Below are 69,440 nucleotides of genomic sequence, written 5' to 3'. Positions count from 1 at the left end.
AAAAAAAAACCATTTGAAAAGTCACCGCAATACCAAATGCAGGCTGATATAATTTGGTGGCACTTGCATGAAGAACAATGAGACAACAAAAGATATGGCAAGCTGATGTGAAGAAATGAAGAGGAAAGAAGTCACAGCGAGGGGTATGTTTACGAGGATTGTGCTGACGCGATGGACGGACGCAATGCTGCTCCTGATGCTGCTCCTGCTGCTCCATGCGGCGCTGTTGAGCTGCGAGTGCTGGTGGGTCCCTAAACAAGGCTACATCACCTGCAGTAAACAAACAGCCACAAAGAGTTGCCGGTGCTACGGATGACCCATTGGGCTTGTCAATCGATCTAATTAGATATTTATAGAACTGAAAATGCTTGACCTCCAACTACTGCATGTAAAGAGCTCTACAAACACAGGGTTTAGATAGATTCAGACTCTCTTAAGGTAATTGTCGTATGTTCTGTTTTGGTCTTGTATTATCTAAAAATTATAAAGTATGATGGATTTTGTCTTTATCTATTTATTGGCTACTCGACGAGTACTTACGTGTGTTGGATCTTGCGTAGAGCTGCGTTATCGGTCTCTTACAGATTGTATCTTGTATCAAATAATTATGAGTAGTTGTATCTCGTCTGAAGTCTTCTTTAAAATTATCTTTCCTTGTAATACATTTCTTAGAATAGATTTCTATCTTATTTTATCTCATAACAATTATAGATATACCATACAGATGTATAACTTTTGATTTAATGAGTATTTTATTCTTAGATCCTACCGTTATATTATGTAGTAACCGTATTTATTAATCATCCGATCCAAACAGAGCTAGCGTTAATATTCGTGTCGAAATGCAGTGCAGAGACGGGGATGAACAAGGGTAAATTAAAAAAAAAGAGAATAATAAAAAAAAGAGAGTGTAATAAAAAAAGAGAGAATAAAAATGTGGTCTGGGCTAATCTAGGTTGGAGACGGACGTACGAGGAATCCCCACCCCACACACCCCCACCTTTGGTTTTTTTTTTCCAGCTCTCACGTAATCCGATACGATACCCTACATTATTCATTTATTTATTAATAATAATCCATTTTTTATTTATTCACGTAGTAATAAGGTGCAGTACTGCTGCTCGTAAGTCAGTCGAAGCAGAAAGAGGGAGACAGAGGCTGACTTGTGGGCCCGGTGGGTGTTGACCAATGAGAGCTCGACAACAGCCAGATGGATCCCTCCCTCTTCTTCCCCTCATCTCTCCTCTCCTCCTCTCCTTAAAGCTAGCTAGCCGCCTGCCTCGCCGGCGACCTATCGCCTCCCATCGATCCTCTCCTCCGCCGTCGCCAGCACCAGCTGCATCGGAGAAGCGGAAGATGGGCCGCGGGAAGGTGCAGCTGAAGCGGATAGAGAACAAGATAAACCGGCAGGTGACCTTCTCCAAGCGCCGCAACGGCCTCCTCAAGAAGGCGCACGAGATCTCCGTCCTCTGCGACGCCGAGGTCGCCGCCATCGTCTTCTCCCCCAAGGGAAAGCTCTACGAGTACGCCACCGACTCGCGGTACGTACCAGCTTAATTATGTCGTCGCACCAATAATTATATATATATATATATATCTATATATCTATATCTATATATTTTCTTTCGTTCCATTCCCATGTAATGTATGCTTGGTTCGTTCGTTCCTTCATTCAACTACCGCTAGCTAGCTGCTTGTGCTGTTGCCGTTCCTGGCTCTCAACTGCATGCGGATTGCCGGCCGAAAGCTAGCTTCTGCTCGGTTTTGCCGTTTTTGGCAACTTTCTGCTTCTCCCCATGGTCCATGCGCCTATCTGCCTGCCCAGTTTAGTTTCGCTCATGCATACATACATACGTACATACATAGCTTCTTGTGCTACATCTGATCATTTTATGCTCTGCGTCTGCGACATGTCTTCCTGCCTCCTTATTTCGGGAAATTTATTCAGCAGTTGCTTCTCTCTTTAATTTGTGTAGTTTCCTTCCTAGTGCTAGCTAGCTCGAGTGGCAGTGCTTCCTTTTTGCCCTGTTGCTGTTACCTGGAACTGAAGCATGCCATTTTTGGGGATTGGTGACTCACTCGTTTTAATTGTTTAATTAATTAATCCATCTTAGTCTAGCTTACTGGCCATAGCAGCATGTGTTTAGATCAGATTTTATTATAGCGTGCAGGTAGATCTTGCTTCCCTATTGCTCCTTGTTCATCGTTCCTGTCGTCCGATTTGTACTTGACATGATATTTTATTCGCCCAAAATCTTGTTTTGCCTTTCGGATTTCCCTCTACCAAAATTAATTGCACGCACGCGTTCCCTCTTCTCAACAAATATACCACATGACAGTGAGCCATGCGCACAGATATATGCATGCATGTAATCTGGTGTTTATCAATGAATTCTCCTCCTCTTTCTGCTTAGAGATAATGAGCTGCTGGCTGTTCATGCTCTTTTTTTGAACGGCGCTTCTCCAACTTGCGCGGTCTTCCTGGGAGGCAGGACGGGGCTCGACTACCGCCGGTTCGACTCCTCCTTGAGTCTTACCACCGGGCTCATGCCCGTCCGCTGCTGCTCATGGCCTCATGCTCTTGCTCAAACTACGGAGAATGACTACTGAAATCTGAATACCACAAGTCCACAACATCTGAAGACGGATCTGGCTCTTCCTTGTCTGTTTCGTCTCCTCCGTTTTCTTCTCTTCTTGCATCCTTTTCATTTGTCATCAAGAATAATCTTGGCTGCTATCATGTTAATTGCTTTGGCTTGACAAGCATGACTGGGATCTGTTGTTCTTTGATGAATACTTGCTTATTTTTACTTTTGGACGTTTTCAGTGATTTCCGGTCCTCCATTAGCTAGTACAGTTAAAGCAAGGTCTAACAACCTAGTGAACACTAAGGAGTCCAGCAAATCTTGCTGTAAGAAGGCATTCAAGCAGCGTAACACGTTTCTAACTTCTATGTACAACAGTATATGTGTTGTACTGCAAACACTATAAATTTATCAGTATAAGCAACCAGGTTTATGTGGTGATAGATGCTTAAACTCAGGTTTGATTGTGAGTAACTTAATTCCTAACACATGGTGATATATATACTACTGTTCTTCACTTCTTTTTCTCTTTCTTTCCTCTTTAGATGTACTTCTATACATCTATACAGTTTTTTTTCCTTTCCTTTTTTGCCTTGCAGTAGTGCTATTAGCCTCTCAGGGTAGAAAAAGAGAGAGTGCTTCAGGAGCAATGTGATGTGTATACACTGCATAAGATAAGTTGTATGTGGACATATGTTAAATATGCATGGATATGTTAAATATGCATGGATTATGTGTAACCCTAATATCACATGCATTGTGTTTCTTCATTGTCCCCATTCCACATCCCTCCATATCACTGTTTTCTTAAAGATGGAACATGCACTTGTATATCAGTTAGTATTCTTAACATGGCTTCAAATAGATGTCTTATGAAAAGAAGCCACGCCGCTTCCAAAAGAAAATTTGGATCGGTATAGTGCTGTTTGAACAGTAAAAGTCTTGTCAACCAAAATAGTAACTTCAGATCTGAAATTCAGATTAACATTAAAGTAAATGGCAGACTGTCAGGTGTAGCTTGCAGTTTTCACATCTGATCACTTGGAATATCATGGAAGCATTTCTATGACGAATTAATGGATTACATTTTTTTTTTTGCAAAATATAACTTGAATGTTGCCATGGGTATGCATGATAGTTGCTTTACAGAGCAAAATTCTTAATTATATTGAACTTTTACCTTGTTGCAATGCTTAGAAATGCTACAATATAACCTGTATGCCAGCTTCGTCTTACGTGATTGGTTGCTTTTCTGAAAGAGAAGATGGCCGGCATTATACTTATTCCTTACTATGGACTGTGTTTCAATTCACAAAATGTTACGTATATTATTTTGAGAACTTTCAGAAGCATGATGTGATTTTTTTCCCCCACTTTCAGCATGGACAAAATTCTTGAACGTTATGAGCGCTATTCCTATGCTGAAAAGGCTCTTATTTCAGCTGAATCTGAAAGTGAGGTAAGAAGAATGACTTGAGACTTACCGATTTAGGCAAACTTGGTATAGAATATTGCTCTCCCAGATATGTTAATATATCTGAAACTTTATTTTTGTGTGTTTTTGTACCACACGTCAATGAATTTTTTGAAACATTATTATCAGAAAAAGATGTAGGAGCCTTATATTTTATGTTATTTTCGTCATACTGCATCTTTTGTGTTATTTTAAATAGGTGGATATGCCTAATCAATGTGAAACTCATCTTTTGGTGCGAACATGGGGCCTGTAAATGTGAACCATCTAATGAGGTTGTGTTATACTGGATTTTAAGGGGTTTACAAGGCCACACGGGTGTGGATATTTTATCAAAATCGCACATTGAGAGATCATGGATGACGCTGCAAATCTGTGCATATATTTTTCCACCCAAAGCTGTAGATAGGATCCCACAACCCATTTGAAAGTTACCATCCAAGAATACTTGTTATATATGTTGATCTTGTGTCGCTGTATTTGCGATCAAGAGTACTTAGACTAAGTGACAACATCTTCTGATTGTTGTAGCACCAAAAACGGGGTTTACATGGGATTCTCATATTTACTTTTTAACATAGAATTAGCTGGTCTGATCACGGATAATTGGTTCAATTCAAATGTGCTTGTGCATAAATAAAATTGTATACTCTTGTTATCTTGTTATATTTTAGTCATTCAGGCATTTGTAGTGAAGGGTATATACTAATGTTGTAAGTATTATTGTATTGTCAAAATGTTCTATTAATTGTGTGTCATCCCTTCATGACGATTGCAACTCTTTATTAGAGTTGTAATGAGAGCTTTCGGGTTTCTCTCTTGAAATAAATGGCTACGTCCCATTACTATTATAGAAAAGGTCATCACCGACAGTTCAAAATTGACATCATTGTCGATTTTTGAACCAGCAGTGAATAAGTGGCAGTATAATCCAAGATTATCATTGTCGGTTCCAGAACCGGCAGTGATGGTACATATCAAACACGAATCGGCAATGATACAATCTATCACTGCTAGCTCTTAATCTCATTCCAGTCGATTAGTATGGTTATCACTGTTGGCTCTATCTATGAACTGACAGTGATACTCAATTCAGGAAAAAAAATTAAACATTCATGCATTAATTTAAAAGGATATTAGTATTACTAATGATAATATTAATATTATTTATACTAATTACAACAAAAGCTCCTGTCATGCAGACGATAGTGCAAAACCCTAACCCGTGCGTCGTCTAACCTAGCTAACTAGTAGTCATGCTCGAGTTGAACTCGACCTATGAATGGAAGTCAGCGGCCTCATCATCGCCCTCGTCATCATCCTCATCGTCGTCGTCAGCATCGACCTCATCGCCATCATCATCACTGTCGTCGTCCTCATCCTCATTGCCACCAACGTCGCCGCTGTCTTCAGCGTTGTCTTCCTCCTCATCCTCGTCCTCATCCTCCTCCTCTGATGAGCTCATCCGAGCCTCCTTGGCCCTCGGTGGCTCGTCGATGAACTCGTCCCACACCTTGTCGTCCGACGAGGGGGATCCCAGTGGCGAAATGCCAAAATCAGACGATGTGGTCGGCGCCTCGTCCGGTGAGGCCTCCTCCTCCCCGGACGAGGACGTGAGTGTGGGAGGCGTCCTCGGAGAAGGTGGTGGAGGTGGCAACAAATCCATGTGGATCACACGTGGGAGGTGGAGGCGGCCGGTGGTGGGCGAGAGAGAGAGATCGAGAGCGAGAGCGCGTGAGAGAGAGCGAACAAGCAAAGTGAAAGAGTGAGCGAGGATTGCTCACATTTAAAGTCGCACGCGTGAAGACGTACAGATTTTGGGGATCACTGCCAGTTTGTAAACCCAACCGATAGTGATAGCTAGTCATTATCACTGTCAGTTATTGTTTGCATGTCTTTTAATGAACTAATATCACTGGCAGTTAGTAATACGAACTGGCATAGATACAACCGGCAATGATAATTTGAATATCACAACCGATTAGTAACAAGAACCGACAGTGATACATCACCGGTAGTGATACATCACTATCGGTTCAAATTACTAACCGGTATAGTTAATCACTATCACTGCTAGTTTTTTCTAGCTTATCTTTTTATGTGCTGCTGAAGCTTACGAACCGGTAGTGATATGTTATCACTGCCGGTTATTTTTGAACCGGCAATGAAGAGAGGGCACAGATGACCATTTTTGTGGTAGTGCATGGCTCCAATAATGAATATGGTGTATGTTTATATTAACTTTTTGTACAAAGGGCATATGATTGTTATTCTGCTGGTAACCTGCTTTGGAACATTGAATATTTGGAAACATTTGTTGCGTTATTGTCCACATTACCTCAATGATGCAAACCTTTTTTTAGAACCAAGAATATGTTTTCGGTGATTTGAACATGCCTGGCATTGTAGTAGCATATAGCTACACTACAATAGAAATGGTCATCATTGACGGTTTTTAAACTGGCACTGATAATCACGGACTATCAGTGCGGTTATGAACCGGCATTGATAATAAATATCAGTGTCAGTTTATAACAAAGAAACAACACTAATACTCATACTATCAGTGCTGGCTAATGATAAAAAATTGACACTAATAGTCTGAGTATCAATACTGGTTCTTTATCACGACCCGACAGTATTGCTATTTTCCAAAAAAATGAAAAATCTACCGAAAACAACCCGCTTGATACATGGAGTCGGAGCCACCTTCATTCCAATCATCTTACAACATTCAATATTAATTCCAATCATCTCGCAGCATTGAACAAACATTTGCAACAACTCAATCTTGATTTATTCAATACAGAGGGAGTTCATCTCGATTTATTCAATATAGAGGGAGTTCATTTTGACATACACATGGTGTCTACTACTTCCACACATAAAACAGAAGGGGGGGGGGGAGATAGAGAGATATTGGTGCTCAGAATGAACATAACTGAGTACCATGTAGGTCCGTTGCTGCGGGGCGCGCCAGTGTCGCGCGGTCGGGCGAGGCGGCCGATGACGTGCTCGGGAACAGCAGCCCGAACGGCCGCCCCATGGCACCACTGGTGCTGCCCTCTCCATCAAGGTGAGGCATCCTGTGGTCGCGTCGAAGCCCACAGACGCTTTCGGTGCCGCAGCGGCATCGTAGCTCTGGTCCATGGCGTCGATCCACACGTCACACTCCTCATCCTCCGTGGCGGGTGCGGCCCGGCTGTCGAACTGGAGCATGGACGCCCCCGTGCTCGCCCAGATGTTCCCGTTGTCTGGCATGTAAGCCGAGTTGATCCTGGCCGGCTCGGCAGTTATCTGAGGGATGGGTAGCTGAGCTGAGACTCCTGAGAGAGAGAGAGAGAGAGAGAGAGAGAGAGAGAGAGAGAGAGAGAGAGTGGTGGATAAGAAATGGTAGGCTGTGGAGAGAAAGAGGAGAGAACGAGAGGATAAAGAATGCTGGCGGACGTGAAAAGGTCTGTGAGATAAAAAAAAGCGGAATCAATAATAATTTTAGGTCCAGCAACACTATCAGTGCCGGTCGTAACATGAACCGGTATTGATAAAAAGTATCAGTGTCGGGTCATGTTTACCAGCCGACACTGAAATATCAGTGCTAGTTTTTTTTTCAAGAGCTGACACTGATATTAAGTATCAGTGCCGGTTCAACTCGATCTAATCGTCGATCGAGCGCGAGAAGTTAATCAGTGTTAGTTCTATTATAGTCGACACTAATGACTTGGTTTGGAAGACTGTTTCTGTTGTAGTGCTAGAACCATGATGTCATGATGATTTCCCATGGCTGGATGAGAATGCAAGTGATGATGTGCGCCAGTGCAGATGATGTGCTCGTGTCATGATAATAACATGCTCAATGCATGCAATGAACCTTCCGTTGCAAAAGAAGAAGAGAGAATATAAATACACCATGTTACCTAAGAAAATAGATATAATTACGATATCTCTGCTGTTTTTTGTTGCCTCCTGCTTTTATCTTTACAAAGGTAGCTAGTTGCAGTGGGAAAACTTCTGTTTAGTTCTACAAAACAATGACCACATATCCATATTTCGTTTCTCGGCCCCGCATATATCTCTGATGGAAATCGATTTTCCTATGCAGGGAAATTGGTGCCACGAATACAGGAAATTGAAGGCGAAGATTGAGACCATACAAAAATGTCACAAGTAATCGTAACTTGACAGTTTGTTCAGATTTTTGGATAATTTTGAACATTCCTATTATGTAGTATGCACTGATGTAGGTGATCTAGCTCAATTGTATGCATCTTGCAGGCACCTCATGGGAGAGGATCTTGAGTCTCTGAACCTCAAAGAACTCCAACAACTGGAGCAGCAGCTGGAGAGTTCATTGAAGCACATTAGATCAAGAAAGGTAGTAACGATTAACTTATAATTAGCTCACCTGAAATCTTTTTCAACTTTTTGTAACTGAGTTCAAATACAAATGTGGCTCTTTGCTGGTGGTAAATTAGGCATCAATTTGATAACTGACAGCAGAAGCCTTTTGCATATGCAGAGCCACCTTATGGTCGAGTCCATTTCTGAGCTACAAAAAAGGGTAATCAAGCAGCAACCTTTACTGCAGCTGTATATAGAGCATATCACTGCGGTATAATCTAACCAAACTGCAACGGAATGGCGAAAATGTGCAAACTGCCTTTGAGATTCGCGCTGAAATCGCACCCCCTCTTCCATTGACTTTCTCCTATTTTTACTTCACATATGCTTTGTAGCTAGCTATTACTTCGTCTGAACTTCCATATCTTTAAATTGTTGCATGCAGGAGAGGTCGCTGCAGGAGGAAAACAAGGCCCTGCAGAAGGAAGTAAGCTGCCAAACACTACTAGGAGTAGCTAATCGGTACCTTAATTGTGCCATGCATGCATTGTGTGTTGATCATCGTCACATGCAGTCCATGGAATATTCGAATCAATTCATGAATTGCTGATGCAATACGTACTCTTGTTGCAGCTGGCGGAGAGGCAGAAGGTGATGAGGCAGCAGCAGGTGCAGTGGGACCAAGCCCAGACCCAGACTCAGGCCCAAGCCCAGACAAGCTCGTCATCTTCCTCCTTCATGATGAGGCAGGATCAGCAGGCACTTGCCCCTCCATCAAACATCTGGTACGTATAACTTATCAACCAGTTCACAAACATGCTGACCACTAGTTGTCACTTGATCGCTGTTACATGCGGCTGTCTGTTTGCATGTAGCAGCTACCCGCCGGTGACCATGGGAGAGAGGAGCGACGATGCCGCAGCGGCGGCGACGGGGCAGGCGCAAGCGCAAACGCAACTTCGCATTGGTGGACTGCCGCCATGGATGCTGAGCCACCTCAATGCTTGAGGATGGCTATCGTCGTCGCACGTCAACCTCCACCTTCACCATGATTGCCATGCTTCCATCGATCTAAGTTCTAGCTCCAGTTAATGGCAGTTAAGCTATTATTGTGATATTGCGCCCTACATATATTACGATTTGCAAGAAGGGTAACCATTGTATAATCTTGCTCAGCATTGTACCAACTTATGCATGCATGCTCGTACCAACTTATGCATGCATGCTTGCTCGTTGCGTAGTAGTAATCAATCAGAATCGGTTGCCCTTGGATCAGTGCTTTTGTGGAAACGGTGAATTAAATATAATTATGTGTAAATAGTACTATTACGATTTCTAACAGTAAGTAAATCAAGAGGAAATTCCTTGCATACCATTGAAACTTATTATGTGTAAATAGTATTATTACGATTTCTAACAGTAAGTAAATCAAGAGGAAATTCCTTGCATACCATTGAAACTTATACGTTTCCCTTCTGCGCCACTCAATAAATGAGTTTCTCATCTATGCCACCGGTTCATTTGTCTTTATATATGTGTGCTACTACAGAAAAATTCATCATTGTCAATTCAAAAATTGTATTACTGTCGATTTTTAAATCGATAATGATTAAGTGATAATGATAATTCATAATTATCGCTATCAGTTACAGAACCGTTAGTGATGGTACATATCACTGTATGTTTATATAACAAACCATCAATAATACAAACTATCACTGACGGTTCTTAAGCTTATACTGTTGTTTTGTATACTCATCACTGTCGGTTCCAGCTATAAACCGGCAGTGATACTCAATTCAGGATAACTAAAATAAAGTTTAAGCAAGCAGATAATAATTTAACCGAGCTTTATATTACTAATGTCCATAATTAGAACTTTATATCACGCTAATCTATAATTAACTCATGAAATCCATTATTATACACAAAAAACAAAAGACATGCACTACCACGCACACAAAACCCTAAACTCGCGCACACAAAACCCTAAACTCGCACGCACAAAAAAAACCCTAAACACGTGTCGCATCTCCCAGGCATCGACCACGATGATGAAGAAGTATTCATCGTTGTCCCCGTCCTCGTCATCATTGTCACCTTCGTCACCGTCGCCGGCCTCTTCCTCCTCCCTGGCCTCCTCTTCCTCCTCCTCATCCTCATCAGAGCTCAGCCGAAGACTTCTTCGCCTTCGGTTTGTCAAGGAAGAAGCCCCACACGTCGTCATCCTCGAAGGGGGACCCCGTTGAATCACCGGAGTCTGAGGTCTCCACCTTGTCCAACGACCTCATCGACGGGGCCTCTGCCTCATCGTCGGACGACCGCACGGGTGTGGGTGGTGTGGCCAGAGAAGGTGGCGGCGGTGGAGTGGCCGAAGGGGGAGAAGCATCATGCGACGACAGTGGCCAGAGAGACGGTGGCGACGGTGGTGGTGGAGGGGAGAGGAATCTAGGATATATATATATATATATATATATTCAAATATATTATTTTGACTAAGTATTCCAAAGAGCACCAAATAATTTCTAAATTAATTATTGCAACAAATTGATCATATTCATTTCTGCTTTATTTCACTACTACAAAATCAGGCTTATATGCCGACCCATCTTCACTGCTGATTCCTAATGGGCCGGCAGTGATGTGGCATCACTGTCAGTTCGTAAGCTGCACGGGAAGAATCATCCGTCATGGCTTATGAACTGGCAATGATAAGTGTCATCACTGTCGATTGATGGATTGAGCCGGCAGTGATGCTCTACTCCCTCATCACTGTTGGCTTAATCCACCAACCGGCAATGATAGCATAACATTATTGCCAGCTGGTTAAATGAGCTAGCAGTGATGCCCCTTTCCCACCTTCTCCAAACTCGAGCTAACATACAGTTCGATCAAAACTTTCTCTCCCCCTCACAAACTTTCACATGATAACACTCACTTCATTTCTTCTCCCATTTTGATTCTCTCACCACTCAAGCTCATTTTTGGTCAAGAAGAAGGTTTAGATGAGCTCTTTCTAGCTATCCAAACAAAATCCATTCTTTCCTCTCCATTTGCTCATTTGCCTTTTCTTCATTTTTTGGACAAGTGAACCCTGAATTTTTCCCAAATAGTAAGCAAGCTTCTAGGAGTCTCTTGAGCTCAAGTAAGTTGAAATCCCCAAGTTAAATCCTATATTTAGCATTTTAACTCAAAATGTTACCTTAAAAATCAAAGTTGATCTTATCCCTTATTTTGATTTTTAATGAATTAGAAAATTTCACCATGATATTTAGGTATATAGCAAGATCCAATTGTATTTTTGATATTTATTTAATTAGCAAGCTCCAATATAGAAATTTTATGTATTAACATATTTATTTTTTATGTTTTCTTAATGAGTCATAGATGAGGGGTTGAATAATAAAGAAAATTTCTAGGGATAGCATCACCAAATACTCATCGGAAGCGTACGCGAAAGCATGCAAAAGGCGGCTCCTCCAACCCGGGCCAATTGCCGGTAGAAGATGACGAGGTAATTTATTTGTTGGTGATCGTAAAATCTTCTAGATGTTATGAATTTGGATTTACAATAATGATATAATTGTAGATGGACAGAAGATGGATGTACGATGCGAGCCGTATGAGCGCAGAGTACAAGAACGGAGTGGATTGCTTCCTGGTATAAGCCGCAACGTATAAGTCAAATACACAGTATCAATACATGTGTTGTCTATGCGTTAATTACGAGAACAAGAAGTAGTTTTTCATCATCTAGTAGATACATTCCTACTTGATATCAAGGGGCTTTATGTCTAGCTATACTCGTTGGACCGAGCACAGTGAAGTTGAGATCGTACATGAAGGGCAATACATTGGCAGAGAAGATGAATACTTGTGCACCGATATGCTGGCTGACGAATACACCGATATGTCGCTAGCCGGAGATACATTGGTTGATGATGATCTAGAGGAGATGTCAGCCGACGCCGACTCTAACATTGACGTTGTTGATCTGGAACAGATGTTGCATGATGGGGAGGGACTTCACCAATGGAAGAGAGTTTCAAAAGTTCCAACGTATGGTAGAGGACTCTAAAACACCGTTATTCCCGAGCTATGAGAAGGAGCACATAAAGTTGTCTATCATGCTTTCATTGCTACAATTAAAGACAAGCAACAGGTGGTTTGATACAAGCTTCACAGAGTTGTTACTGTTATTACAGAAATTACTTCTAAAGAGAAATGTGCTGCCAGAAAACACGTACCAGGACAAGCAGGTTGTGTGCCCATTGGGGTTGAAAGTGCAGAAAATACATGCATGTCCAAACGATTACATATCGTATTGCAGAGAGTATGCAAACTTGGAAACGTGTCTTGTCTGTGGTGCATCACGGTACAAGCGTGGCCGTGATGATATCGATGGTGAAGGAAATAATAAAAGGCCTCCCATCAAGGTGATGTGATATTTTCCTATAGTCCCCCGTTTAGAGCGTTTATTTGCGAACAAAAGGCATGCCGAACTGATACGATGGCACACCGAGGAGCGCAAGGATGATGGAATGCTGAGACACCCCGCTGATTCTACACAGTGGAGAAACATCGATAGGAAATACAATGAGTCCTTTGCAGAAGATGTGAAGAATATAAGATTTAGGTTGAGTACAAATGGGATGAATCCATTCAGCAACATGAGAAGTGGTCATAGCACTTGGCCTGTGACTCTATGTATCTATGGCCTTCCTCCTTTTTTGTGTATGAAGCGGAAGTACATTATGATGCTGGTGCTGATACCAGAGTTTAGGCAACCTAGCAACGATATCGATGTCTACCTGAAATCATTAATGAAAGATCTTGTAATACTGTGGAACGATGGTGTGCAGGTATTGGATGCATACAAACGAGAGAACTTCACCCTATGCGCAATGTTATTCGTAACAATCCAGGATTGGCCAGCCCTTGGCAATATATCGGGCCAGACTATCAAATGCTATTGCGCATGCGTGCATTGTTTGGATGAAACAGAAAGGTTATGCCTGAAGAATAGCCGAAAAATGGTGTACCTAGGTCATCGTAAATTTTTTCGCAAGGATCACTCGTATCGTAGCAACAGGAGAGTTTTTGATGGAAAAGTTGAGACTCGATCACCTCCTAAGCATCACACTAGGAGACAAGTATATGAGATGGTACAAAAAGAGATCTGTTTTTTATGACTTAGTTTATTGGCCGGATTTGGTGGTTCAACAAGCAATCGATGTTATGCACATTAAGAAGAAAATGTGTGATGCCTTGATTGGTACGTTACTAGACATACTTGGCAAAACAAAGGATACACTCTAAGCACGGAAGGACCTGAATATTTGAAACTCAAACATGATCTACATCTTGAAAATATGGAAGAATGCGATAAATATTTTGGTCTTGCTAGCTATAGTCTAAGCAAGGCGGAGAAAATTGCAATGTGCAAGTGCTTACATGGAATCAAAGTTCCATCCGATTACTCCGCTAATATAAAGAGACTAGTAAATATGAAAGATTTGAAATTAACTGGCATGAAGTCTCATGATTGTCATGTGATGATGACATGGATACTTCCAATTGCAATTAGAGGTATTCTATCACCGAAGGTTCGAAACCTAATCATAAAGCTGTGTTCGTTCTTCAACGTGATATCATAGAAGGCCATCGATTTGACCGAGCTAGATAAGTTGCAGGAAGACATGGTCAAGATTCTATCCCAGCTTGAGGCATTGTTCCCTCCATCGTTTTTTGATATCATGGTGTATCTCATTATTCATATTGTTAAAGAGATATGGATTCTTGGCCCCGTGTTTCTGCATTAGATGTACTCTTTCAAGAGGTTCATGGGAGTTCTGAAGAAATATGTTCATAACCGAAATCGACCAGAAGGCTGCATAGTTGAGGGCTGGGGAACAGAGGAGGTCATTGATTTCTGCGTCGACTATATGAATCTCAAATCGATTGATGTGCATGTATCTCGCCATGAGGGGAGGCTACAAGGGAAAGAGATGATAGGTGCAAACGTATTCCACACTAATGACCCCATTTCATTCACACAAGCATATTTTACAGTTCTGCAACAATTAGTTGTAGTGCACCAATATGTCGAAGAACACTAGAAGATGCTATGCACCAGAAACCCAAGGAAGTTTGATGTTTGGATCGTGTGAGAGCACCGAGATTATTTTGGTGCCTGGTTATGTAGATAGGTGATGTATATCAGATAGAGTGTGCTCAGTTGACTGTGTTGGCTTATGGAACGCTAACTACAATCTTCACATTCCAAGGATATGACATAAATGGCCATACATTTTATACGAGAGTTTAGGATAATAAGAGCGTCAATCAAAATAGCGGTGTCCATGTAAACTCCTACGACTGCAATGGAAATAGGGAGACCTACTACGGATTCGTAGAGGAGATCTGGGAGCTCGACTATAGAGTGTTAAAGATTCCTCTTTTCCGGTGGTAATGGGTCAGATCGGGGTTGTGAAGACCAACAAGTACAGTATGACTACAGTGGACAAAAACTCATTGGATACAAAGAAGAACCATTCATATTTGCGAATGATGTTATGCAGGTCTTCTATGTAGAGGACTCGGACCCGAATAACAAGGAGGAGCGCCACGAGATTCTTAAAGGAAAAGGAAGGATTATTGGAGTGGAGAATATTGTTGATGAGGAATACTACAATTAATTCAGCGTGCTATCTCCTTTCGGAGAGGAAGTCAACCTAGGTCCCATGGAAGACACCGACGAACCTCTCTATATACGTCGTGATCATAATGAATAGCGAATCGTTAAGATAAAGTAGTTAAGTTGTATAAATTACTATGTATGAATTTGTTTTAGATGCAATTATACCTCATTTTTGTTATAGAAGCTTCAATTTGTAATTTATGGTGGAAGATGTCTTTATTATTTAGCATATTAATTTTTTATTTTTAATAATAAATTAGCAATATCACAAGCTAGCACTATTGCTATGTATTACTATTTTTTATTCATAATGAATTACCTATAGTTATGAGCATATTTATTTTCAATTTTTAATGATTTAAAATATTTATCAATAAAATTAAGATATATAAGAAGCTCCATTTATATTTTTTAATTAATTAGCAAGCCCCCATATAGAAACTTAGGTATGAACATATTTATTTTAATTTTTTATCAAATTAGAAAATTGAACCACGAAATTTAGGTATATACAAAACTTAATTTTGGTATATAGCAAGTTCAAATTTAAATAAATATGTATTAGAATTTGAGGCAGAATGTTAATAAATATAGATAGTACAAACTCAATCGAAATCACTTGAGTAGCGCAGCGGTTTGTTCGGTCTAACTTATTGCAGGTCGTGGGTTCGAGTCTCTGTGCGCGCGAAGCTAAAACAATTTTTTTTTTTGCAGTAAAAGAGGTTTCACTATCGATGGAAATATTGGGCTGACAGTAAAACTATTTTCACTGCTGGTGGACTTATTGGGCTGATAGTGAAAGTAGTTTTACTACCGGAAGTCCTCTTGAGCCAACAGTAAAGATATCATTTCACTGCCTGTGGTCATATTAAGCCGACAGTGAAAGTCCTCGCCTATTAAATGGCTCGACGCCCTGCACCATTTGACACTTAAAAATTTTTTCCCTTCCCTGTGCCCTCTGTCGAAATGCTTCCCGACGCCGAGGAGCCCACGCCACTGGAGGACCACCTGCATCGATGAGTCTGTGCCTGCTGTCCCTGTCCTCCTCGATGCCGTCATCCTCCTCCCCGATGCCGTCATCGTCCTCTTCCTCGGAGCCATTCCTGTCCTCCTTGACGCCCAGCCCACGCACCACGCCACCCAGACCCTTGCCTTATTACAGGTACCGACCGTTCTGAGCTTTAATTGTGTGCTGCATTTGACCGATTTGAGCTCTGAGGGGGTTTCAGTAGTGATTATTGGGGTAACTAGTCGATCATGAGGACCACATTAGCTCGGAATGTTAGATTAGAGGAGAGGGGGTTCCAGTGGTGATTGTGGGGTAACTGAATCATCTTTCTTATTTTTAAGTTTATTGATGTGCTATGAAATGGTATAGCATCGGTACATCATTAACATATTCGAAGAAAGAAATAATGTGTGGATATTGCCAGCTAGATAGAGAGATTGGTTTATTTAGTTGTAAAGAGAGTTCATGTGTTTAATAGAATCAATCATGTGACAATGTAAATCATATTGCAATGTAATTACACATGCATATCACCAATGCAATATATTGTTGATTTAGTCCAAAAGAGAGTTCAACATGTATGGATATAGCCAACTTAAAAAATGTGTTTTTAATATAGACTCCTGGTTGTCTGTATTGTTTCAAGTTTGTTTTAGAATTAGAATTTCTGGCTCATGAATTCTATATGCATGGTTTTTGTTTCACAGTGGTAATACCGTATGTTGTCACAGTACATATATTTTGATGATTCATTTTCTAGTAGATTGATCTTTTTTGTAGTTTTTTCATATAATAGCACTGTGATGCCAATTCGAGCTGAGAACATTAGGCCATGTATAAGGGCGATTACGATCCTACTGCTAGAGCCTATTCTATAGATTTTTGTTAGCTTCTGCTGTTTGTTGTTAGATGAGCAAATAATGAAAGGAGATAATTATCTCCATAATCTGATGCAAATGCTGCTAGGTTTCCAAATTTTATACAAATATTGAGTTGTTATACACCGCTTTACTCTCTACGGAGAAGCAAACATTCCCATTGAAATACAATAAAATAGTGGAAATTATGATATGGCTCGAGGCCATATTTCTTTATTACTTCTAGGACTTTAGTATTGATTACCTGTTCGGAGATGAAGTATTCTTCTCGAGTCAGAATTTATATGCCAGTCCTACTAGTTCAGAGAGCAGTTTCTCTCGAGACGAGCTAGACGCCCTATCTGAGGTTGACCTCAAGAGTTTTCTTTTAGCCCGCCCAACCTAAAAGAAAACTGTTAAGGTCAACCTCAAATAGGGCGTCCAACTCATCTTGAGAGAAGCTACTCTCTAAACTAGTAGGACTAGCACATAAATGCTGACTTGAGAAGAATGCTTTCTCCCTAAATAGGTAATCCATACTGAAGTCCTAATAAGGCCATTTGCTAGAGCCACTGTGCCTAATCTTCTTGACGATTGCATCTAAGTTTAATTGGTATTCATATTCACATATATGGCGTACACAAGATACCACAAAAAGAGTGTTAGCCACTTTTCATTCAAGAAGCAGTACAATATAAAAACCAACTTTCTGGTACACCATCCATATTCATGTCTTTCATTTCCTATTGAATAAAAAAGGGTCATTTCATTCCACTGACGAATCCTTTCCTCTTGAAGTGTATGAGGCAGCCACCCGACAACAATCTCTGCACGTTTTATGTTCTTACTTTTATGTACACATTCATCCCTGACAGAGACAATGTTAGGTTCAATGATCTTAAGGTATGAAATAACATATCGATACCTTCTTTTCTATTTCTACATGTGTTCAAGGACTAACGCGCTCCAAACTACGCACAGTGTGTTACAACCTGCAGAAATACATGCCCTTCAAGAACAGATGGCTGGGTTCTTCTTGGAACATATTATCAACCCAAATAACGAGTCTTACGAACCGATCGTGCCATCTACACGTGAGAGACATTCAGATGATACCGTACATTCTAGTAGAGAGTATGAAACAAGGAGGAAGGCTACCAAGTGGCTTAACAACGTATTATATTTCGCCAATTGACACAATATTAATGAATTTTAATTAATTATTATTTATTAATCAATGATATGAATTACTATGTATGATGCGAAGTTGATATCATCGGAGCAAGAAGCAGCGGCCAGTAAGTGTGCCTAGGAGGAGGATGAGAGGCTAGCCTATCAGTTGTGCACTACGGAGGAGCAAGAAGCAGTGTCCTATAAGCGTGCCTAGGAGGAGGAGGACGAGAGGCTGGCCCGTCAACTGTGCATTGTGGAGGAGTAAGAAGTAGCATCCCGTAAGCGTGCCCAGGAGGAGGAGGACGAGAGGCTGGCCCATCAGCTGTGCACTATGGAGGAGCAAGAAGTAGCGTCCTATAAGCGTGCCCAGGAGGATGAGGACGAGGGTGGCCCATCAGCTGTGCACTGTGAAGGAGGCCGAAGGCTCAAACCATAGAGGTGTTCAGGTATTAGACTTTGATGTCTTTGACACGCCGGTAAGCCTAGAGTATAGGCAACGCTGCGGTCGATCAGGTGTGGCTGGGTTCTTCGCTCCACCACCATGGGCCCCCTAGCGTCCCCGGACGTACATACGCCATCAGTCATCAGTGCGGAGACGCGGTCCTCATCACGAGAGAGGTAAAGGGATACTGGATTGGCTCAACTCGACCGACTTTTCAGGGGGTGACCTATGAGAACTATTATGTATATATGTGTGTTTGTTGATGTCTGACTTGTAATATGTGTTCATTACTATGTATTAATGAATGTATTTTATTATTTATTTATAGTAAATATATGTATCATCGTATGCATGTATCGAGAGAGACGGAGAGATCAAGGACAGAGAGGGAATACAGAGAGGACAGAGAGAGGGAGGACCAGAAGGGAGGAGAGGGAAAACACTGTCGGTCGGAACCTTCAGCCGGCAGTGATTCTTTGGTATCACTGCTAGCCAAATCCTTTATCTGGCAGTGATAACCTCCTTCACAGCCGGTCTACTGAGCCAACAGTGATAGTCCTTGACTATCACTGCACGTTGCCCACTGTCGGCTCCAAAACCGGCAGTGAAGGGGGTTTTGGAGCCGGCACTGAAGGGGTTTTTTGCAGTAGTGTTTGTTTTTATGGTTCTTTGAGTGAAGATTTGAATTTGAATGTATCTCAAATTCAAATATATTTCTTAGATTCAATTCAGCTAAAATCCTAATAAATTCAAATCCTTTGAATTCAAATCCCTCCCAAAGTCAGGGCTTCACATACAAGTCCTAATTCAAATAAACTTATTTGAATTAATGTCAAATCCAATTTCAAATCTAAATTCAAAATAATCTATTTGAATATTTTCCAAATCAAATTCAATTCCTTTTTATTCTTCTCGGGCCGCTCCCTTCCCATTTCTCTTATGCGCAGCCCAGCTCCGCGGCCAGCCTCCCTCTATCTTCTCTCACACGCATGGGCCACAACGTGTCTCCCCCAGCCTAACTACTTTGTGCGCACAGATTTAACCTAGTCGCCACGATCTTCCACCACCATGTGGACCCCACTACCTAGAAACGTCTCCCTCCTCCAGCTTGCCCCCGCGTTGTTGCTAGTCAAGTTGCTGTCGCCACTTTTGCTCACCATCAAGATGCAACGACTTCCTTGCCATCTCTCTCCCTCTCTAGCCACCCCTACCCTCTCTGCTCTCAGGGCGCGCACCAAAAAACCTGACACAAGCATGACTTTTTGGCTCATTGCTGCCACGCGTAGCGGCTTTTCTGGTAAGCATTGCCTTTCTGTTCACCGAGAGCACGAGCGACGTTGCCACCTCCTGCTCCTCTCCCTCCATAAAATGGGCATGCTGGTACATTTTCCCCTTATCCCCCATTTGAATTTTGTGCCACCGCCGCCACAGCAACACCATCGCTGCCTCTTCCCTATGAGCAGCCGAGGAGCATGGGGAGCTTGCCATCCACCTGTGTGCCACCCTCATTCACCCAAATGCCGGGAAGAAGGGTAAGGACACAGAGCCGACCCGCTGCTGACGCTGCAGACGTGCATCCTCCCACCGCCGATCGCCTTTTCCCTCCTCTGAGTCATTGGTGAGCTTCCCCTTCCACTCCTGCTCCCCCTAGGTAGCATGTCTTCTGCCAGTGTGACCCAGCTTCGAGCGGCAGTGGTTGGTCGTGAGATTTTCCACGCCGTCATTCCACGGTCACCACCGACACTCCTCCTTGCAATTTGTGTGAGCCGGTCATCATGCCAAATAGCCCAGGAGCACTAGGCTCCTTTTCTGTGTAGGTAGAACACACTAGAATAGGGGAAGCTCTACCTATTTTCTACTCCACCGTCGTCCCCATCTCCGACTGCCGCTTGGGAGCGCTCTGGCCGCTGCCTGCCAATGATGAGTAGACAAATGAGTTCTCGTCGTGTGTAGATGTCTGGCCCATAATTCTTAAACCCTAGTGGAAACTCAACATCGACAAGCTCTCCGGTGGGTCCACTGTGATTCCTCATTGTCACCCCCTATGGCATTATTCCGCTCCATCCGGTGAGCCCGCGTGTGCATAGCTGGGTTCTTGCCATGCTAGCGTGGCCTAACCGAGCAGTTCTTTGCTAGGCCCATTAACGATCGGCCTGCTGGCCAGCCCAGTGGCTGAAGGCCATATTCCTGTGGGCTGGCCTAGCTACCATTAGCCCACGAGCCATGTGGCACGAGGCCATTGTCCACAGTGGGTTGGCCACTGTGCAACCCAGTCTGGTCCATGTATCATTCAGTGGGTCCCACCTATGGGCCCCATCTATAAATAGTATTATTTTTTAATTTCTCTATTTAATTTTAGATTTAGGCTGTCATTAATTGTAATCATGTTTGCAAAACCGGAAGAATTCACAGAGGAACTAGAGAATCCTAACTTCAACCAAGGATTGAAAAAAGACTTCAGAGAAGGCAAGTCTTATCTCCTTGATCATTTTGAACCCAACTTTGCAATAAAATTGATCAACTTAAAACTTAGCTTATCATCGCATGTGCTATGTATTGTGATATTTAACTACTTGCAGTAGTTAAATCCTATCAAACAATTGCTATACCTTAAATGTCAGTATCCTGAATCCATAACACCCTAGGTTACTTGTTGTTATCTATATTAACGTCGAACGACAACTTGATATCTAACATGCTTATGATGGAATACATCTCTTTAGAGATGACACTTATGGAGTACATTTCTTCAAAGATATCGCTTCACTGAATATCAATTCAAGTCATATGCTATGAATCTTTGGTGATTTGGAATCCTTGGTTTAGTGTGGGATATGATGTGTGATGTGTAAAATAGGTGAAAACCGTTTTGGCGGGGACAAGTAGAGTAGTCCTCTTGTGAGGATGCTCCTAGATGCTTATGTTATGGCTAGGACTTAACTTTTCTATCTCCCGACTAAGCTGGACATTTTACTAGGAGGCCAGGGTAGCAAAAAAACCTAAGGGTCTATCAGATGCTTCGTGGGATGTTCATTGAACCAAACTCTTTACGAAGATCCAGGTGGTACACTGACATTCCTTACATAGGCTAGAGCACTTGAGGTGTCTCGTAGTATAGTCCAACAAAGGAATATAATTGAAGCGTCTTGGTACGATTCTCTCCTTCACTTGCAATGGTTGGAGGATGAGAATATCATATGGGTATAGTGTATAATATGTGTAGAGTATAAATCTATTCGAATAGCCATGCCATTGTCATGGATATTCAAAGCAATGGCCTCACTTGGTTAGACCCGGGGCGTGTGTATCTTTGATGAATGTGTGTGTGGACGAAATGTTCTTATGATGAGGTTGCTGACTCTATCTGCCAAGAGTTGTGTGGTACTGGAGATACACTAGACATAATGATAGGGACTGTGCAGTGAAATGTAGCCCCTTCCAGGATCGAAAACCTCTAGATATAACTTGTTACCTTGTTTTAACTGTTTCAAAGTTAACAGTAGAGAATATAACTGAAATGCTACATAAATCGCTTTACGCTTAAAACTAAACCATAAAGCCTTATTCTTGAGTCATCATTTATGTATCTATCAAACCCCTTGCAATAGTATAGGACTTGCTGAGTACCTTTCGTACTCATTCTTACTATCATTCAGATGAGGAGATGGATGCCGACTTCACGGGAGACGAAGGCGTGGATGAGGAGTAGAGTTAGAAGTCATGTTTTCATCCTAGCTACTTGTGGCTTTAGGTTGCTGTTCCGTTGTACTTTTGTTGGCCGGTTGACCTGGCTTATAATGTACCTTATGGTTTAAGCTATTTTGTACTGTTATAACATTAATCTTTTATATACAATGTAAGATTGTAATGTCATAAATATTGTACTATGTATATCAGCTATTTGATACAGGGACTGATACAAGAGGCATAGGAGATCTCTGGAATAGAGGTCTTATAGAGGGTGAGAGCGAGAAAGAGCGATCGAGTGAGAGCGAGCGAGTGATCGAGTGTGATTTTAAAGGCACTTGGGAGAAGACGAGCAGACGGGTGCAGGAATTCATATGAATTTTTAGATATCACTATTGGCTCATAAATACAGCCGACAGTAATAGTCATTATCACTATTTAAATGCACGTCTTTTAATGAATTAGTATTACTGCCCTTTCTTATTTATGTGAGCACTGAGCTTATGAACTGGTAGTAAAATGGGGCATGGATGCCTTTTATGGTAGTGGTGCCACTACTGCCACAACCATTACTCAGAGTCGACGTTAGCCCTAATTTCCTTGTCAATTTTATGGAAAAATTTCCAAATTATCCCTAGCGATCTCTCTTTCTTCAGTCACTTTTGCATTTAGACATGGCCAGCGATGGAGTTCAACGACAAGGGGCTGAACTACAACTTCATCGTGCCCCTCGCGTAGTCCACCTTCGGCTGCCGCCGCATCCTCCTCATCTCCACCGCATTCATGGCTACAGTGCAGCCTTCATCGGTGTCCCCGCGCGTGGCCGTTCATCCAGCGGTTCAATGGCATGATCCACAGTTCCGTAACAGCCCCAACGTCACTGACTCGGTTACCATGGAGGCCGTGGAGATGCTCCTCGTCGACAAGGTAAACAAGAAGCTCTTCTCCCTCACCAGTCTTACCGGCGCCAGTGCCGTCGGACTTTGCGGCAAGCACGCGCACCTCCTCACTGCGTGCCTCTCGGTGAAATGATGCAGCCCACGGATACTGTGATGGGTGTATTGCAGAAGCTCCTCCGCTGGTTGGGTTCCAAGGTCGTCGAAGCAGATGGAGCTAGTTGCCAATACGTCCTTGCTAGGAGCCACTCACCCAAAGCCACCTTCTCATGCCCCCGCGGTTGGTGCCCAAGGAGCAGAGTTGTGGTCGACAACGCCCACGCAGGCCCTTCTTCCCTCAGCCGTGCAGCGTGTCCTCGAAAATCGAAGGAGGCAGGGACCAACTCCCTGATTGCTGCCGCTCTCTCACCCCCCTTCAACTCCTCGACTTGGAAACCTGGATCTTTTTTCATAACATGGTTGCCCTCGGATTCCATTACCACATATAACAGAATTAAAAGAGTACCGTATTCACCGGTTTAAAACGTAAAGAAAGAACGAAAACAACGTAGGGTAGTTCCGACAGACTATGGTCTATACTCATCTGGACCGGAACTAGAGTCCAAACACTAACGTAGAAAACTAGAAGGCGACTGCCCTGCGACACAAAAGCGAGATACAAAGCTTAGCAAAAGCGATTCGTCGAGAGGAAGAAGAAAGGAACAAGGACATAATGGTCTTTTTTGTCTGCGCATAGAGGGGGCAAGAAAAACTGAAGTAGTCGTATAAAAAAGAAGTGGATTTTTTTAGATGGCACTTTAGGGAGAGGTATAAGTTTCAATGGCACACAAAGATTTTTTTTTATAACCCACAAAGAATTTATTGGTAAATCAATGGGAAGATGAACAAAAGCGTCCATATATGTGTCAGGACTCAGGTGCTCCCTGCTTGCTGTGCTGGTGCATGATTATCCTCATCTTAATTCCTGTGAGATTTGAGTGAGTATGCAATTAATGAAGGATTTCAATAGATATTAAGTCGGGAGCATAAAATCCATAGGAAGTTCGTATAATGGTCGTATAGTTTCAAGATAAATGGTGAGATTTTTGGCCCAGCTGCGGGCTAGCTAGAGGTTTCTAAGGCATCTCGAGGGATTTTCTTCGTGTAAGGATTTTTGTTCTCTTTAGCGCTCTAACGGTTTTGCTTTACAGTTTTCGTTAGAAAAATATTTCTAACATCATTCCTTTTAGAACAGGATTCTCTCTTCTTTCCCTTCACGAATCCTTTCGAAGTGAAACTGTTAAAGATGAGAGAAAATAAAGAGAATAAGAACAAAGAATAAAATTAGAAAAATAACAAAATAAAGATAATATGGCTAGAAATAATCTAAAATCGGATATATGCCCGTGTAGATTGCACTGCATGAGGAGCTAATAGTCAGCGTATCATCATTATAACCGACTCTGTGGGTAGCAGGAGGATAAAACACTCAAGTAAGGGAGATATACGAGTCAGTAGATGTCATATACGGTCGATGAAAATTGAAGTGCTTCTTAAAGAACAGTTAAGTGATTTAACAATCCAGAATTTCCAATTTGGATTTCTAATATTAATGAGTTACCAAATTTTTGGAAAAAATTAATGAATTTTAAAATGCCACTTTCCATTTTCACAATATTACAAACAATTAAGTAATGAAACCGGTATTAAATCATAACCTAGAGACAATTACTTTTACTCTCCCAGATCTCTCAAAGTAATTTAATGATGTTCTCAAAAAAATTTAAGCTTATTTGCTAAGTTTTTGAAATCATCAAAATTTGTAGAACTAAATAAAATTGAAGACAAAACAAAAATTCTTCCTATGTTAACGGCGTCCATGGAGCAGATTCCCGTGCTGACTCCAAAAGAAGCCATCTAAGCTTTGCATATCTAATAATTCCTCATGCGCCCTTCTTTTTTTGTCTGCAAATGACATAGCTTTCAGAATACGATATTAAAATTCACGTGAATTTTAGGATTTACCAACTGGGCTCATATGTAATGACTTAGAGTGGTCTCACTTTGTTATTATTATGATAACCTAAAGATATACGTCAAGTCTTTCATGGTGCTAACGGTCTCACTGAGTCGGTCCGAATTCCAAACTTGATATCCTCTTAATAAAATCTTAGAGGATGTCCTCCCCCTTGATACTTATTTTTTTTATAACCTAAAGACATACGGATTTCAATTAAAGTTCTCGGAGGTGAAGAGGCTCAACAATGTACCACTGTGCATCAACCACAATTATGAATTATGTTTAGGAACAAACATAGAACATCAAATGGTGCGATTGACATGTGGGCAGGGACAGATGCATCTTATATCTACATGGTGTACATGACACCAGTTAAATTTTTATTTTTCGTTGATCTATTATATATAGTAACTCATGTGACACCTCTTAACTTAACATTAACTCAATAAGTAGTACATCTGCTTTATGCATGGGATCCATGCACTGCCCACAGATAGGGAAAGGAAAATAAAACGGTGGGACCACCACAATAAGGCAACCAAGTGCTTCACCAAGACTCACCGATTCTTCTCGAGCTCAGTGGCCACCACAGCTGAATCCCGTCCAACTCCATGGATAGCTGAATCCCGTCCAACTCCAGTGGACATGTGACCAAGTAATCATCTTTTTTATTAAGGGATATTTTTTTATTTTATTTTAGCGATGAACTGAGTCGATCGGATTCCCGTGGTGGGGCATGAACCATAACCAGCGTCCACTGCCCAGTTAGATGTTCGATTATACGAGCTTCTGAATCTGGCTGCTGTATAGTACAGTTGAAAAATGATTTGGCTAGTAAATTGGCGGCTGTATAGTAATCTGTTAGGGCTAGTGTGTAAGTTAGCAGCTGATGGGCAACTCTCCACAAAATAGTCCTTAAACTTATCTGCTCCAGACAGAAATCTTCAGCAGATATGCTTTCCCGTTGATCATCGTACTATTTAATTTGATCTGGAGTTGATTTCTGCTGTTAATTTGATCCGGAGTTGATTTGTGTTTGTGCTATTACTCGAATGTTTGTCCAGTTCTGAAACGATTACCAATGCACGAGTTTTGGCCTTGATTTTTCATGTTGCAGCATGCATGTGGAAAAATTTATTCATGCACGACCTGTTTGATTTTCCAACCAGCTGGTAGTCATTGTGCAATCCATTTGATGTTTCATGTCAGGTATGAGATCCGGTCTGCAAAAATAGAAAGCCACAAATTAAGGGCAAGCATGACACTTTCAACAAACGAGCCCCACAGGACATGGTCAAAACATGTAGTTTGAGGCCAGAATTTCTTCGGCTTCTATGACCGTCGACAAAAAATGGAAAACGTGCATGGTACTAGAATCTGAATGACCCTTGGAGATGATGAAGGATCGATATCGTTATCGTTAGCGGATTGGTTCTTCCCTCCACATTTCAGTTCTGGTTACTTCCAGGGGTTGTTCCTACCAATCCTTTCCAGGTTGAAAAAGTTGTTAGGGAGAAAGATTTAGAATTCAAAAAAGGTTCAGCCGGTTGTGGTCAAGAACAAGAAATGCCTCCGCTGCCAGGCTTCCTGACCGTGCGAGTCCTGCGAGGGGTTAACCTTGTTAGCCGTGATGCTACAGGTAGTGACCCCTATGTCGTGCTTAACTTGGACAATCAGGTATACCTCTTTTTTCAACATGAAGAACTATATATTGCTCTCAGTTATTATCCGATGCAGCATGTATAAATCACAAGATCGATCTGTGAATTGATTGGTGGTGAGGATGCGCTGCCTACTCATTTTAGTAGTTCTCTATAGCTGAACTTTCATATGTGTAGGTAGTCCAAACTTTTATCAATTTGTTATGTTGTAAACTAATAAAAAATTACCTCCACATCACAGCCGTTCTATTGCCTAGTTGGTGAATACTTCTATACCCAGCAAGGAGAAATCCACGGAAATTATAAGAAGAAAAGGCACTGAGATGATATACCGATGCGTGTTTAACCAATTTGGCATCATTAGTACATTGTGTATTGATGTTCTTGAACATTGTTGCTCTGATTTGTTTGGCTTATCATTCTCTTTACCTGCTCAGAAAGTGAAGACAAGTGTGATAAAGAAGACAGTTAACCCAGTCTGGAACGAGGATCTGACTCTAGCAGTCAGGAATGCAGCGACACCGATCAAGCTAGTAAGTATCTGCATCTCTTTTTTATTACTTCAATGATTTTATACTCAACAAACAATTCATGCAGCATTTTTTTTATATTTATCTTTGTTAAGATGCAGAGTTTCCAATAACTTTCACATTTCTGAAACAGGAGGTTTTCGACAAGGACACCTTCAGTAAAGATGACAGGATGGGCGATGCGGAGTTTGACATCGAGGCGTTGATGCAGATCATACAGATGGATCTGGAGGACATCCGCAGCGGCACCGTTGTTCGCACCGTGCGGCCCAGCAAGCAGTGCTGCCTGGCCGACGAGAGCCGCATCATCTGGGAGAACGGCCAGCTCGTGCAGGACATCCTTCTCAAATTGAGAAATGTTGAGACTGGAGTGGTGCACCTGCAGCTGAAATGGGTGAACATCCCAGGTACTTTGCTCTTCCTTGCACTGCTAGGTTTCAGACTCATGGCGTTTCAACACCGAAACAGCGTTCTTGTTCTGAAGAATAACAGTGGCGGTGCAAATGATTCAGCGTCGTCAGATCAGGACATATTGTTATAATTTCTAAATGATTTTCATTGTCGCTGTAGTAGTTTACAATGGTGAGTGCTAATGAGTTTGTTTCCTTTCACATTAGATTGAAGAAAGTGGAGTGCAGTCTATGAATTTGCACGATAGGTATGCAAATGTTAAGTGTTTGATCTCATATTATTATAGTAAGTACAGCAGCACTGTCACCATAACTGTTGACATGCAATTTTTCGATCAGTCAATTTGCATCAGCAAAAAGTGATTAACAGACTCAATTCCATATCGCAGATATCTGGTCGACGTAGAGGAATGAATTCTGATCGTGGATGTGGTGTGCGTACTATGTGAGCATTGGGAGGAAGACAAGCAGCATTCATCCAAAAAAAATATATTTGAATGCCGTTCCAAATATTACTACTATTAGATGGTGTTTTAGTATTTCAGTATTTCACCATACTGCTTTATTATGTAATTGCGATAACATTTATTGATTTGTGTGATGACTTATTTCTGTATGTTCCAACTCAAAATCTGCATCTTGGGCTTTGCAGTCCGAACAGAATGGGTATTTTTTTAGATAGAGAATATGTGAAGCGAGCAATGTGTCAACAGCAGCCATACCAAGCCGGAACAGGCTAGTAGAGTAATAAGTACTGATGGTGTATTTTCGGCCCATCTTTTATTTTTGAAGTCTAAAGTGATGGGTAAGAAAGAAGGATGCTAGACCGATTGCTTTACCCTGCAAACATTCAGTACTGATGGCTGGTAGAGTAATATGTGCTACTAGTTACTGAAGGAGTAGTGTTCCTCGGAGTCTGAGCGGACTGACTAACTGGTTGACTGCACATAGGATTTGAACCACTGTCTATGGTTGAAAAGATGGTAACTGGCTGACTGCACATAGGATTTGAACCACTGTCTATGGTTGAAAAGATGGGATGGGATATGTCTATCTAGTTCTTAAAGGTATTTTGTTTAAGAATGGTTATACATAGGATAGTTACTTTAGCATATTTTTTAATGCTGAATGAGTTTATTCTTAAAAAAAATGTTGGACAGAATTATTTATATTTTGAATGAGTTTTATCTTATTTGAATGAGCTTTATCCTTTCTGATGTGATATATTCTGATTGGTTAGAACAAATATACTCTAAATTATTTATCTGATTTGTGATCCAATTATACTATTGTATTCATTACAATTAAATCAACAAAACAAAGATCCCATATAATTATATTTTGATAAAAAAAACTAAATATATAATAAATGGGCCCTATAAAAATTTGGCTAATCTCATCTAAGTTCTATTCATCCAACCAAATTTTAAAATTTAATCACCATAGCCATAAAAAAATTAAATCACGCATCTAACGAAATATAAATAACTATATATCGTCTAACCGTATCCTTCACCAAACCCAATCACCATAACTTCACTGGAGTAGTGAGCTTAACATCCGTTGACGACAACTTGGATAGCAACTAAAATAGTACTGTAGTGTAGTGGATTCATTCCTGGCTCGTATAGTAGCATTTACTGTCGCTAAGGTTGTTAAAAAAAAAGCTCACCAGTTACTCGAACTTACTCGCTATAGACTTAATTTGAATTCGGTTCGAGACATTAACAAATCAAATTCAAATCTAGCCATAAGCTCGTGAGGTTGTCCAGCTCGAGCTCAAATAGCTCGTCAAAAGTTCGACTAACCCTAACTATTGTCTATCGATACAAAGCTGATATCCGTTTACTTTAGTTAAGCTTATTTTTTTAAGCCCACAATCCAACCGAAAGTTAAATCACTCAACCTCAAGATCATATGACTACGTACACATATGGCTCATAGATAAGGTTATAAAAAAAACTCAAGACTAGCAAGCTATTCAAATTTACTGTAGACTTAATTCAAACTTGACTCGAGACTCTAGTAAATGAAGCTCAAGCTTAATTATAGGCTTGATCAGATCTAGCTAGAATCGAATTGGATTCAAATTTCTATCAAACTTAAATTTAAGGTGAATGTTTACTCGAGCTCGGTTTGTTGCAGTCGCTCTTTCTATGTGTAGGTAGAGCACGACTAGACTAAATTAGTGTCGGCAGTCATGTGATGCTCCAGAAGCTTCTGCTAGCTAGTAAGCATTTGAAAGAGGATGAGGCTGGGCCCCACCGCCGGAGATCTCCAGCCACCTCTCTTTTGCGTTCGTCAAAATAAGCAACACCCAGATCACTCCTCGCCCATACACCGACGGCCGCCCCCCCCCCCCCCCCCTCCTCCTCCTCCTCCTCCGTCGTCGGCGTCGTCGTCTCGTCTATTAAAAAACGCGGCTTGGCTACACTCTTCTCTTCTCTTGTCTTGTTGGAGCGAGCAGGCAGAAGAGGAGCAGATCGACGGCGGAGGAGACATGGGTGGCGGCAACGGCCAGAAGTCCAAGACGGCCAGGGAGAGGAACGCCGAGAAGAACAAGGCTCCCAAGGGTGGGTAATCAATCAATCTCCTTCCTTTCGTGCCCTCATGAGATTATCTCTCCGCCTGGGCTGATGCCTCTCTATCTGATCCAATCGGCTCTTTCTTTTCTTCGATTCCTTGCAGGGAGCCAGCTTGAGGCCAACAAGAAGGCCATGAACATCCAGGTGCGTGCGCCGATCCGCCCATCTACCAAACTACTAGACATGCTCTCTGTTCCTGTGCTGTGGTCTTTCTTTTGGGGATTATTGCCCGCTTGGATTTGGCGGTAATTGCTCAGCTAGGCCTGCAACGGAGGAACGAAAGGGGCTACTTTTGATGGACACGATCTTACCCTAAACGAACTCTTCTTTGCACGCAGCAGATCCAGTGGTTTCGATGAGCTATTTCTCACCGCTCGTCTTCTTGCCGCTAAGGTTTCGATTTCTCAGGACTCTAGAGGTAGACAAACGAGATCCCCCCACCCTCCCCCATGTCCCATGGATGAAGGTTGTCGAAAAGGGCTGTCAAGTTGAAACCTTTTCAATGTGTGTAGCTGCATCTGACTACTAGGAATTCATCTATTCTCTTCATCAAAAAAGGGGATTCAAGAGATTTGCTTCATTCTGCTAACTTCCAACTTTGGGGATTGAGCACTTCACAGCCTGTGATTATTGGTGAAGTTAGGTGCGGGTTTGTTGGTTGGAATGCATAGTCACTACTAGTTTCTTAGCCTGAAACCTTGTAACCTATAGTGGGTAGGTGAGTTTAGCAAATCAGACACTCATTGGCATCAGTAGGAGATAGCTTAAAACTGAGGAGTCGCCCTATAACCCGTGCTGTATACATCAAGTTAGCTTAAATTAAGCACCATCAGACCTCTTTTTGCTCTGGCAAACAATAGTTTCAGTCTTTTAAGGAACATGGCCCAACTGTTCTAGCGTAACTTCAATTAGTGATGATAGCGATAACCCTTGACATAAAGAAAGGAAAGTAGTGCAGTGGGAAATCAGTACTGACTACTGAATGATTGATCATATTTTGTTTCCTGCTAGCTCTTGAAAATACATATGTGTGAAAAAATTATTTACCCGCAAAGAATGCATGATATTCCAGTCTGAGCTGATCATCTCAACAATCCTTAAATGCAGTGCAAGATATGCATGCAGACTTTCATCTGCACCACCTCGGAAGCAAAGTGCAAAGAGCACGCGGAGGCGAGGCATCCCAAGAACGACCTCGGCCAGTGCTTCCCCCACCTGAAGAAATAGCAGTGCTGGCATATGCTCATCCGAGGAGAAGCATATGCTCAAATCAGAAAGAGAGAAGCTTTCATAATCCAGTAGTATTACCATGTATGCGATGACTGGTTGCCGTATATATGGGTCAGAACTTTGGTTTGCTGCTGTTGCAGCTACTTAGGTTGTGTGCCCCATCTAAATATGCAATCGCTCTCTGTCAGCCTGTTGTGCAACAACATTAATTCTGTGTGGATTTGTGCTGCCTGTGTTTGGTCATTATGTTCCCGTGCATAATCATCTTGGGTGTGGTATTCGGGTTTCCCTGTTTTCCGTCATGCGAATTTGGAACCGTGGAGGAAGCCTTGTTTATGCTATGACATTTTGAAACACCGTGTAGTCTTGTATCAGGTAACATTTTGAGCATCTACTGTCATGAGAAACTGAACTAGTATTTTAGCTGCAGGATGCAATAGTTCAGACTTGCAGTGAAACAACAATTTTTGTCGGCAAAGGCAGCCGATGATTACCAGTGGTAAAATTATATGGACGTTTCGGGAGCCAATTTTGATCTCCCTCGAAAGCAAAGAAAAAATCTTGTGCAAGACTAGGCAAGGGAACCAAACATACATTATCCCCCAAGATCCAAACATGCTATAAGAATTAGTTAACAGACAGCACCGAATGTAATGAACAAAACATAAAGTCCCCCAGAAATTCGAATCCAAACCAAGGATGGATACTCTTTACAAGCTCAGTGATAGTACAATCAGTCAATAGGACATGAATGATGTTTGCAATCACATCTCAAGCACACAGCTCATATAATTCGCAATCCTTCAAAGCGTTAAGGACATGCCACAAACTCGTCCGCTATCATTTGCTTTTCTCATGTGACCCAACCACTATTCGTCTCGTACATGTGACTGAAGCAAGTCACTGATACTGCGGCTCCATCTGAGCGCTACTGATCGAGCGGTTAGCAGTAGTCTTTGCCTATTGCGCGCGCGTCCTGCTGTTCTCTGCAGCTCTCACTTGTTGGAAGTACGGATGTGCCTGCAAGAATTCAAGCATCCAGTATAAGACGAGAACAAGGCTAGGTATAGCATCACTTGGAACTCCAAGCAAAATTGGGTCAAAACCTTTAGACATGGACACAAAATATCTAGTCCAGAAATCAAATGCTCGACCATAAATATCATGCACAACTCTCAGAATCTGGAGGCTAGTTTTTTTTTTTTTTGTGGTTCCGGAAATGGAGATGCAGACTAGCATAGTGACTGGCAGTTACATATCGAGTAGTCACATTATACCCGTCACCAAAATTAGCATTGGGAGACTTACCATAGCTTCACGTGCAGTGAGCCGGTCCTGGTGATCATAGCGCAGAAGCTTGTCAAGGAAATCTATGGCCTACAGATAAAGAAAGAAATCCTGTTAGAGCCAAGAGCTACTAAATGCTAGTTACGTACATTTGAAATAGAAGTGCCATTAGCAGACCTCAGGAGACACTAGATGTTGGTTATCTGCATTAATAAACTTTGACCAGGGTTTCCTGCTATGCCTGCACGTGACGAAAAAAAATGTAAATGTACTTCACATGGAAAATTAGAGGTCTTGCATCAAAGGCCTGTTGAGCAGTGATATAATGTACCTTCCAACAAGGGCTTCGAGCTGAGGGTCAAGCTCAATTCTGTACTTGTTCAAATAAGCATTGAGCCCATCTGTTCCAAGTACCTGAGAATAGTGGTTGTGGCTAGAATTAGTACTGATGCTTTAAGCCTTTAAATAATAAACAATTTTGCAGATCTAACAGCACTAAATGGGACTTGAACCAACTACGTAGCATAAGGTACATGTGCAAGCACGGACTAAAATTGGCCAGAGCACAAGTTCAGTGAAAAGAATAGTCCAAACTGTTGCTTCTGACTGCTAAGAGAACTATTAGTGACAGATGAAAATGATGTCTCAAACTACACATGGAAAACGTAAGCAACATAGCTAATCAAATGCAAAAAACAAAAAAAAAACACCTAATTGAATATTCACCTTGGCGATCTTAACAAGTTGATCGTGATTGTCATGGCCATAGAAAAACGGTTCCTTGCGAAATATCTGCAGTCAGCAGTATATGATCAACAAATTAATATCAGTTTTTTTCAAGAAATCAATCTGTGATAGAAAATGAAGCAATGGACAGAAGTTAAGTAGCATAATCATGCTGGTAATACCATTCCAGCAAACATGCAGCCAAGACTCCACATGTCCAAAGAGTAGTCATAATCTTGTAAGTCAACAAGAAGCTCAGGTCCCTTGAAGTACCTGAATTCCAGTTAAACATAACAAAAATGTTGAGAACGAACAAGGGGGAGTCACAGGAAAAATATGGAAAATGTATGATCTAGAGACATGTCAAATAAGCCATAGATTTACTGTAGAAAATAATTCTGTCAACTTATGTAACAACGGAAGGCATATAATGCAGCTATGATATATGTCAATTATCATATTGTTCTTAATTTATACACTTGCTGAATAAATAAAGTGGAGAAAGAACCCAAAGTCAATAAAATGTGAGTTCAAATGAACAGAAATTTTGCCTTATAAAGCCAGAGGTAGATAACAAAATAAATCTTGCCTTTAAAGCCAGAAGTATATCTGTTTTTAGTTAGCCAGAGCAATAATACTGAGCCAGCAATAGAATTTTGAATTTTATCTGCAGCTACCTGGAGGCAACACGGACATTATATTCCTTGCCAGGATGATAGAATTCAGCAAGGCCCCAGTCTATCAGCCGGAGTTTCCGAAGCTCATGATCTATCATAACATTGTGAGGCTTCACATCTCGATGCATAATACCTTGTGAATGGCAGTAATCTAATGCCTGTGTCCACAAAACAGAAACAATGAGATAAAATCATAGCCAGATAACTACTTGATAATTAGATCAACAGTAACTTGGTGTGGTCAGTTGTTACATAGGCAGAGGAATTATCATTCCCTTGATATCATATACATGCCTTCACAATGCACAAAAAGAAGCCCATTTGGATGTTGGAACATAACAATAGATGTAAATTATTTCCAAATTTCCAAGACTTTTAAGGACGAAAACATACTAGTTGCTTACTGCATAAGTAACAAAAAGATTGAGAAAGAATAAAACCTTGAGTAATTCGTAGATGTAATAGCGAATATCATAATCTGTCAATGTTGGGTATAACACTTTGAAATCTGTGTTATTAACATATTCAAAGATCAAGCTGGGTGTTTTTGAATGCTGATCTCTAACAATATCAAGCAGCTTCACGATATTAGGGCCTCCACAAAGATTCTGAAGTATTTTTATCTCTCTTTTGATCTGCATGGGCATGAGAAGCGTAAGTTAAAATTTCAAAGAAAGGGCAATCGAAATATGAACAGGTATGCAATGAAAACAGTTGCCTGTTAATAGGATTCATGATCTACCTTCTTTTTCTTCACAGGCTTGAGGATCTTAATAATGCATTTATCATTATTGTTAACATTGATGCCCTCAAAGACTTCACTGTATTTTCCTCTCCCAACTTTCCTGACAACTTCATAGTCGTCCTGCTCACTGATCGAAGAGATCACACTAGTCAGAAACCCATATTGGATGGGTTGGAAAATATAAGTGCACATCAGGACGTAGTTCAAGTACTCAGTCACAGTATGACTGCCAAATGGACTGGGAGTAATTAATAATTACACTATTCAAAGTAGCGAGGTGCAGGATGAGAACAGTGTTATACTTGTGGGCAGACACGCCTGTAGCTTGCATGCTAAACTATTTATGTCATTCAGAAAATTTCATTTGGTTTCTCAGGGCATTTGCATATTTGGCATATTAAATAAAAATCCAAAATGAATGAGTGTTAAGCAAAATAAATGAGGGTTAAGGACACCCAACTTCTACCTAGTGCTATTTCACTATTTCATACTTAAGTTATGTTAACTATATACGAATAGAAAAGCAATAATAAATCATTTTAAGCTCAACGGGCAATTTCCTTGATACAAGGATAAAGCAGACAACAGTGGAGCGCTACAGTCCTTATTACTTATTATAAATATGAAGTGTTGATTACAATCTTAAATCAACTAACTCAACTAAGCACATTTACTAATCCAAAAACTATGGTCACTCCACTAGATTGCATGCATTAACTGGGTTTTATTTATTGCATGTTACTCTACAGAATTGTTGACTGAGCTGAAAGAGAGTTGGAACACAGAATAAGTATGATCTGAGAACTTATAAGAAAATATCCACATATGTTATGGGATCCTAGCTATAGTGCAACTTGATTGTAACCCCAAGGGACGAAATCAATTCAGTGTAAACCAAATCAATCGACAAATTGCAAAACTAAGAAAAAGAACATTACCTCATGTAAATCACCAAACTAACTCAAATTCTCAGTCAAGGTAAATAATGAAGCCGATACATTCAGAACATAAGCAAATAATGGGACTTCCATTAAATTTTCAATCCTCAAATAAATGATCACAATCATATATAGTGATATCGAAGTAGCACAAAACGGCGAGACCAAGGGAGCAATTAGCCAAGGCGTATATTATCAGGGAGAACCGCCTAACTAGCTCATCAACCATGCCCCTTCCCCAATATACAACATGTGAACCTATTATCAGGGTGGACCGCCTAACTAGCTCATCAATTTGCGACGGAGTTTCCCAAAATCACATCTTCAACTCCACTAGAACACTACAAAGAGCGCAACCCTACGAACCGACAGGAAAATTGACCACATGGATATGCTCGTATCACCCTGAGCTAGGGTTAGGCGCTAGGGGGGCGGGGGGGAAGGAGGATGCGAAGAGCGCGCGAGAGAGGGAGGGAGAACTGACCCCCATTGGACGGTGAGCGCCTCGTAGTCCCAGTACTCCTTGGGGCGCAGCACGTTGACGTCGGCGTAGACCCTGGCCTTCGACATGGCGCCGATCTGGATCTGGCGGCGACCGACCGATCGATCGATCGATCGGGGGCGCGGCGGGAGACTAGGAGGCGGGCGGCGTCGTGTCAGGGAGGCGAGCGGCGCACCGGTCAGGAGGCGGCGAGGCGGGGCTAGGGTTTCGACGACAAGGGGAGGCGGAGAGGAATCTCTGTTTTTTTCCCTCTTCTCGGAAAATTTTGGGGATATAGGTGGGGTGGTGGGGATGCGGTGGTAAGTGTCCTGACGTGTGGACCCGCTACGTAGGCTGGGCCCATGCTTGGCCCACCGCTACTGGGGTTCTACCTGATCGCCGATCAGATTCTCTCTCCTCGATGGCGACGATTTGTTGCCGTTGAGGCGGGTGGTGCCGCCGGCTTCTTTAGCTTGTCCATGGCTCGCCGGATGTGCTGCTAAGCCGACAGCTCTTCAGTGAGGTCCTCACCCTGGTCGCCGTGGCGTAGTACGGGGAGCTAAGTCGCTGGTTTTTCTTTCGTCGGGGGATGGAGATGAGCTGTTGGTTCTGTAGATGATCCTGCGAGAGGTCAGCTGCCGCCGGGCCACATGTCGGGCGATGGGCTGCCTTCTGCTAGCTCGCCGGCGTCGGCCGTGGGTGTCCGAACTCCATCAACTGGGGAGCTGATACATGCGGCTCGCATGGCGGGTTTCTCCGATGAAGATATCTTTCGTGTTGAAGCTGCCATCGAGGACGGTGTCGATCACAAGTGCTGGCCGAGCAAATTGCTGAGGCTGTGTCCAGGAACCTCAACAATCGGCCAGTCATCGGCGCAGGTTCTCCGGCATCAAAGGACGCCATCTTCTTCGGCGAGTGCATGGGAAAAAGCCGTGGATGGCTTATGCGTCCTTGGTGAGGGCCTTTGCCCAAACCTCGTCCGGCCTCGGTGGTGGCTATGGGGGATTTTTTTTTTTATTGGGGGAGCATGGGATTCTAACCGAGGAAAGTCTATGTCTCGATTGGAAGTAAAAGTTTAGGATTATTCGGTAGTAAGTCTGTTTAAACATTGGATTGGATTGGATTTCAGGTTATGCTTTGAAAAGCTCGATACGAAACCTGTAGGCCCGAGCCTGGTCTAATATCAGGTCTGGTTGCTAAGCTCGAGTTCGAATCGATATTAGATTTTTTTGGGTTGGACTCGGATTTTTTCGACTTAGGTTGGGTTTTTTTGTTTCGGGCCTGTTGTAAAGCTCGAGCCAGGTCCAGCTGGAACTGTGGGCCTATGTTTTGAAGCTCGAGCCCGGCCGGTGCACTAGTCGGGTTGGGTTAGGTCAGGTTCCACGAGCCGAGTTGCCCATGAACAGGCTAAGGGCTCATCGGTGCTCTGGCCAGCACTCAGTGTGGCGGTGCTTCCGAGAATGTGTGTAGTGGATAGAACGATAGGCAGCCCAGTGTCATGGTCGCTGGTACCGGATGACCCGGTGTTGGCAAACCCCTACCATCCGGTGGACATGATCACATCACGCCGGTGAGCTTACAATGTTGCTTTAGCAAAAGCCACCACCAAGTGTCAGATATTACAATGTTGCTTTAGCAAAAGCCCCTTTGCAGCCGAGGATTGACACCGGGTCATGGAGTGCGAAAGGAAAGAAAGTGAAGAAAGTTATTGGTTTGGCATGGTCCAATTTTTTCCACACTTCAGGTATTCCTGGTAGAAGGACGGACGATGCATTATTTGTCGTTGCAGTGAAAGAAACTTAAAAATGGGGTGAGTGATTAAGTTTGTAATGAATTTACTGTTGTCATATTTATTTCTTTTTGACTTCTAACAATTTGTTCCGTAACATGCGAGGGTGTACCATCTCCAACTGATCGGGATATAAATGGTAAGTATCTGGACGAGAACGAAAATGCATTGAAGAAAATATTTGACAAGTGAAAGCTAGAATGGCCAGAGTATGGTGTGATCATAATATGCGATTCGTGAACGGGACCAATGCACATGAGTATTATTAATTTCCTTTTATATTGCAATGGTCGTATATTTTTTCACAAGTCTGTAGATGCGTCTGGCTACAGTCAAGATGCAAAGTATTTGAACAAGGTACATTATTTTGCTAAGTTGGTAACATAGTATTTCAATTGTTGCATATTTATTTGGTTCATTCTTTTATACGAGAGATAAGAGCAGGAGTATGATGTATTGTATCGTAATGATAGGGATTTTTTTGAAAAGTACATGGCAATTATCGATCGCAGAATGCATAATCTAGCGAATGGGACCTACATAAATACCGGTGATACACTCCTACCACTTGCTGTCTTTTTTGTACTGATACTTATGTTTCTAATGCTTATGGTACTAATGCTTCGATCATCAACTTGCAGCGGCCGCTCTGAACCCCACACGCACTACGTGTATGGCACGGGTCCAAACTTGTTCGAAGATCTCTGTGCGGCATTTGAGAGGATGACCGATGTTAGTACTGCCGCGGAAGCACTTATTGAGGTTGAAACATATCGGACAAAGTCTCTGTCATTCGCAGGTCCGCTCGTTGCACGGATGACTTGTGACGGCAGGACTCATCCTGGTACGAAAATATTTACATATCTAACCGTTGCATCATTTTATCTACTTTTCCGAGCCTCATATCACTTTACCTACTTGCAGCGCAATGATGGTCTATGTTTGGTTCGTCTACACCTACACTATCAATGCTTGCCAGGCATCTAGTGGGTGTGAGAGGAACTGGAGTACATTTGCATTTATCCACACCAAAGTTCGCAACCGTTTAAACTACAAAAAGCTCCATAAGTTGGTATATGTCAACTACAACTTGAGAATATAGAACAATTTGGATGCAGGCATCAGGTCCACTGTTGATGATGATCTATTTCAGTGGCTTATGGAGCTCACATTGAACGAGGAGACCGGCAGATCAAATGTAGCCCCTGAGCTTGATGAGGAGGACACAGATAGCGACATACCCCTGCCTACTCACCTGGTGACAGACACAGCGAACACACAAGACTTGCAGTAGTGGGCTGCTACAATTGTTGGTGACACACACACGGGAAAAGAGGAAGAAGCAAATGACGCATACAAAGAAGAGCAAGAAGATTAAGGGTAAGGGCAAAAGACAAGTGCAAAGCGATGAGAATACGGATAGTGACCCAAAGAGCCCAACTTACCAAGAATCGAATGACAGCAGCTCAAAGACAGATATTGGTGATGATGATGATCAGGGCGGCGATGTTCCTCCATACCAATCCTCTGTCGTTCCTCCCGTGCAATTCACTGGTGAGAGTCAGTTTTCGCATGCCCCGCAAGATCAGGACCACGGTGCCCCATCCTCACAAAGGCATATCATACAGGGTGGCCACGATGGACCACAAGATAGTGGGAGCTATTCTAGCAGCTATGACATGGAGAGTAGTTATGGATCGTATCCGTACCACTATCATGTCCCCGATACTCAGTCAGAGCCTCCTATTCAGTGGGTCTATGAGTGGCAAGACCCTGAGTTTTATGTCATTTTACTAGGACAATGGTCAACCACTTCTGCATTAACGGGACAAACTTGGGCAGAGTTTAAGGCAGAGTTGCTATCTACACGACGGATAATGCTAATATCCACTGAGGAGTACAATATAGCAAAATTTAATCGCCCCCCAAGCTGATTGTTCTAAAGGTGATAAAAAATTACTTTTTGCAACTACTTTATTTCCATACCATGGTATTATACTAATTTTTTCCATCTCGTAGGTTACACATGGCGTGGATACCATGGTAAGTACTGTTGGATGGCATGTCATTGTGTTTTTAGCTTTACTACGGACAATTCGATATATATTTATTAATTTAAGGCGTTGCATATGTAATGTACGCATATATTCGATGAAACAATTATATGTTCGTGCTCGCATTGCTATTAGTATCTATTTGTTGCCTTGGAAACTTCCAAAATATAGTAAATGTCATGTCAATTTTTTTTTTCTGATGTTACAAAACATACCATGGTATTATACTATTTTTTTCCTGATTTATTGGTGATTTTTTGTGTCTTTTATGATTAACGCGTCCATACCGCTCGTTAATCGCTCAAAATCGATCGGTTTTCGTTGCAAATCGGTTGATTTTTTGACACTCGGTTACCACGTAAACCGCTCGGTTTATCACAAAAATCGCTCGATAACCGGTCGAATTCACGATTTTTTCCCCAAAATTTTAATTTTTTCAAACGAATTTTGTCCGAATTTTATTTAAAATTTGAGCAGTTATCGCGGTTATCACGACTTTCGATTACCGCTTGACCTCGGTAACCGACCGGCGAACGGTAAGTTGAACCCTGGGCAAAAGGACACATGGACCCCACCAGTGTGATTTGTATTAGGCTAGGTTGCTCAGCTGGTCGGTCAGCAATTATCCAATCCGATTTGACCCTAAGCACACAACTTTCAGCTAGATCTGGCTTTACACGAAGAAGGGAGCTAGTTGTGCAGTCGGACGACCTCCTGCGCCTTATGTGCCACCACTACTTGGAGGAGCAACTTGTGGGAGAAAGGCGATAGATGATGGAGAGGATGACGAAAGCCGCTTGAAGGTGGAGTCAAGGTGGAGGAGCTTTTTTTGGCTGAAGGTGGAGTCGCCCTCTACGTCGTCGCCTGGGAACATTAACTAGATAAGATCATCTTCAAGGAATTTCCGTCAGGGACGGAAATCTCTTCACGAAGGGAACAAAATAAAAGAATTATAGTTAGAGATGGTCTAAATGACTATTGAACAACTCTTAAGAAAATGAATCCTCGATTGCATCGCTTATGACAGTAGTAACTTCTGGCCGGATATAATGTTCAGTTTCAGAAAACTGTCACCCAACAGAGAAAACGTTCTTATTTGGCAGTTCCACGTCACTACGTGGTGGCTTGATCTGCGCCGTCGACTGCCCAATTATATATATACGCATGAGCTACAAGCGTACAAAACTAGCAGTCACCATTTCGTAGTGGTCCACTTGTGGTTTCGCACCTTCTCGATCAGTCCTCACGCCATCCCGCTTGGAGCGTGGCCCAATCGTACGAAATCCGAACTGTTTCATGTGAAATTCACGTGAATACAAACGATCACGAGGATCAGGGATATACATACGGAGAGAGAGAGAGAGAGAGAGACAGAGAGAGAGAGAGAGAGAGAGAGAGAGAGAGACTCTGGTGGCACGTTGTTTGTTGGCAACGCAACAACGAGGGTTGCGCGCTAGCTAGCTAAGGACAATGGGCGCCGGCAACTTGAGGTTTGCGGCGGCGCTCCTTGTTCTGGTGGTTACCGCGGCGAGCAGCGGCGCCACCGTCTGCGTGGCACAGCTCCGGCGCGACTACTACGCCGGCGTCTGCCCCAACGTGGAGTCCATCGTCCGCGACGCCGTGGCCAAGAAGGTCCGGCAGACCTTCATCACCGTCGGCGCCACCGTGCACCTCTTCTTCCACGACTGCTTCGTCGAGGTAATTAAGCACGCACTCTCGCTCCGCGAACATGCCATGCTGATCGACGAGCGTGCGTAACATGATCCTATCGACGGTGATCATGCGCGCGTTACAGGGGTGCGACGCGTCGGTGATGGTGGCGTCGAAGGGGAACAGCACGGCGGAGAAGGACCACCCCAACAACCTGTCCCTGGCCGGCGACGGCTTCGACACCGTCATCAAGGCGAAGGCGGCCGTGGACGCCGTGCGGCAGTGCCGGAACAAAGTGTCCTGCGCCGACATCCTCACCATGGCCACCAGAGACGCCATCGCCCTGGTACGCATGCAGTCCCACGTCACCCGCACCGTGAACTGACCGTGCCACTAGCCGGACGCAAATCCAACAATCCAACCAAATCTTCTTTTATCTCAAAATTAAACGAGACTCCATCTGCATGCACACAAAGCGATATGATTATTATCTATTTCAAGCTTTAATCATTTCAATTTTCTTAATTCAGAACGTCGTTGTTTGTGCAGGCTGGCGGACCGTCATACGCGGTGGAGCTGGGGAGGCTGGACGGGCTGAGCTCCACGGCGAGCAGCGTCAACGGCAAGCTGCCGGCTCCCTTCTTCAACCTCGACCAACTCACCAAGATCTTCGCCACCAACGGACTCTCGCAGGCCGACATGATTGTCCTCTCCGGTAAAGTAGAGTTCTCTCTCTCTCTCTCTCTCTCTTCCCAGTGTTGCACGGCACGGCAACTAGCTAGTGCCACTCAATTAGTGCACTCTTCCGAAAGGAAAAAAGGAGAATACTCCACTAAAACTGTCCCTTGTGCTTCGGAATATTAGGCAACTGATCACTCAAGCGACCGTGGCCACTACCTTCGGTTCAGCCAAATCTGGAGGAAATGCATTCGCAACCTGTCTTCTACCGCTGCATCCTGCAGATGATCCAGCTCTTACCTTTCCCGTCATGGAATCTAGTGCTAGCTGCCAGTGTACAAAACCTCCGATCGTTTCCAAGCTAAGCCGACCAATGGAAACCGCCATGACTTGTCTGCCACAAGCTTGCATGCATGGTCCATAACGACATGGAGTATTTTGTCACTAGTAGCTTTGTAACGTGGCAGTCTCGCATGACGATGTATATATGACCTCGATCAATGTGGCGGATGCAGCTGCGCACACGGGGGGGCTGGCGCACTGCGGCACCTTCTCCGGCCGGATCCGCGGGCCGACGGCGCCGGACCCGACGATGAACCGGAGCTACGCGGCGCGGCTGCAGGCGGAGTGCCCGGCGAACGTGGACCCGCGGGTCGCCGTGTCCATGGACGCGGTGACGCCGGTGGCCTTCGACAACCAGTTCTTCAAGAACCTGCAGAGCGGGATGGGCCTGCTCGCCTCCGACCAGGTGCTCTACTCCGACCCGAGGTCCAGACCCACCGTCGACGCGTGGGCTCGGAGAGCCGCCGCCTTCAACCGGGCCTTCGTGGCCGCCATCACCAAGCTCGGCCGGGTCGGGGTCAAGACGAGGGCCCAAGGCAACATCCGCCGCAACTGTGCACTGCTCAATTGATTTGAAGCTGAACTTAGCTGCTGCTGCTGTCGTTTTCCCTCAACAAATAAAACAAAATAAACTGCTGCTGCCGTTCAGCTTTGAATTATTTATTAATCGATATGCTAGTCTTTACTCTCTTCAGATCAGTGAGTAAAGAGGATAGAAGCAAGCAATGGGAAATTATTTGAAACTCTAATATATTGTTCTACTTCTTCGGACACAAAAGAAAGAAAAATGAAATTCTAATTGTTCGTGGTCCTTTACACAGATTAGCTGGCTACAGGGTTGTGAATTGTGATGATGATATATTATTTTTTTCTGATAAGAAAATGAAAATACCAGTAAGCACTAAGCAGAACGCGGTTTGGTCGACTGTTTTGGATCTGAAGTAGTCGTCGTGCAGGGCAGAGAGGCTGGATTGTGAGGAGACCAAGAACGAATAGAAATACAGACAGATGACTGATCCGTATTGCAGGGAATGCCCATTTTTGTTGTGGTACAGGGATACTGACATCCCTAATACGAGAGGAAGAATAAGATGAGAACATTAGTACTACAACTGAATCCAGACAGACAGATAGAGCCACAAGCAAAACCAAACACTGCTAGGCTCCCCCTGGTATTAGCAGTCCAAGATCTAGAAGCAGAAAGTTGGATGCACACCTAGGCAACACCAAATTTTCTTTCTTGGGGGAAATGGTGTAAAAAGGTCAGTGCACATTAGACCAGCACTTTATATGCTAAACCTTTATATTGTCATGGCATGCACACACTAAGCATGCATGAAGAACTATTGTCAGTAAAGCTGGTCTAAAAAAATAATGTCAGTAAAGCAAAGCGGAAAGATTGCAAAGAGTTTTAAGTTTTAAGTTTTTAAGTCGCTAATGATCTCATCTGGGCTCTGCATTACCATGCATCCTTCCTTTGGATAGCATTTCATCAGCTCCAGAGGAGAACGCAGCAGTTGCAAAACTGGTCAGTTAGACAAAGACGCAGAGTCATCAGCAATTAGACCTACCGAATCGGGAACAACCATGCGTTGATTAACACAGGTCCATCGCTAATCAGGCCGCCTCCAATACTGACGTCACTGACCTACAGATGTGCATCGATCTTTTCATGCATGGCACTGATCGAGCGACTCGATTAGTGGCTAAGAATTTTTGTTCTAGTTTCATTCCATATGGTGAAAAGCTGAGACCTGAGAGTGGAGTATGAGTGTGATGCTCCATTGGCCCATGCATGGACGAGCCATCTCCTTTAGAGAGTGAAATAGCAGCCAAGTGTTTTGAGTGAGCAGTGGATCATAAGTAATACACTTTCGGCACGGTTAGTATGTTAAAATTAAGTGTCTGTTTGGTAAAACTGAAAAAAAGTATATTACAAAAAACAGAGTGGGGGTGTGACAGTGGAATTATGCCTCATCTGAGCCTCTAATTTCAGCAGACAAGATTGGGCCTAATGTAGTAATTAGTGGGGCATGACAGGACTATTAAATTCAGATGCACGAACAATAGTAGGAGTACTGTTCTATGAGAAGGATCCAACTGCAGGTTCTAATGTCAGTGCCAACAGACTTGGCCAAATAGGCTGCACAGCACAGATCCGTTTAGGCACAGCCTGATTAGACCCGTTAGCCAAGCGGACCATATCGTGTTGGCTCGTATGCCGAGCCTTTGGTCTAGGCACGGCCCACTTAAGATCGGATCATGCCGTACTGGCCCGTGGCATGCGGAGCACGGCGGGAGCTGGGCGGCCTGACGGTGGCGCAAGGCGGGGCGACTGTGGGGCAGGGCGGCGCTTTGTAGCTAGGTCGAGCTGTGCCGGCACAGCGTACCATGGCCTTGGCCCAGCAAGACGTGTCGTGCCGTGTCTGGATCGTGTCTACAGTAATGGGCCTCGTGTTGGCCTAGTTGGTCAGCTTTAAGTGCCAATATATCACCAACCCCAGTGCATACACATATCGTACTAGCATGATAGCAATAGATGGGATCCAAGTTGACATGCACATATCACATATTGTAGCAGAGAAACCAACTCAATATTAATGGGGGGCACTTTAACTTAATGAGAAGCACGGAAGAGAAAAGCAATGAAATTTTCGATTATAGATAGCCCCATTTGTTTAATGCCATAATAGAAATACTAGACCTAAGAGAAATAGAACTCGGAGGACACCAATATATATGGACGAATACGTTGGACCCTCTAACGTTTGAAAATTTTGATAGAGTATTAATGAGCATAGAGTAGAAAATAAAATATTCCAAAGTTACTATTGAGGTGTTGGACAGGTCGAGATCTGACCATACCCTTCTTTTACTTGATACAAGATCATCATCCCATTGTGGCAAACAACCCTTGTTCAAATTTGAGCTCGGTTGGTTAATCCGTGTTGGCTTCTTTGACATGGTGGCAAATATGTGGGAAAAGGAGTAGCGAGGTACAATGCCATCGAACGATGGCAGAATAAGATTAGAACCATTCAACAATATTTGAGGGGTTGGACCAAACACATCGTTGGCACTCTGAAAAGGAAAAGAAATCGCTCACAATGAAAATAGATGAGCTTGATAGAAAGCGTAAACTACTACGTTGACGACTAATGAAGTGGATCTTAAACAATACCTCAATGAGAGGTTAGCTCATTTACTTCGGGAAGAAGAACTAAAATGGTATCAAAGAGCAAAAGTAAAGGATTCGAGGGAGATAACAATACTAAATATTTTTAACTCGTGGCCAGTAGCAAACATTGAAAAAAAAGGATATACAAATTAGAGCAAGAGGAAGGCACCTATATAAGGGAAGCCAAACTCAAGCGGTATATCACAAAATACTATAAGGAATTGTCTGGCAAGCCCGGACATAATACTTTTGAAATGGATGAATCTAATCTAGATAATATCCCTCAGGTAAGTGATAGAGAGATAATGTGATACTAACTAAATCTTTTGATGAAAATAAGGTGAGGCATACCATCTTCCAGATGGAGCATAACAAGGCTTTTTGGCCCAGATGGCTTCCTAGCAGAATTAAATCAGGCCTTTTGTGAGGTCATCAAAGGGGATCTCATGGCTCTGTTTGATGATTTCCACCAAGGGAAATTACCCATTTTCAGCCTAAACTTTGATGTTATTACATTTACACCTAAAAACTGTAATGCGCTAAAAAGTCAAGAATACCGTCCAATATGTTTGCTTCATGTCAGCTTTAAAATTCACTAAAGTTGGCACTAACAAGATCGGTAATGTGCGACCTACACAAACTACTATCATGCTTGGCCACAATATAATGGAAGGAGTTATTATCTTTCATGAGACTATTCATGAAATACATAGGAAAAGGCAAAATGATGTGATATTAAAAATTAATTTTGAGAAAGCTTATGGCAAGGTAAAAAGGTCTTTTCTTCAACAAGCCTTACGCATAAAAGGATTCTCGGCACGATGGTGTGAATGGATCTAAAGCTTTGTGTCGAGAGGGAATGTGGAGATTAAGGTTAATGATGAAGTTGACCATATTTCCAAACACATAAAGTACTTAGATAGGGAAAATTTCTCTCACCAATACTTTTTAATATTGTTGCTGATATGTTTGCAATAGTAATTTCAAGGGCCAAACATGACGAACAAATCTCAAGAGTTGTACCACATCTTGTAGATGATGGACTATCCATTTTGCAATATGCAGATGACACTATTATTTTTATAGACCATAATTTGGAGCATGCAAAAAATATGAAGCTCCTTTTATGTGTCTTCAAACAGCTCTCTGAGCTCAAGATAAACTTTTACAAAAATGAGCTATTCTATTATGGTGATGCTAAGGAATATGAAGACCAATACACACATTTATTCTGGTGTGATATTAGCAATCACACATTCAAATATCTTGGCATACCTATTCATTATAGAAAATTGAAGAACAGTGATTGGAGATGTGTAGAAGAGTGATTTGAAAAGAAATTGAGCATTTGGAAAGGAAACCTTATGTCTGCTGGGAGCTGATTATTGTTCATAAATTCAGTTTTAAGCAGCCTCCCCATGTTTATGATGTTTTTCTTTGAGATTCCTCGAGGAGTCCTGAAGAGACTGGATTATATACGATCAGAGTCTTTTGGCAAGGGGACAACCATAGAAAGAAATATAGGCTGGTCCGATGGAATATCTTATGCTAACCAAAGGATTAGGTGGATTGGAAATTACTAATCTATCGATCCAAAATATCTACCTCCTTAGTAAATGGCTCTATAAGCTACTAAAGGAGGATGCAGTTTGGCAAAGGTTGCTCAGAATGTAATACTTAGCTAATAAAGCACTTACTCAGGTGGAAGGAAATGCAGGAGATTCTCACTTTTGGACTGACCTCATAAAAATTAAGAGTGAATTTCTCAAACGAGGTTCTTTTCAGATACACGACGGAAACCAAATTATATTTTAAAATGACAAGTGGTTACGGAATAGGCCCCTAAGTGAGTAATACCCTCAACTCTATCATGTTGCTAGGAGGCAGCATGCCACATATGCGGAAGTGATGAGAACAATATCCTTGAATATCTCCTTCCGCCAACTGATCATTGGAGATAAACTAATTGTCTAGCATAATCTAATGTCAAAGTTAGTGCATATTAACGTGACATATTTAGATGGGGACTACATGCAAATGAGAGTTTTTCAGTCCATTTCATGTAAAAAAAGATGATTAATATGCTCATCACGGTTTTAAATAAATGGTTGTGGAAACTTAAGCTTCCGCTTAAAATAAAGATCTTCTTCTGGTATTTAGGAAGATGAGTAATTTTGATCAAAGATAACTTGGCTAAAAGAAACTAGAATGGTAGCCTCAAATGCAGCTTTTACAAGCACAATAAAAATATTCAACTAGCTTTCGCAGCCACAATAAAAATATTCAACATCTTTTTTTAGTACCACTTTGCTAACTCATTATGATAAATAGTCATAATAGCTCTATGTATTAACAAACTTAGAGATATACACCATATTATGGGTGATTGGCTAGGTGACTTAGGAGCAAGTAAAAAGAAAAAAAAATCTTGGTTTGGGATGGCTATCTTTTTTGGACAATTTAGCTATGCCGCAATGATGTTGTCTTCGATAGAAAATAATAACCTCTTTTATCCAGATATTTTTTAGATACTTATTGGCTGAGATTTTAGAGATTGATGCAGCAGGAAAACAAGAGAGAAAATATAAGTATGGTGTATCAAGCATTGGAGGTGTTAGCTATGGAGCTCTTCGTCAAGAATGAGTGTAGTACTAGACTATGTAACCAATAATTCACATTCATAGAATCTTGTATGCTTACATTACCTTCAACATTCCACTATAAGTTGAGATGATATAATAATGAATTAGGGATGTATGCATCACACGATGCAAAAGGTTCGGACTTTTTTCCATTATTTAAAAAAAGAATAAGAATGAGTAGCAGCTGTTCTATCTCCTTTTTACTCTGGGAAACCTTTTATTCTGAAAAAAGAATAATAGTTGAGAATTTGTTCTTATCTGTTACAGCTGCGATAGATAGACAGATCAGGGTTCGATTGTTACGTCGATTCTGAGCCGCTCGCTCGTTTCAGCATCGACAACAGTGTAAGTCTAAGTCACAGCTATCCGCAGGTAAGGTAACTGCATGTACCTGTCCAAATTCATCCGAGGTGATCAGATCAGGATATGATGAATCAGTAGGAGATGGAGGAGGATCGAGGTAAAGTGCATGTGGCATCCGAGATGCTTTTCATTTTCCAATTGTTTTCAAACGTGTGTGTCAGTGTGTGTGCCTCATGTAAATTTTTTTCTGCATGGTCACCTAGATTGCGATGAATGATCATGGAGCAATCCAATCCCCGACAGATTTATCTGAATCTAATTTGGTCCATCCATCCTCCGCGACACGATAAGGGTGGTCATCAACAATACACTAGAATCTTATCGAATACTAGCAGTTTATTACTAGGGAGAAAACAAAGGGAAAATGCAAGAAGGAGATCGAAAAGAAACGAGCATGTGGACCTCGTGCATGTTAGGACATCTGCAATCTAGCTAGGTGGATAATCACTTGATCAATTAGGCGCAAATCCTTCTTCTACCACTAGTCCACTACTTCAGTTGATTTGGACTGATGGGCAAGCTGCTGCTCCGAAAATTGCAGCCGTTGGTTCTTATTTTCTCTTGAAGAAGACATGATTTGTTTTGGTGAAAATTGTCTGCATCAGTTTGCGATCTGTTTTTGTCTGGTACAATAAGGAGTCCACATCAGACAATCCTGTATTTTAAGTTAGCATAACAACTGTAATCAGTTTGTGGTTTTTTTTTGTTCACGGAAATTTAAAGAATTGTTGCTCCCTAGATGTGCACCTGAGTATTTATTACTCCACGGGCCCATATGTCAGTGTGATACATGTGCCGGAGATGATGTCTTTGTTTAGAGAAACTTGTTAAAAGTAAGCAACTTGAGCTTCAAGTGGCAAATCTTGATGTAACATTCTCCCTGGATGCAAGAGTTTCGCAAATACCAATTGCGCGTGTGATGTGCAAGTGATGTTCATCATATCCTCTCGAATCAATCTTTTGACTTGCAAGTGATGTGCATTCGTCCGCTGCCCCTTGGTGTGTGTAGGTGCCAGGCTGAAAATACCAAAAAATCATTTTGACTTCCGTTTCAAATAAAATACTTGTGTGATTTGATTATAGAGGGAAAAAACGAGAAGAAAATTATCACAAATCAAGAGTAGATTTGGACACTAGAGGAGATCAGGAGAGAAGGAAAAGACGGAAGGAAAAAAGAAGAGCAATAATTTATCGAAAAGAGAGAGGGAGATTATGCAATGTACTGTCGAGTCAGTTTGTCACCTTGTGGAGTGACGGCGTGCGGCGGGAAGGGAAGGGAAGACGCCTGGAAGCTCGCCGCCGTGTCCATCCACGTGCGCGCTCGTCGCCGCCCACCGCGTCCACATCGGATCGGGCGGCAGCACGGGCAACGGACGCCGTCGCTTCCCTCTCAGTCACACGCGCACCTTTCTTCCCCACCTCGTCGAACCAGTTCCCATTTCACCTATAAATAAACGGAAGCCCAATGGCGCCGCATCCCGATAGGCAGAGCTAGCACGAACTGACTTCCTCCTCGTGGTTTTCTGGTGCGCGTCAAGGCAGAAGCTTAGGGGGAGAGGCAGTCGAGGCAGAGCTATCTCCGGCGAGGTCGATCGAGCAGAGCAGAGTTGATACAAGGGAGCTCCTATCCATCAGCAGCAGAGCAGAGGATGTCGTGCCTTGGCCGAGCGGCGGTGCCGGTGAAGCGGGTCTGGCGCGGCCTCAGCGCGCGCCTCGGCCTCCGGCGAGCCACCGGTAAGTCGTCTAGCCACACGCCGATGAATCGGGGATCAGATGACCGGCCGGATGCTGAGGCTGACATGGACGTGGGCGTGCTGGCAGGGCTGGGCAGGCTGCGGAAGGAGGTGCGGACGTGCGAGTACCGCGACGTGCACGTCATGTGGGAGATGCTCAGCAGCACCGGAAGCACCAGGGCTGGAGGAGCCACGCCCGACGTCGCCGCCGGCAAGGCCTCAAGGAGGACGAGGAGGAGGAGGAAGCCCGTCGCGTGGAGCCGGCTGGTCTCCTACTGCTGCGCTCTCTGATGCTCCGAGCTGAGCTGCTCGTCAGATTCTTGAGACTGACGGACAGAAAGAGATCCTCTCATCTTCTGCGTTCTTGACTGGAGCATGGAGTTCATCGATCAATCAAGAGCCAGTACGGTCCTGTTTGGAACGGAGGAATTTCGTGTCCAACATTTTGTTCCATTCAAAGAACAAAATGTTTCGGTAGGTGCGTGTGTGTCGTTTCAGAGTTGTACATACAGGCTGCTAGGATTTTGATCCATGCTCGTTAGTTGTCACTTATATTACCGGTATGTTCGGCCAATTCTGTTCGTGTCTTTGGTTGCCCATCCGAGCTGTGGTTCCATCAATTCTTTGCCGTGGTTCCATACTATTTTTACGTGTTCATGTGAACCAGTTTCGGTTTTCTGTAACAGAAAATAAATACAAATCACGATGAGGAAATGGGCAGATGCTTGATTATGTTCTTCGAAATGAAATGAGTTCTCAAATCCTTGACTGAAAATTCAAAATTCAGACATGATTCCGTGTTGCAGAAACTGATGGCGAAGGAGCAACGTCCAGTAGTGCTCAACCTGTCAACCGGGAGAGCCGATTGACTACAGCTGGGCGCGTTAGCAGAAAAAGAGAAAATGCATCCGGTCACATCAGATGTTCAAACCTGTATATATTATTCTACGCATTTGACAGACAAGGATTGGGATTTGGGAGGCGATTTCTGATGGAACGACGATGACACTAGTCTAAAAAATTCTGTCCAATTCCTTTTTCTCCGTCAGGCGTTCATGCTGTGTTATCTGCAGGTACATGCATGCAGTCAAAAACCAGTGCAGATTTTCTAATGCCATTGTGGACAGGAGCTAGCTATTCGACGGACGGACGGACGCAGTGGAGATGGTTGCCGACCGTGCAAAATTCAACACGGATGGACAGGGACAGAACAACGCTAAGTGCATGCATGATCTATCTGTTCCTTGTCTTGTGATGATATCTGATCGAATATATTGACCAAATATAACTGACGTGAGGTAACCCGCGTTGATTTTTCTGACAAAGCTATCCACACCACAGGAATGAACTGCTACCGTCTCCAGCGATCCATTCCATCGATTACATCACTGAGCAGAGAGATTAGTCGGCGGTTTCGGCTAATGCGAATGCTGTTATACAGAAGAAAACATGGGCCAAACTCTGAAGATAGTTTTGACGAACTGCAGAAGCAAAGCAGCACAAGAAAATTGTTGACCTGTGGTAGAGAATGCCACTATATATGACGAGCTGATGATGTGATCTGTTGTGTTATTATAAGGAGGATTTTTTCTTTCTTTCTTCCGTTCTTTCCAGATTAATTGCTTTGCGCCGGCGAATCTAACGCACAAGAAGAGCAGTACAGTTCACAAGGGAGTAGGAACAGGGGCAGGTACTTATACTCTATTATGTGATTGGCGGGAAACTGCTTCGGATCAAGCAAACCGAAGCGTCGAGAGACACAGTTACACGTGAAATTAATTCAGAATATATTAGTGTATAGAAGGTAAATATTAGATATTTAAGTATTATAAAAGATAAATAATGAGAAATTAAATATATTTTTTAAATATATAAAAAATAAATATTGTACGTCTTGATATAAAAGATAATTAAAATGAGATTAAATATATTTTAGAAGGAGAAACGGAGATAATCTTTGCACGGTGATTATTTGATAATTTAGATGAACGGTAGAGGTTGTTTAATTTTACTTTAACTCATGTATTTTATAAAAGTATGGACGCATGAATGCATGTGCTAGCTAACAACTTATTAAGTTGATGTAATCATCGTCACATAATCACGGACGCACAGGATCGGAGAGGAGACGCCGACGCCGTGTGCCGTCGGCACGCAGGCAGTCTGAAACTCAAACAGGTGGACGGCGCTGGATTTCGCTTGCATACGTGCAAGTAATGCAATGGCGTGGATTACAACTAAGACGTGCACGATGAGTGTGATGAGACAAGAACACGAGTGATCCGTGCTCAAGCCTCAAGCCAGTAGCCGTAATCACGTGAAGAAATGTCACGTCATCATTTCAAGGCTCTTCTTGTTGTTGTTGGAAGGCCCAAGATATATCTTTCTTGTCTTTTCTTTTTTTAAGCCTAAGATATATCTAATCTAGATTTTTTTATGTTTATATTTTTTAAAATAAAAAATTACAAATGTATGCGTCTATTTTGGAATTTCGTAATTCTATACTCATATCACATGTTAGAAGGGTGACATGAACTGTAGTTAAATTTATTTAATTTATAAATGAAAATAGGAACGATTATGTAGCCTGTTGGAAGGATGGCATGAAATATAATTAAATTTATTTAATTTTTAAATGAAAATAGGAATGATTATGAAATAGATATTTCTGATTGTTTTTAAATTGTTATTAATCCATTCTAGAGATATTTTTAAAAGCGGATTAATCCTTGTCACTTGCACCGGTATCTCTTTTATTTGATTTTGTCAACACGTCATCTTTATCCTCCATTTCATACTTTGCTTGACCTCTATGTGTACAGTTAGGATCACTCTTGACTCCATCCAACCTCCTTGATCGTCCAACACCAAGCACCCATTTAGCCTCAATCACCCGCTGTCAACCACCAAGTTGCATCCGTCACTTGCACACCATGAAACAAACAAACATATTTCTCCAACTCTAACTCACGTTAGTCCATAATCAAAATGCTTAAACAAAGCTCAAGGAATCCAAAACTCAACAAACTAAATTGACAACCTTATCAATCATTTGTCACATATAAACCAAGGTATATTTTAACTTGGTTTCTCAGCTTACGACATGGCTCCTATTGTTGTCGTGTTTCCTCCATCCTAATCTCGTACTCCTATTTGATTTTGTCCTCTTTGATCCATCCTCTATTGAATAACGGTCTCACCACTTTGATCCATTCCTTAAAGCGATAAGATTGTGGTTGATAAAGGTAGCATTATTAGTGTAGTTCGCAATATAGAATTGCTAGGTGCAGAAGAGTGGGAAGGATGAACACACCATAAAATCAGCGTCAATCCTAAAACACATGAAGAACCTCGTACCAAATTTCTCTACATCGAAGGAAGTCGACATCCGAACTCGGTTACCACATGATAATAATGAATAATCATGCTAGCGTGTAAAGCTATGAAAAAGGCTCGAGGCTCGTGAGCTACTCGAGCTCGACTCGTTGTAAGCTTGATTTGAGCTCGACCCATCTGCAAATCGAGCCAAGCTCGAGTTTGAAGGTAAGCTCATCGAGACCCAAGAGCTGAGTTCGAATAGCTCGTTGAGGCTCGACTGCATACAAGACAACAGGATCCAAACCAAAAAAGTTCCACTCATGCTCTCTCACATCGTACCGGTTCAAATTTTTAATGCTCACCAGTCACCACCATCTTGTCCTACTCCCATGTGCAGCACTTCCCCAAAAATTCCAACTCACGACCTTAGAGTATCTCCAAGAGACTCTCTAAAACTCACCCTCTATATCCTTATATAGGGAGCCATATCTAAAACATTCTCTCCCTAAATCTTCTTCATCTCCAACATACTTCCAATACCTCATTCCCTATATATCCTTTACTATGTCACCGACAGATGGACCCCACCCATCATTCACTGGAGCAATGGCTGCGAGGTTCTCGAGCTCAAACAAGTCGGAGCTCACGCTGTTGCTCTCCTCGCCGCCATCGCTGTCGCGCCCGACTTTGACCCTGGCCGGTCGAAGCAGCACCTCCTCCACCTCCACCACCGGAACATCAAAGATCGAACCCAAGAAGCTCGGTGTCAGCCTCGTCAGTGGCTGCTGCCTCGTGCTCCTCACCTATGCCTCCCTCGCCAAGCTCTTCGCAATCTACTCCCCTGTATTCGGTGCGTACTAATTCCAATCCAGTCAAGCAACACATTCAATTTGATTAATCCTTGAGCTTCCTAACTAATCTAATTGGAGCTATTCGATTCATCCTCAGCCAGCACGACCAACACATCTGTCATGATGCAGAACTCATAGCCATTGGCGTCTCCGCCCGCAAGGCCTCGTACCCCTGTGACCTCGCCACCAGATTCACCATTGGGGAGCTCTCAGAATCCGACATCACCACGATGGACGAGGCCGCGCTCCTTGCCGAGCTCACCAGGGTGAAGGGCATCAGCGTGTGTAAGGGTGTGCAGGAGTTGTACAAGCGGAAGGCACTACCGAAGCCAAAGTAGATGGCCGAGGGTGAGGCAAGTGGTGGCTCCACCACCGTGTGGTGCGGCGTGCAGCTCTATGACATGCTTCGGTGGCTCGGCCAACGTGTGCTAGGAGGAGAGCGACAAGGTGCTTTGGAGAGGGGTGGACCCGAGGGCGCTTGAGCATTTTGGGAGCGAGGGAACACTCCCTACAGATAGATAGCAAGAGGGGTGATTTTAGGGTTGGTAAATATTAGTAGCGGTATTAGGAAGCTGTTGGAGATGTGTTTTAGGGTCAAAATCCCTATATTTAGCTATAAGGAGTCATTTAATAGATCTCTTGGAGATGCTTTTAGCAAAAGAGAGAGAAACACACTCGATCTTATCCTTATTTTCTTCTTCCTAGCTCGCAAGTCGCAGGCCACCATGTTCCTTCTCCAGCTGGTTCTCCTTAGCGACTCTCCTACCCCAGCCACCGCAAAATGGCCCTCTCTCTTCTTGCAAGCCGTAGCGCAATCACCTAATCGGCTTTTGTTCCACGAGTACCAAGCACAGTGATAGCATGAATGATTCCATCCCTCAGTTGGTCGTCCTGATTTCTGAAGTAGAAGCCGGTCTTCACCAACGCACGCCCAATAACGCTACTGTCCTCTAGCAAGCTTCAACGTTTTCTCCTCTTCTACGAAACACCAATGGCCATCCCCTCTGCTTGGCTACAAACGAGCTTTTTCAAGTCGATCTCGAGGTCACTCTGAGCTTTGGTCGAGCCGAGCTTGAGCTTCCGTTGCTCGACTCAAGCTTAGTTTAAGATTCAGTTGAGCTTGAGCTTAAGGCGTCAGGCTCGCTCGAGCTAGACTGGTTTATAGCCCTACTAGTGTGTCACTCCAAGAGGGTGATTCCTCCAAAAATTTATGGCACCTTAGCAAGATGTAACATCACAATTTTTGACATTAGTAAATAATTATTAAATAAATAAAGTACTTCACAAAAGAATTAAACAGAACATAAACTTACAATAATTCAATCTTATAATACCAACGTAGTTCGTTACATCACAAGTCATTACAACATGACAATAATAATTTTGACAACACGAATTTCACATAGCAAGTTTCATTACAACATGACAACAATATGTAACATAATTCCATAATGTGTGGATGAAGCAAATGAACGACATGGTTGTGGATGTCTCCCATCAGAAGCTGATCCAGAAGGACATGCTTTGCTGTCGTTGCCACTTGACCAACATTTGGTGCACCTCTTGAAAGTGTATATGGTTTCATTACACTTGCTGCACCATTGCACATAACGTTCAGCTTCAAATTCATCCATGTCATTATAAATGTGTGCATCTGTGCATTCTTCATCTTATCAGCCATGCATTGAGTCAACTTGGACCCATATATCAAGCGACTTTCATTCATTGCCGATGATATTGCTGCAAAGCAGTTCATGAAGTATTTGCAGGTCCCATGCAGATTGAATTCCACAATTTCGACTAATGGCAGCCCCCTCACACAACACATGACCAAGTTGTAGACTTCAGCTAAGTTTTTAGTCATAATTATGTACCTTGCCTAGTTGGTGTCATATAGTAGAGCCCCCTTAGTGTCCATCAACTCCAATTGTAGTGAATATCTGACCTTGTACTTGTCAGTAAGAAAGGTCATTTCGATGCAAATGATAGTGCGATAATACTGGAAAGGTCAAATAGATGCTCCAAAAGCAATGCATGCGCTCTGCAGGACAAACTTACCATGTTCCTTCACCGACAGGTTGTGCATGGTGTCAATATAAGTTGTAGGGTTTCTCTGAGCAATGGTGCGAAACAATCGTGGGAGATTATTGTGCGATTCTTCGGACGTTCTAAACCTCATCTCAATTGCCTTTCTCTTCACTCTCTTCAAGCCTTATCATAGCTAATGATGTACTAGTAATACTCCTCAATTGCCCTGATTATGAATTTAGGTTCAAAGTTCAAGTTGTTCACAATCTGTATATACATGACGTTGACAACGAAACTTGATGATAGATTCACGTGGTGCTTCTCCAGTTCGTACAACTAACAAATATGGTCCATCACTATGGAGACTTCCCAATATTCAATCCACTTTCCCATGAAAGCATGCACCTGCCACAGGCAATCATCATTCATACACTTCATGTCATACTCCTTCCTGCTGAACTTCACAACAGTGTACTACCTCCAAAGAGATGTCGCCAACCACAACATCCTTGAATTTCGATAGAGCTTCACCGTTCTCCTCTCTCTCCCCTTCCCTCTCCTCTCCTCTCTCTCTTTGCGTTGGTGGGATATGAATGAAGTGAACATAAAGCGCTTGGAGAGGCCGGGCCCATTATTTTATAGATAAATCTGTCGCCCTTCTAACAGACGACATGTCATCCGTTGGAAGGACGACTGGTAGCATATCGCCCTTCCAACAAATTTCAAAATGAACGTATATTTAAAAAATATATAAATAAAAACTCTCTAATCTAAGTTAGAACTTTAAGGCTGATCAGCCCTGCCCAAAAAACTGAACACCACCAAATTCGTGGCCTGGTCTGCATACAATGGGCCGCACATGATTAAAGACTGGGTCTTTCGGTTGGATCGAGAAAGAAATGGGTCCGCGAATTACGTGACAAAAGTTGCTACACCCTTCATTAGTTATTCTCTACGGCAAAACCTTATGAAACCCGATAAAAATGTGATCTGGGTTTAACCCGATAAAATGATAACACATGCATGCGGACGCATATACGCGTCACGTATAACGTGCATGGGGTCCCTGCCTGATATAACGCCGGCGTCGTACGTACGAGTAGTTACTCCATGTCGAATCGTATCCGTTGTTTCGTACATGCGAAGTAGATATATACTGTGTACTCTTGACCGGGAAATTAATGTTATTATTATCAGGTACGTAGTGCCTACGTACCGGTAGTTATATAGAGGTGCTGTACTGTCTGTTCCTGGCCGGACGCGTATGAAGCAAGGTCAACGCCTAGCTCATGTATGTGTGTGTGTGTAATGGACTCCTTCCAAACGTGGAGGTTGTTCAGTTCACGGAAACCGCACCAACTACCTACCACGCTACACTGGACTAGCTTTTGCTGATTTTGGCTTCGATGAATGATAATTATTAACTAATAATAACACTAATCGTATGCTTGCGTCCACCCATGGCGACCCCGCTGCCTTTCTTCTCCTCCTCCGGCTTTTGTACTCCTCGCCGTACCACCCGCTCCACCGCAGTAGGTCTCCTCCTCCGCCGCCACCTACTCCACCGTAGTCACCCTTGCAGTTATAGATTATATGGGATAGTTTTTCACACAAGATGTTTTTTTTAAATCTTTTATTTTTCAGTTTTTGTGAAAATAAACCACCTACATCTTTCTTTCAAGATAAATCTTTTGGCCACGGCCACCCATGGTGTGCATATGTGAATGTAACTAAATCCTTGCCATGCCACGGCTTTGTCCCGGTGCGACGGCCGATATGGTTGTCTTGCAACACCAGAAACACCAGCTATAGTTGTTGCAGTGAAAAGGGTTCCGATTTGAATATAAGACGTCGGAAGATTTACTTTTTAATACTTTTTAAAACGGGTTAAGCAATGAAAGATCCCAAGTACGTAAATTGATTGCGCGCAGCACAGCACAAGTAGTTGAGCTATTCAGAAGCAAGCTACTCCAGAGCGCGCGCATTCCATGCATCCCCATCACACATTCGCACCGTCGTCCAAGGTCCAACCCACCGGCGGCGAGAATGCCATCCACCATGGTCGACACAGCCGCGGCGCCTCGGCTGAAACCGACTGGGCGCCGCCACCTCTCCGCCTCGACCACGCTGTCCAATGCCACTGCCGGCTGTGTCGCCGCCGCGCTCTCCAATGCCAATGCCGGCTCTGTCACCACCGTGACCAAGCCAAAGGCCAAGACCGTCGCCTCCCGCTATCTCGCTCCCTCCTCCAAACCCACCTCTGCCACTGCCACCTCTAGCTCCTCCCGCCGCTTGGCGTCACCGACCCCGAGGCGGCTCGCCTTCGCCGAGCAGTTGCGTCCAGCACTGCCCAATGCCATCACCACCGGCGCCACTGGGAGCGCCATCGCAACAACAAGAACCCTCTCGGTCGCGTTCCAGAGCCCGACCTACTCCTTGGACACCAGCAAGGCGAGGTCCGTATCGCCCGCTGAGGTGGCCGCGATCACGCCGGAGAAGAGGAGGCCCGGTATTGCAGCGACAGTTGCGCGAGGTGGTAAGATGTCTGATGGAGGCCAGAAATCGCAACGGTGGCCAGCGTCGGCGACCGCGGCGCTGTGCGGGAACGGCGGTCGCGCGCTCGCCAAGGTCCTGGAGCACTCTGCTTCGAACAATAAGGCGAACGCGGCCATCTTTGCCGCCGCGCGGTCGACAGCGTTCGACGGGACGCCGCGGCGCGCTTCGGTGGACGGCGCGAACGAATTCCTGCAGGTGCTTTCCTCCGACACGGACAGCGCGTCGTCTGGCGGGTCGCGGGACGGTGGCGCCGACAAGCTTGGCATCGCATCCGGATCGCGCCCATCTCCGAGGACCACCTTGAGCTCGTCCGCGCGGTTCTCGCGGGACGCCGTGGGCACCCGCTCCGACCGGTTCGCCTACCCGGCCACGCCGTTCTCGTCACGCACCTCTGCCGCCGCCTTGTCGTCTCCAGCAACGGCGCCGGTGAAGAAGCGGTCATTGCTCAACAACTTGCTGTCTTCGCCATTCAGCAGGTCGTATCTTAAGCAGCCATCGCCGAGCAAGCCGGTGGCCAGCTCGTTTGGGAGGACGACAAGCCCGTCGCGAGCGCAACGCTCCGTTGAGTTGCCCGGCTTTGCCGGGAAGCTGCAGGGAAAGGCTTCTTCTACCAATTGCGGTTCGGACGGTGACATCAAGTTGAAGCCCCCTGGGGTGACCAAGGCCGATGACGAGCACCAGCTGAGACTACTCTACACCCGGCATTTGCAGTGGCGGCACGCGAATGCGAAGGCTGGAGCTGCGCTTTCTTCGCAGACCATCGCTGCAGAGGTGAGTAACTTGAGGTCTGATATGCTAAAGATTCAGAGCAATGTATCGGTTGTTTCACTGACTTGCTGAAGGCTGTTGCTGCTACTGCCCTTCAGAAAATACATCTGATCCTTCTCTGTTCATGGCAGAAATACTTGTGTGGCGCATGGATTTCTATCCTGAGGATGCGCAAATCGGCCGCCATTAGAAAGTTGCAGCTACAGTTACTTCGAAACAACTGCAAACTCATGGCAATTCTGCGGGGACAAGTAAGAACATTCTGTTCTGTTGCATGTTCTCAACTTTCACATAGCCAATTCTTCCAAAAAAAAGAAAAAGAAGAAGAAAAAGAAATTTTCATGGCAGTGGCCTTTATCTCTGATTAGTCATAAAGATTTCTAGGATAATGTATTGTTTTGGCATCAATATCCTTTGCAGCAGACCTGTCTCTTTAAGGTAGTTATAGGACTGTAAGTGGCACACTAGGCCATATAGTTATACATTTCCTGCCTGTCCAAATGACCATTGGGTGAATCTTTATTACACCTAGTTGTAAAGTAGAAAAAAATCACTCATCATATCACTACTAATTTGGACTTATGAGGTTGTCCTAGCTTGCAGAATTGAATGGTCATGATTGGGCCCGTAAAAGATACTTGGGCCTTAGATCAGCGGTAATGCTAACTTAAAACTCTGAAGCCAGTACACCCCTGTTTGCTCACCCCTGCCTTTCTGGGCCTACATGAGTAACTAATTACTTGTTTATGACCTTCAAGTTCATTTTTCAAGTACACATTTTGACAAAATCAAACTTACAATATGCAGATGAAATACCTAGAACAATGGTCCTCATTGGAGAGGGATTATGCTATTTCTTTATCAGGAACAACACAGGCTCTGAATGCTACCATTCTGTGCCTTCCTGTCTCTGATGGAACAATGGTAGGAAATATAACAAAAAAAAAACACTGACCTTTTTTCTCCTTGTTACTTTCCAGTTGAATCTCATTATAAATTTGTATTTTGCAGGCAGATATTCAAGCTCTGAAAAATGCTATTGGTTCAGCAGTTGATGTCATGCAGTCAATAGGAAACTCAACAAGCACTCAACTCTCTAAGGTGCTGTTTTTTATGTAGAATTTTTTCCTTGTTAGCTTTATTGGAACCATAAACCATTTACACAATAATGTCGATATCTAAGTAAGTGATGAGATGTAGTAACGAGCCGTACATATGCCGCTGTTTCTGGCCTGAAATCGTCTGCCATTTTCCGCAGTTGGCCCGGACAAATGTCTTGGCGTGCCAGCTCTCCAGAGTTGCCATTCAAGAACTCGTTCTGATGGCGCAGTGCAGAGAGTTGCTGTCCACACTAGCATCATTGCACGTAAGTACTCTGATCAGATTCAGCTCTCTGCACGTCTGTACATACTGCACAGCCTGATCAGATTCAGCTCTGATCAGTAGTAGGCATTGTTGCTGTTCTGACTGTCTTCAATGCAATGTTGCTGAAACAGGTGAAGTACAGCAGCCTACAAGGGCAAAGGATACAGCTGAACCAAAGAAGGCTAAGGTCTAGTCTTCAGACTATTCTCTCCAGTCTCCAACCGAAGAATTTAGCTGCAGTTGGTAAAAATGACAGTTTGCTAGGTGCATTAGAGTAGTTAGACTACCTTCAACCATATTTCTTTCATTTCATTCCCTTCTCGATTCCCTTCACTGTTCTCATTTCCTTTATTTCCTCTCATCTCCAACAGCTTTCCTTTGAAGGGAATCGCGAAGGGAAAGGAGAGAGAATCCCGTCCTGAAGGGAATGACCTTAGGAATCCCGTCGTAAAGGGAACTGTGAAGTGAAACCGTTGGGAGCGCTGAAGGGAACGGGAATCTCTTCACGACGAGAATCTGACCGTGAAGGGAATTCGTTAGCCTTGGTCTTAGAAATACAAGGAAGATGTGAGTCAACTGGCCAAGGGCTTATATAGAATACATCTATTATTACAGACGAGTCCAAGCCAAAGGGGAATGGCTGCTACCTGCTGGCACATCTAGACCTAATTGGGTACTGACACATTTAAATCCTTTTTATCAGGAGTAGACAAAATCTTGTGAAGAAGTCGGCATGGCCTACTGAGAAGAATCTTTTCCGACATCTGATGCTGAATGACATGGTTTTTAGAAATGGATTGTTATCTACATAAAAAATGTGTAAGTAGCAAATTCAGATTGCATTTGATCTATCTCCCTAGCAAAAGATCACTAAACAGGCAATTCAGATAAAACGAAGCAGTAGACCCCTTAGTGAGTAATACCCTCAACTATATCATGTTACTAGGAGGCAATATGCCACAATTACGAAAGTGATGAGAACAATACCTCTAAATATCTCCTTCCGCTGACCGATCATTGGAGACAAACTAATTGCTTGTCACAATCTAGTGTCAAAGTTAGTACATACTAACCTCTCCAATGAACGTGACACATTTAGATAGGGACTACATGCGAATGGGAGTTTTTAGTTTATTTCATGTACAAATAGATGATTAATAAGCTCATTACTTTTCCAAATAAATGGTTGTGGAAACTTAAACTCTCACTCAAAATAAAGATCTTCTTATGGTAATTAGGAAGAGGAGTAATTTTGACCAAAGATTACTTGGCCAAAAGAAACTGGAATAGTAGCCTCAAATGCAGTTTTTGCAACCACAATAAAATATATTCAACATCTCTTTTTTAAGTATCATTTTGCTAACTCATTATAGTGAATAGTCATAATAGCTCTAGGCATTAACATACCTAGAGATATGCATCATATTATAGTTGGCTAGCTAAATAACTCAGGAGCAAGAAAAAAGAAAAGAAACTTGGTTGGGGTGGCAGTTTTTTTGTCATTTGGCTATGCCATAATGATATTATCTTTGATAAGGAAACAATAACTTTTTTATATAGGCACTTTTCAGGGATACTTACTGGCTGAGATTGATACGTCCGGAAAGCGAAAGAAAAAAAATAAACATGGTGTGCAAACATTGGAGATGGTAGCTATGAAATTCTTTGCTAAGAATGGGTGACAGCTCAGTATTAGACTATGTGATCGATGATTTGTATTCGTGTGATCTTTTATGCTTTCATTTCCTTTCAGCCTCCATCTATAAGCTGATAGCAAAATTTGACAAATCAGATTTTCTGTACCGATAGGATCCGATGTAGCGCCCGGTTTGTTTTCTGATTAAAAATTGATTCGGATACGAGTAGACGCAGACCAATCCTTATATAAATCTATGAGATGGCCGATTCACGTACGTACAAGCCAAAGGGAATTTTCTGCAATAACGCACTTGCAGTAACAGAAAATAACTAAACCAAACCACGGAGATAGACTGCGACTATGTAAACCAATCCTTACAAAGCGAAGAATGTTGCCCCTTCTAGGATAAATGATACCAGAGCTTTCCCTGAATCTGCATGTTCAAATGTAAGGGGTTAAGTTATGATATCTGTGGCTGAACGTAGCAGAACTTATGACTAAGTTTTCCTTAGAGAACAGGCCATGCCCTACTTTACTATAAAGCACAAACTCTTGCAAACCAGAAAGGGAATAGAAGAGAAGAAAGGCCATGCTCGCTCTTCATGTGTGCTTGAACAAGGAGGCTGTGAGTGTCCACGAAACTGCTTGTGGTCAGACTTGCATAAATCCTTCCTGCATTTACTGAGTAAATCAAAAGAACTAAGAATAATACGATGGGGTCAATTTTTTATATGCCATTGAAAAGTTGTCTAATTCCAAATATACCACTGAAAACTGGCTTATCCCTTCAGTGCCGCTGTTCTTAAATTCTGTGCCCGAAAATGCCACTTTTAACCGGATTTCAATTGACGAACGTGCGAAAAGACCATTTTTCCCTTGTGGCCCACATGTCAGCAACTACTTCTTCCTCCTCTCATCCTTCACTGCCTGGATGGGGGCTTTGCATGGCGACGGTCCTGGACGCTGCAAACTTGCCATGGCCGCGTGATCAAGCCACCCACGCTGGAATTGGGCACATGGCGCAGGTTCGAGGCCAACCTCATCGTGTCGCGGGTTCGAGGCATGTGGATGAGTCCGAACAGGGCAGCTGCACGGCTGGCACGGTGCAAGCGGCGTAGCGTGTCGGCTCGGAAAAGTGGCAGGAGGACGAGCACGCGACGGAGAGCACGTCAGTGCGGGTCACGTCCGACGACCCCGACCGGAGGTGGCTGGCGTCGAGCACCCAAGCGTGGTGGTCCTTGATTGATGATGCAGTCCACGCCAACAATGGACCCGATGGAGAACAACGCGCGCTCAAGAAAACACAGATCACAAGAGAACTCACCGCGGGTGGGATTGAGCAACGGAGCAGCGGGGAAGTGGCACGATGGTGAGGGAGGAGATGTGGTCGGACTTGGGGAAGAAGATGTGCAGGAGGCTTGGTTCGGCGGGAAAATGACGGGATCCGCGCGGGAAGGCTCGGGGATGACCTTGGAGTCCCTCCTCCCTGCTCCTCAGGGTCAGCGGGGACGAATCTGCGCTCAACGGCTCAAGATTTGCCGGCGGCAGCATTGAACAGAGGAGGTGGCAGGAGGACGATCCTCACGAACGCACCCACGTCCATCGCCCTCCCCGACTGCGATGCATGTGCCTACTCCTCGATCGTTGCCGCGAATCCAGCGTACAACCACCATTCCTGCCTTGCCAGGTGCACTGTGTTAGCACGCCCTAGCCCTGACCGCAAGGTATCAAGCACCACCTTCACCATGTGCACGCCGAAGGGTCGTAGCTCCACACGCAGCGCATCAGTCGCCTCGTGCATCGCCGCCTTCGACGCATAGTAGGGTGCCACCGAAGGCATGGCCACTTTCCCTACCATGCTGCCAACGTTCACCACGCGCACGAAGCGTCGTGCCGTTATGTGTGGCGCCACAACACGCACAATCCGAACTTGGCCCAGGAAGTTCACATCCATGCCGCCCGTCATCGTGGAGAGGTCGAGCTCGACGGTGGCTAAGCCCTCCCTCCCTCTCTCCCCCCCCCCCCCCCCCCTCTCTCTCTCTCTCTCTCTCTCTCTCTCGGTTGGTGTCGGGCTGGTTTAAAATGAGGAAGAAGAAGAATAGTCAGGGGTAGGCTCGATATTTTTAAGTTTGACTAACGGTCTAACCTAACAGATCTGATGGCAGTAGCATTTCCAGTCATAAAGTTTAACAACCATGGCATCTACGGGATTAGCTAGTTTCCAATGGCATATCCAGGATATGGGCAGTTTACAGTGGCATGAAAGTAATTGTTCTAATATGATGAATGCCACGACGAACTAGAAGGATGTAAGCTTTGATTCATTAAGACAAGAAAGAAGTTTAGCGCATACAGAACCTGCTGGATGAAACACCTCATGTATAGCTTGTTGTCATCGAAACTATAGGTTGTCATAGAGTTTGTGGCTACTTTGTGCTTCCCATGGCTATGAGCAAACTGTTGGTGTGATCTCGGTTAACCAACCTTGATCGAGTCCTTAGGAGGTGCCATGATCGGGAGGCGCTAATCAACACCGACCAAGGCTTGGTTTCAACCCACACATGTTATTAGAAGGGGTCCTGATCCCTCACGTAGAGGGTGAGTTGATGGTGAAGGCCACTCTATTAACCTACAGATCAAGGAGTGTTACTGGGTTGGAGACCAACATCGTCGCCGGCCATCTGTCCAGTGACCTCTACACTGCCAATATCGACATCCTCTCAGTAGCTACACACACGACATCTACATCGACAACCATATCATACATGACTGCACCGAGCAGGCACGAGATCTTCGCGTGAAGCGTCGCAGGTCATCCCCGGTGCTTAAAACTTTATTATACCAGTCTCTAAATCGGTCACTGGTAAATATAAATCTTACAACATGTGGAACCATAGTCATACAACAAAGGGTGTGGTGAAATAACTCCTCCAAACTAATAATACATAAAGGATTATACTATGGCATACGAGAAACACAGTCCATGACATCAGAGTGCACAGCAGGGTCAGCATGGTGAACACATCACTCCACAAGCAACTCGAGCGCGGACGTGATCGAGACCTACTCGTTAGCCTCAGCATCGGCGTCGATGAAATTTGGATCTTCCTCTAAAAACACAAGCAATAGTAAATACAAACGTACTCAACAAGTCCCAACCATTACCCTACATCATAGGGTATAAATACATGTATATGATATAACATGGGTAAAGCTATAAGGTCAACTTTTGCGGAAAAGTCGAGTGTACACATGCAAGGGATTCATTTTCATACGGTGGATTTTGTGAGAATATTTTGTCATCATTATTATATGAAGGGAGTTTCGGCCATGGTGAAAAGTCATCAGGACTCAAGTTTTAATGTTACGGATACTTCATCCGTATCAACTCACGGTACACTACCGGGCATTTTCCAAAAATAGGCACACCTTGCTTACTCACACTCCAAGAAAACACACGCAGCCCATACTAGTTGTTGTGATTGGATCATAGTTCGTTTATAACTATAGACACAATTATTTAAATAGTTTTACCTTGTAAAATAGTACACTTTACCCATAAACTTTCTTGGTAGCTCTTCCTTGGTAGCCCAAACACGCATCGTTCAACATCAGTATATTGCATCTTCCTTGGTAGCTCTTTGGTATCCTGGTCACTCCTGCGTCCTGCCAAGCCACCCTCGGCCTGGGCCGTCAACACTCATGGCTTGGACCATGCCGCCTCTGGGCCACACGCGCACAACCAGGCCGCTGCACCAGCAGCACAGTAGCACTCCTCACAGTACCTCGCACTGTACCTGTACGCCAGCCATAACGCCTGACGTCTCCACCGCATCATATATGTATATATAACTCATCTGTGTATCTTATGGTGTAATCATTTTTCTATGCACTATTCTGTAGTTCAAATGTTTCACTGTGACTTTTTGGCCATCTTAACCTTGATTTTTCTTTAAATCTAGTTTTAGTATCGTTCGTCCTCAGAACACATCTTCACATAAACAATCACCAATTCTGAGCGCAATTTCTCCAAACTTAACTCATGTCAATCCATGTACTATCATACCAACACATAAACATCATTATATCACCATTATACTAAACACTTTACTTTTACCAATTTTATTATAAAATCAATGTTTCGTCATACATGATCTCGCGTTAGGCAGGATCATACATGACCAGAAGCAACTGCAGAAGTGACTGAAAATTGAAAAGGATCATCCGGTCACATTTGTCCAGACACAACTGCTGCAGAAATGCCTGAACTGAACGCACTAATCTTAGCACAACGAAATCCAACGGCCATGCACGTCGATTAGTTTCATCGTTTAGCTCTGCAAAACCTTTTCTTTTAGGGCACTGCAAAACTAATCCCCATGCAGTAGCTACAGGAATCACTTGTGACAGTGACAGAAATGGAAATAATTCAATACAGCATTTCACTGCTTGGTTGGAACCATAAAATGGTCCACACATGAGCTGCGGATCATGTACAGATTCCAGCATTAGCTGCACAACATCACACAAATATTAGGTTCTAGCTTTTATTTATAGGTGACAATATACATTGCTTTCAGTATACACATGAGGTGACAGTAAACAAGATGATCAACTGCCAATCTTCTGAATCCTCTTCTTCCCGGCGACCACATGCCGAGGCCGCCTCCGTATCTCGCAGCCAAAAAAGTAGCTGAAGTGAGGTGGTATGGGAGATCTCCACGCTAGAACATCGAATTTCCCTCGAGGCCTAGCGGTTCCAAGCAACACCTCTTGCACCGTCATCGTCGTGGTCGCAACTCCGCCGCCATGATCAGCAGAGCTTGTTTCATAGTCATCAAGGATTACAAAATCTTCAGATGATTTGTTCACTCTGGGCACATACACCGGCTCAGCCACCTCCCAGATATCAACCTGGTGCGCGCCACCAAACAGGTTCTTCTGCTTCAGCTCTCTCAAGATCGTAAGCGCCACGCTCCAGAACCGCGCATCGACGTTTGATCTCAGTAGTTCGCTGAACATGTTTGCGTTCAGGAAACACCCGTTGAGCTCCATCGCCATGTCCATGGCGATCGACGCCAGCTTGGGGTGCTCGGTCGCGTCCGTGCTCCCGAACAACCGCACCTTGAAGAAGTACCAGAACGCGTCCCGGTCGAGAAACTGTAATCTGAGCGGCGGCGTGGTTCCAAAGCTCACGATCTTGTCCGACCGGCTCGTGACTATGATCTTACTTCCACGCGGAATATGGTGTATGTAAGGCGAATACAATCTTCGCCACAATCCCTCGTCGATATTCTCGTCATCCAATCTTTTTGAGAACCTATCCCCATCCAGTTCAACAATGACCAGTACCCTTTCTCCATGCGAGGCAGGGTTCTGGTACTTGATCACGGCATCTCCAATGGTCACCATGTTTTCACTTCTAAGATTGATTCCGTTCAAGAACAGAATTTCAGAGAAGTGGTCGCGCACCCTCTCGTCGTTGCAGGCTTGCTCGAGGAGCGTGCTCTTGCCGACTTTTCTGGGGCCAATGATCGGCAGGACACCGGGATTCTCATCGCCGGGAGCATCTGGTTGCAGCAGGAAGCCGACGACGCGCTCCATCTCCGTTTGGCGACCGAACATGCACTTGTCCAAGACCAGGTACATGCTGTACGGCTGGCGGTACAGACGAGGGCATCCGCTGAGGAACACGACGAGCTCGCTCGCATCCTCAATGGCGGTCTCGAGGCGGCCAAGAACTTGCTGGAGCTGTTCTTGTTCACCGGAACTACTGCCGCCACCGAACAGACGGACGCGCTTGGCAGAATTGAGCTGGGATGGTGTGAAAAATCGGCTCACTTGGTGCATGTGTTCGGCATCAGCCGCTTCTTCATGGGTGCGGCATCTGAGGGTGTACAGGGTGTAGTAGCCTCTGTACATCTCCTTCCTCATCATGCTCAGTTGATGCAGCATCGCCTGGTTCGTGATGCGCCGCTCCTCTGCCTCCTCGACGACGACGCGAACCCGGAGCAGCAGCCTCTGCAGCCGGTTTAGCCTCTCCTCCACCGTCAGCC

General features: G+C 43.5%; 10 protein-coding genes across 10 annotated transcripts in view; 7 read left to right on the top strand and 3 right to left on the bottom strand.

Annotated features, from left to right (window-relative positions):
• The first annotated feature begins 1,166 nt into the window (after positions 1–1,166).
• LOC133892494 (MADS-box transcription factor 15-like) lies at positions 1,167–9,672 on the top strand. Its single transcript, XM_062333312.1, has 8 exons — positions 1,167–1,541; positions 3,966–4,044; positions 8,159–8,223; positions 8,332–8,431; positions 8,576–8,617; positions 8,843–8,884; positions 9,031–9,182; positions 9,276–9,672. Exons 1-8 carry the CDS (start codon positions 1,189–1,191, stop codon positions 9,403–9,405), a joined length of 963 nt encoding a protein of 320 aa, XP_062189296.1. The 5' UTR covers positions 1,167–1,188; the 3' UTR covers positions 9,406–9,672.
• A 17,054-nt stretch (positions 9,673–26,726) lies between these two features.
• Positions 26,727–27,892, top strand: LOC133892300 (GTPase activating protein 1-like). Its single transcript, XM_062332984.1, has 3 exons — positions 26,727–26,837; positions 27,259–27,354; positions 27,485–27,892. Exons 1-3 carry the CDS (start codon positions 26,727–26,729, stop codon positions 27,890–27,892), a joined length of 615 nt encoding a protein of 204 aa, XP_062188968.1.
• Positions 27,893–30,129: 2,237 nt separating this feature from the next.
• On the top strand, positions 30,130–31,819 carry LOC133892398 (uncharacterized protein At2g23090-like). The gene is made up of 4 exons (XM_062333144.1): positions 30,130–30,202; positions 30,247–30,334; positions 30,450–30,490; positions 31,454–31,819. The coding sequence occupies exons 2-4, from the start codon at positions 30,262–30,264 to the stop codon at positions 31,571–31,573; spliced, it is 234 nt and encodes a 77-aa protein (XP_062189128.1). The 5' UTR covers positions 30,130–30,202; positions 30,247–30,261; the 3' UTR covers positions 31,574–31,819.
• Positions 31,820–32,225: 406 nt separating this feature from the next.
• LOC133892397 (casein kinase II subunit alpha) lies at positions 32,226–36,727 on the bottom strand. Its single transcript, XM_062333142.1, has 10 exons — positions 36,434–36,727; positions 35,009–35,138; positions 34,707–34,901; positions 34,267–34,424; positions 33,772–33,862; positions 33,590–33,655; positions 33,195–33,277; positions 33,041–33,104; positions 32,885–32,953; positions 32,226–32,596 (listed from the first exon to the last, which is right to left on the bottom strand). The coding sequence occupies exons 1-10, from the start codon at positions 36,517–36,519 to the stop codon at positions 32,537–32,539; spliced, it is 1,002 nt and encodes a 333-aa protein (XP_062189126.1). The 5' UTR covers positions 36,520–36,727; the 3' UTR covers positions 32,226–32,536.
• A 4,764-nt stretch (positions 36,728–41,491) lies between these two features.
• Positions 41,492–43,614, top strand: LOC133891917 (peroxidase 51-like). The gene is made up of 4 exons (XM_062332628.1): positions 41,492–41,971; positions 42,069–42,269; positions 42,473–42,638; positions 43,117–43,614. The coding sequence occupies exons 1-4, from the start codon at positions 41,744–41,746 to the stop codon at positions 43,512–43,514; spliced, it is 993 nt and encodes a 330-aa protein (XP_062188612.1). The 5' UTR covers positions 41,492–41,743; the 3' UTR covers positions 43,515–43,614.
• Positions 43,615–50,584: 6,970 nt separating this feature from the next.
• On the top strand, positions 50,585–51,581 carry LOC133893425 (uncharacterized). Its single transcript, XM_062334430.1, has 2 exons — positions 50,585–50,860; positions 50,948–51,581. The coding sequence occupies exons 1-2, from the start codon at positions 50,776–50,778 to the stop codon at positions 51,148–51,150; spliced, it is 288 nt and encodes a 95-aa protein (XP_062190414.1). The 5' UTR covers positions 50,585–50,775; the 3' UTR covers positions 51,151–51,581.
• A 3,202-nt stretch (positions 51,582–54,783) lies between these two features.
• LOC133892299 (uncharacterized) lies at positions 54,784–55,366 on the top strand. Its single transcript, XM_062332983.1, has 2 exons — positions 54,784–55,027; positions 55,158–55,366. The coding sequence occupies exons 1-2, from the start codon at positions 54,784–54,786 to the stop codon at positions 55,364–55,366; spliced, it is 453 nt and encodes a 150-aa protein (XP_062188967.1).
• Positions 55,367–59,011: 3,645 nt separating this feature from the next.
• LOC133892298 (QWRF motif-containing protein 2-like) lies at positions 59,012–62,023 on the top strand. The gene is made up of 6 exons (XM_062332981.1): positions 59,012–60,383; positions 60,512–60,631; positions 61,188–61,304; positions 61,392–61,481; positions 61,639–61,746; positions 61,877–62,023. The coding sequence occupies exons 1-6, from the start codon at positions 59,103–59,105 to the stop codon at positions 62,021–62,023; spliced, it is 1,863 nt and encodes a 620-aa protein (XP_062188965.1). The 5' UTR covers positions 59,012–59,102.
• A 2,991-nt stretch (positions 62,024–65,014) lies between these two features.
• LOC133892297 (uncharacterized) lies at positions 65,015–65,350 on the bottom strand. The gene has a single exon (XM_062332980.1). The coding sequence runs from the start codon at positions 65,348–65,350 to the stop codon at positions 65,015–65,017; it is 336 nt and encodes a 111-aa protein (XP_062188964.1).
• A 2,453-nt stretch (positions 65,351–67,803) lies between these two features.
• Positions 67,804–69,440, bottom strand: part of LOC133891960 (putative disease resistance RPP13-like protein 1) — a 2,742-nt gene continuing 1,105 nt past the window's right edge. The window contains exon 2 of the mRNA XM_062332682.1: positions 67,804–69,440. This exon is cut by the window's right edge and continues 111 nt beyond it. Within this exon, the coding sequence (XP_062188666.1) occupies positions 67,996–69,440 (1,445 nt within the window). The 3' untranslated portion in view covers positions 67,804–67,995.

This window comes from Phragmites australis, chromosome 15 (assembly GCF_958298935.1).
Source record: "Phragmites australis chromosome 15, lpPhrAust1.1, whole genome shotgun sequence".
Classification (NCBI taxonomy): Eukaryota; Viridiplantae; Streptophyta; class Magnoliopsida; order Poales; family Poaceae; genus Phragmites; species Phragmites australis.
The sequence above is the reverse complement of the archived record's forward strand: the minus strand, read 5'-3'. Positions and strand labels throughout refer to the sequence as shown.

Excerpts from the sequence above, each read along its gene's own strand:
- LOC133892297 (XM_062332980.1), bottom strand. The coding sequence starts at position 65,350 with ATGACGGGCGGCATGGATGTGAACTTCCTGGGCCAAGTTCGGATTGTG.
- LOC133892300 (XM_062332984.1), top strand. The coding sequence starts at position 26,727 with ATGCCTCCGCTGCCAGGCTTCCTGACCGTGCGAGTCCTGCGAGGGGTT. Across the intron at positions 26,838-27,258 it reads TGCTTAACTTGGACAATCAG|AAAGTGAAGACAAGTGTGAT; the intron begins GTATACCTCTTT and ends TTACCTGCTCAG. Across the intron at positions 27,355-27,484 it reads CAGCGACACCGATCAAGCTA|GAGGTTTTCGACAAGGACAC; the intron begins GTAAGTATCTGC and ends TTTCTGAAACAG.
- LOC133893425 (XM_062334430.1), top strand. The coding sequence starts at position 50,776 with ATGTCGTGCCTTGGCCGAGCGGCGGTGCCGGTGAAGCGGGTCTGGCGC. Across the intron at positions 50,861-50,947 it reads CGGCCTCCGGCGAGCCACCG|GGCTGGGCAGGCTGCGGAAG; the intron begins GTAAGTCGTCTA and ends GCGTGCTGGCAG.
- LOC133892299 (XM_062332983.1), top strand. The coding sequence starts at position 54,784 with ATGGCTGCGAGGTTCTCGAGCTCAAACAAGTCGGAGCTCACGCTGTTG. Across the intron at positions 55,028-55,157 it reads AATCTACTCCCCTGTATTCG|AACTCATAGCCATTGGCGTC; the intron begins GTGCGTACTAAT and ends GTCATGATGCAG.
- LOC133892494 (XM_062333312.1), top strand. The coding sequence starts at position 1,189 with ATGAGAGCTCGACAACAGCCAGATGGATCCCTCCCTCTTCTTCCCCTC. Across the intron at positions 8,885-9,030 it reads ACAAGGCCCTGCAGAAGGAA|CTGGCGGAGAGGCAGAAGGT; the intron begins GTAAGCTGCCAA and ends CTCTTGTTGCAG. Across the intron at positions 9,183-9,275 it reads GCCCCTCCATCAAACATCTG|CTACCCGCCGGTGACCATGG; the intron begins GTACGTATAACT and ends TGCATGTAGCAG.
- LOC133892398 (XM_062333144.1), top strand. The coding sequence starts at position 30,262 with ATGGGTGGCGGCAACGGCCAGAAGTCCAAGACGGCCAGGGAGAGGAAC. Across the intron at positions 30,335-30,449 it reads GAAGAACAAGGCTCCCAAGG|GGAGCCAGCTTGAGGCCAAC; the intron begins GTGGGTAATCAA and ends GATTCCTTGCAG. Across the intron at positions 30,491-31,453 it reads AGAAGGCCATGAACATCCAG|TGCAAGATATGCATGCAGAC; the intron begins GTGCGTGCGCCG and ends CCTTAAATGCAG.
- LOC133892298 (XM_062332981.1), top strand. The coding sequence starts at position 59,103 with ATGCCATCCACCATGGTCGACACAGCCGCGGCGCCTCGGCTGAAACCG. Across the intron at positions 60,384-60,511 it reads CGCAGACCATCGCTGCAGAG|AAATACTTGTGTGGCGCATG; the intron begins GTGAGTAACTTG and ends TGTTCATGGCAG. Across the intron at positions 60,632-61,187 it reads TGGCAATTCTGCGGGGACAA|ATGAAATACCTAGAACAATG; the intron begins GTAAGAACATTC and ends TACAATATGCAG.
- LOC133891917 (XM_062332628.1), top strand. The coding sequence starts at position 41,744 with ATGGGCGCCGGCAACTTGAGGTTTGCGGCGGCGCTCCTTGTTCTGGTG. Across the intron at positions 41,972-42,068 it reads TCCACGACTGCTTCGTCGAG|GGGTGCGACGCGTCGGTGAT; the intron begins GTAATTAAGCAC and ends CGCGCGTTACAG. Across the intron at positions 42,639-43,116 it reads CGACATGATTGTCCTCTCCG|CTGCGCACACGGGGGGGCTG; the intron begins GTAAAGTAGAGT and ends TGGCGGATGCAG.
- LOC133892397 (XM_062333142.1), bottom strand. The coding sequence starts at position 36,519 with ATGTCGAAGGCCAGGGTCTACGCCGACGTCAACGTGCTGCGCCCCAAG. Across the intron at positions 34,425-34,706 it reads ACATCTACGAATTACTCAAG|GCATTAGATTACTGCCATTC; the intron begins GTTTTATTCTTT and ends TTGTGGACACAG. Across the intron at positions 33,278-33,589 it reads AACTTGTTAAGATCGCCAAG|GTACTTGGAACAGATGGGCT; the intron begins GTGAATATTCAA and ends CACTATTCTCAG.